This window comes from Urtica dioica, chromosome 8 (genome assembly GCF_054948205.1).
Source record: "Urtica dioica subsp. dioica isolate 48M chromosome 8, U.dioica_male_clone48M_v1_H2, whole genome shotgun sequence".
Taxonomy (NCBI): domain Eukaryota; kingdom Viridiplantae; phylum Streptophyta; class Magnoliopsida; order Rosales; family Urticaceae; genus Urtica; species Urtica dioica.
In genome coordinates this window covers 13,453,207-13,521,983 of record NC_142763.1, presented here as the reverse complement: position 1 = coordinate 13,521,983, position 68,777 = coordinate 13,453,207, and the positions used below count along the sequence as shown (strand labels likewise).

At 40.2% G+C, this 68,777-nt stretch overlaps 9 protein-coding genes, 1 non-coding gene and 2 pseudogenes across 13 annotated transcripts in view; 5 read left to right on the top strand and 7 right to left on the bottom strand.

Moving 5' to 3' along the window:
* LOC149388322 (pollen Ole e I family allergen protein) overlaps window positions 1-144 on the bottom strand; it is an 847-nt gene extending 703 nt beyond the window's left edge. Inside the window, exon 1 of the mRNA XM_089624027.1 lies at window positions 1-144. This exon is cut by the window's left edge and continues 137 nt beyond it. The gene's annotated coding sequence lies outside the window, so the exon portion shown is untranslated.
* Window positions 145-5,121: 4,977 nt separating this feature from the next.
* Window positions 5,122-6,888, bottom strand: LOC149388321 (11S globulin seed storage protein Jug r 4-like). The gene is made up of 3 exons (XM_089623774.1): window positions 6,327-6,888; window positions 5,754-6,254; window positions 5,122-5,661 (listed from the first exon to the last, which is right to left on the bottom strand). The coding sequence occupies exons 1-3, from the start codon at window positions 6,828-6,830 to the stop codon at window positions 5,269-5,271; spliced, it is 1,398 nt and encodes a 465-aa protein (XP_089479900.1). The 5' UTR covers window positions 6,831-6,888; the 3' UTR covers window positions 5,122-5,268.
* An 887-nt stretch (window positions 6,889-7,775) lies between these two features.
* Window positions 7,776-9,590, top strand: LOC149388320 (11S globulin seed storage protein Jug r 4-like). The gene is made up of 3 exons (XM_089623773.1): window positions 7,776-8,381; window positions 8,479-8,949; window positions 9,059-9,590. The coding sequence occupies exons 1-3, from the start codon at window positions 7,827-7,829 to the stop codon at window positions 9,464-9,466; spliced, it is 1,434 nt and encodes a 477-aa protein (XP_089479899.1). The 5' UTR covers window positions 7,776-7,826; the 3' UTR covers window positions 9,467-9,590.
* A 4,893-nt stretch (window positions 9,591-14,483) lies between these two features.
* On the top strand, window positions 14,484-17,012 carry LOC149388319 (uncharacterized). The gene has a single exon (XM_089622396.1). The coding sequence runs from the start codon at window positions 14,484-14,486 to the stop codon at window positions 17,010-17,012; it is 2,529 nt and encodes an 842-aa protein (XP_089478522.1).
* A 6,991-nt stretch (window positions 17,013-24,003) lies between these two features.
* On the top strand, window positions 24,004-25,795 carry LOC149388318 (11S globulin seed storage protein Jug r 4-like). The gene is made up of 3 exons (XM_089621532.1): window positions 24,004-24,586; window positions 24,684-25,154; window positions 25,264-25,795. The coding sequence occupies exons 1-3, from the start codon at window positions 24,032-24,034 to the stop codon at window positions 25,669-25,671; spliced, it is 1,434 nt and encodes a 477-aa protein (XP_089477658.1). The 5' UTR covers window positions 24,004-24,031; the 3' UTR covers window positions 25,672-25,795.
* A 12,425-nt stretch (window positions 25,796-38,220) lies between these two features.
* On the bottom strand, window positions 38,221-38,294 carry TRNAV-AAC (transfer RNA valine (anticodon AAC)). Its single transcript has one exon. It is a non-coding gene; the product is annotated as a tRNA-Val (tRNA).
* Window positions 38,295-38,346: 52 nt separating this feature from the next.
* On the top strand, window positions 38,347-40,609 carry LOC149388316 (protein SENSITIVE TO PROTON RHIZOTOXICITY 2-like). Of its 3 annotated transcripts, XR_016300703.1 has the most exons (3): window positions 38,347-39,314; window positions 39,617-39,681; window positions 39,811-40,609. XR_016300703.1 is itself a non-coding variant. In XM_089623259.1 (2 exons), the coding sequence occupies exon 1, from the start codon at window positions 38,424-38,426 to the stop codon at window positions 39,297-39,299; it is 876 nt and encodes a 291-aa protein (XP_089479385.1). In that variant the 5' UTR covers window positions 38,347-38,423; the 3' UTR covers window positions 39,300-39,314; window positions 39,765-40,609. The 3 variants fall into 3 exon arrangements, 2 of the variants coding, with proteins under 2 accessions (XP_089479385.1, XP_089479384.1); XM_089623259.1 differs by lacking the exon at window positions 39,617-39,681 and having other exon boundaries at window positions 39,765-40,609; XM_089623258.1 differs by lacking the exon at window positions 39,811-40,609 and having other exon boundaries at window positions 39,617-39,708.
* LOC149388315 (11S globulin seed storage protein 1 pseudogene) lies at window positions 40,190-41,856 on the bottom strand (annotated as a pseudogene). Its single transcript, XR_016300642.1, has 3 exons — window positions 41,274-41,856; window positions 40,706-41,176; window positions 40,190-40,600 (listed from the first exon to the last, which is right to left on the bottom strand). The product of XR_016300642.1 is annotated as an 11S globulin seed storage protein 1 pseudogene (transcript).
* Window positions 41,857-43,607: 1,751 nt separating this feature from the next.
* LOC149388314 (secreted RxLR effector protein 161 pseudogene) lies at window positions 43,608-44,700 on the bottom strand (annotated as a pseudogene).
* A 7,731-nt stretch (window positions 44,701-52,431) lies between these two features.
* LOC149388313 (11S globulin seed storage protein 1-like) lies at window positions 52,432-54,331 on the bottom strand. Its single transcript, XM_089624458.1, has 3 exons — window positions 53,730-54,331; window positions 53,167-53,637; window positions 52,432-53,061 (listed from the first exon to the last, which is right to left on the bottom strand). The coding sequence occupies exons 1-3, from the start codon at window positions 54,282-54,284 to the stop codon at window positions 52,654-52,656; spliced, it is 1,434 nt and encodes a 477-aa protein (XP_089480584.1). The 5' UTR covers window positions 54,285-54,331; the 3' UTR covers window positions 52,432-52,653.
* Window positions 54,332-55,177: 846 nt separating this feature from the next.
* LOC149388312 (11S globulin seed storage protein Jug r 4-like) lies at window positions 55,178-56,943 on the top strand. The gene is made up of 3 exons (XM_089623528.1): window positions 55,178-55,737; window positions 55,810-56,310; window positions 56,403-56,943. Exons 1-3 carry the CDS (start codon window positions 55,234-55,236, stop codon window positions 56,793-56,795), a joined length of 1,398 nt encoding a protein of 465 aa, XP_089479654.1. The 5' UTR covers window positions 55,178-55,233; the 3' UTR covers window positions 56,796-56,943.
* A 3,896-nt stretch (window positions 56,944-60,839) lies between these two features.
* Window positions 60,840-63,703, bottom strand: LOC149388311 (patellin-4-like). The gene is made up of 4 exons (XM_089623974.1): window positions 62,768-63,703; window positions 62,121-62,245; window positions 61,891-62,032; window positions 60,840-61,135 (listed from the first exon to the last, which is right to left on the bottom strand). The coding sequence occupies exons 1-4, from the start codon at window positions 63,536-63,538 to the stop codon at window positions 60,863-60,865; spliced, it is 1,311 nt and encodes a 436-aa protein (XP_089480100.1). The 5' UTR covers window positions 63,539-63,703; the 3' UTR covers window positions 60,840-60,862.
* Between the last annotated feature and the right edge of the window lie 5,074 nt (window positions 63,704-68,777).

The window sequence follows — 68,777 nt, the reverse complement described above, 5'->3', positions numbered from 1 at the left end:
GATCTTAATGGATTTGCTGGGGACTTTGTTTTATCCTTCATTGGTAATAGTATACGCTCGACTTAAGAGCCGTTACCTGTACTTTATTAGTATAGCTATATTATTATTTTAAGATCTCTCTCTCTCTCTCTCTCTCTCTCTCTCTCTCTCTCTCTCCTTACAAACACTTTGGCAGTGTATTTCCCGATGAGACTGTTATTCTATTCTCGAGTACTGAAATGACAAACCTACCCTTGCAAAATTTTAAATAACGAAAATATAATAATAAATCTCTGTTTAATCGAACGATCTATATTCTAAATTTTTTAAATATCAAATCTATCCATTCAATATAATATAAATAACATATATTTCCGCTAAAAATATTTTATATTAGAGATTTGTAACTAACTAGGCCACTTTAAACATGTGATTTTGGATCTAGCATATGTTTGACAATTTTTAGGGATATAACCAAATGGCTTATGTGGCAATAATTAAGGTCTGATTTGCCCTTATTTATTAATAAATTCGTCACTTTCTCTCTCCTATTTTTTTTCAAATAATTTTTTTTGCATCAAAACTTCAAAAATTCGTATGTTTCTCATACGAACTCGAAATTGAGTGATTTCAAATCCTACAAATTCGTGGCGTCGAGACCTTCAAAAATACACCCAATGTGTTTGATGAAAAATTATGTTTAATGCATCATATTTACATTTCCATTTTTTTTTATAATTTCAAAAAATTTCCGTTATTTCTATATTTAAGGTAGATTTTTCTACATCTATGGTATTAAACATTATTTTTTATCAAACACAATGGATCTATTTTTGAAGATCTCGGCGTCACGAATCCGTAGGATTTGGAATCACTCAATTTCGAGTTCATATGAGATAGATATGGTTTTTTGAAGTTTTTATGTAAAAAAAGTGTAGGAAAAAAATAGGAGAGAGAAAATGACGAATTTATTAATAAATAAGGGTAAATAAGACCTTAATTATTGCCACATAATCATGTTGGCTATTTTCCTAAAAGTTGTGAAACATAGGTTAAAAACAAATTTCATAGTTTCATTTTGGCTATTTCGCTACAATGCCCTTTATATTATGTATATCATCTTTTTTCGTTTATATTTTACAAAAAAAATTGAATTTTCCAAAACTACCCTTAATAAAATAAATATTTATTTTTTATTAAAAAAAATCAAAACTTCTCTTTATAATAAAAAATCAGTTTTTAATATAATTTTTTATATAAAAAATAGAAAAATATAAAATTATTTGATTACGAGTATTTTGAGGAGTTCAAATATTTATTTTGTGAAAAATAAATAAAAAAGACGATATCTGCAATATATCATATTTTTTAGGAGAGATATATGTCATTTATATATATAAACTTCATGAGTTTTTTGAGGTAGGCAGATCTCCATTTTATCATGAATGTGTCGTTAGTCATATTGCAAATAATAAGCGGAAATAATAAGACATATTGCATAAATAATTATTAAAATAAATAAGTACTACCAAGAAACCAGTAAAACTACTAAAAAGTATGTAGATATGAAGTACAATAAAATAAATAAGTTAAAATTACTAAATCGGATACAAAGACGTGAGCAAATGCTTCACAAGATACAAAGACGTACGAGAAGAACAAAACACCAACTTGTTCAGCTCCAGCGAACTTGAACGCATGCCAGAATACTACCACATACTCCGAGAGAATTGAGGGGCAATAAGGAAATAATATCCGCGTAGCTTTTCAGCTCTATGTTGGCTCTTTTTTTTTTTTTTTTTTTCCTTCTTCTTTCTACCAAATGAGAATAACAACCAACCTTATATAGGCCCATGTTTGGCCAAAAACTGTTGCACAATAAATTCGGTTTTAAGGCACATCAAGACCATCAAAGCATGTTAAAAATGTTTTACAGATGTTAAAAACGTTAACATTAGTGCATGGAATAATCAACCCATAAGTGCAATTTAACATGGTAAAATCGTCAAAATTAATGATATTTTTTCACACATTTTAAACATCAATTTCTCATTCATTTCAGCTTTGATTTTGACAAATAAATAATCGATTCTATATGTCTCGTAACGAGAAATAATAGTCATTCAAAATATTTCAGCTTCAATGAGTAAACCCCACTCGAATATTCACCATAAATTAGTCAATAATTTGATATTAATTTTTTTTTAATATTAATAAACACACAATTTTTTAATACACAATTTGAAAAATGGGGACCAGTTTGATTCTCATGCGATTATGCGAACCTCTGCTTAAATGCTTATCCATATACTCACGTCTTACTACTTTTGACGTGTGGACCAGAAAAAAGATTTCCTTGGGAAATCTCACACCACACCTTTTCTATTAACCTACTAGAACGAGAAGTATTTCACGTACTTCCTCATTTTGTAATTCTTACAGGACAACTATATATATTTTAATGCTTTTCGCAATACAGATGTAAAGCAACATTTCATTTGAAAAATAATAACATTTTCATAATAGGTTTAGTAATATAATTTACCCAAATTTTTTATTTCTGGCTAAGCATATACATTTATGCATGGCGAAATCCCCTGGGCCGAAGTGGAGATCAAAGAAAATGCTATGCTTACGAGATTTAATATAACATGTCACTTGAAGTGGAAATTAGAGAAAATGCGTATGCTTACGAGCATTTGTGATTTAATATAACACGTTGTTGAAATTCAGCTCGTCTTCTCTTTAACTCGCCTTTCTCGCCAATCAGTCCAAGCTGGCACGACCTTGAAATTACCACCACCATTGGAACTCTATTATCGAAAATTATATATATATATATATATATATATATATATATATATATATATATATATATTTATTCCCTGTCATTCAATAAACTCTTCTTTATCCTGGAACTAATATAGTACAATAACTTAATATAAGAAAGACCGATTATGATACAATAAGACAAAGTTAGATCTAACAACATGACCATTATGATACAATAATATGAGTCATTTAAACAAGGTGACAACTAAAAAGCATATAACTCACTTAATACAATAAAGACATATATCACATGACTTTGATGTCTTTGTTAAAGGTCTTTGTAGTCATATGATATAAGACATATCATATGACCTTTAGACTGCCATGCTAGATTGTGTGCCTTAGTCATGGTATAGAAGTAGTTAGAATTTATTAGTTAGTTAACCCAAGTTGTGTAATCATAGTTAGAAGTTAGTTTGCTTGAGTTAGAATTATTTGGACGTTTTAATAAAAACTCTGTTAAGTAACACAAGATTATTTAATGAAATCGTTTCAATTTTTCTCTTCGTTCTCGTCTTCCTCTTAGATTCAAATTCTATCGTTAAGGTGATCACCGATCGGAAGTGGGAGATTGTTTATTCTCCAGCATGTAATTTCGACAATGCGGGTTCTCGTATGATCAAAGGCTTGAAAAGACTTTGTGATGGTAAGTCAAATCAAACGTTCTAATCCTAACTAGGATTAGGATCACTTCAATCCAAATCCGGGATAAATCTATGAGCTCTTTTTTCAAATTTTGTTGGTTACTTGTTTTTTAAGCTTGTGTCTAATTACCCGTCAAAATTGGGTAGGTGAAACGTTCGAAATAACATTGTTAAAAAAACTTCGAAAATATTCGAAAAATAAAAATCAAAGCTTTGAAATCACTAGAAAAATGAAGGCAAAACCTTCGAAAATATAAAATATGAAGGCAAAAATTTTAAAAATAGATTATTCTGACACTAATGATTTCGTAGTTTTATATCTTGATATTTTTAATCGTTTAGAAGGTTTTGCCTTCATTTTTCTAGTGATTTAAAGATTTTTCCATAGTTTTCTAGTGATTTTGATATTTTTTAACAACTGTATTTTGAACGTTTTATCTATTAAGCACAGAGAACCACATGCCATCTCATGCAACTAAGGTGAGGTGTTAGAGCGTAAGGTTTAATAAACAATATATTAAATCGTACAAGAGCGCATAGTTGCAAAGAAAAAAATAAAGGAAATAAAAAGAACAAACAAACAAAAACGCCCTTCCAATCAACAAATATACTCGAGCACGTTGACAGATATATTAACGATGTGTACGTAGAGGTCTGAAACACACATATAGCCACATGCCGTCTCATGCGTACTGAGGTGTTAAAGAGTAAGGTCTCAAAGATGCATGCAAAGCGAAGAATGGCAATGCAATTTCATGCACTCATATACACGAGAGTAAAGTTTCGCAAAAGGTTTAATTGAATACAGTATTTAATAGTTAAAATGGCGTATTTTAACCGTACGTATTCAGTTAAAGCGCTAATATGATATAATCAAATCACTTTTAAGATTAGGGAAACTTGAGAAATCAAGCTTAATATTACCTCACATTTGAAAACCAAGTTACATGTTGAATACTTTAAGAAAATTAAGTGTTTGGGTAAGTAAAACGTTCGAAAGACCATTATAAAACTTCGAAAATATTAGAAAAATAAAAGTCAAAACTTTGAAATCACTAAAAAAAAATGAAGGCAAAACCTTCGAAGATATAAAAATGAAATGCAAAAATTTTGAAAATAGATTATTTGGACACTAGTAATTTCGTAGTTTTTTATCTTGATCTTTTTAATCATTTGAAAGTTTTGCCCTTCATTTTTCTAGCGATTTGAAGATTTTGCCACAATTTTCTAGTGATTTCGATATTTTTTTAACAACGGTATTTTAAACATTTACCTTGAAGCTTGGTTATTAAATGTGATGTAATATTAATTTTGGTTTCTCAAATTTCCTTAAGATTACATCAAATGACACATTGGTCGTTAATTTTTTCTAGTGATTTGAAGGTTTTGCCTTCCATTTTTCTAATGATTTCGATTTTTTTAACAATGATATTTTGTACATTTTACCTACTCAGAAATTTGATTTTCCTAAACTGTTTAGCATGAAGCTTGGTTTTTAAATGTGAGTTAACATTAAGTTTGGTTTCTCAAATTTCCTTAAGGTAATGAAATTATAATCAAATGACACATTAGTCCTTGATTTTTTTTTTCTTGATACCACCAACCTTTAAGAGAGCAATACCAAATTAGTTATTATTATTAGCTCACTTTCACTTTAGGAGAACACGGCCTTTTAAAATCAAAAGGCCATTTGTTTTTATTACTATTATTATTATGGTAGGATAGCCCATGTAGTGGCTAATTAAAGAGCTAGTAGGGTTGCAAAACAAGAAAAAACTATAGCTTTGCCTACATTAAACACAAAAATGTTTAATTAGGCAGCAATGGGAATCTTGGTTTGAGAAGTAGTGGGGAACAAGGTGGTCTCTTGTCTGTTGAACTTGAGCCTCCTGGCTTGCTCCTTGGAGATTTGGTATGAGATGGCGATGACGTCCTCGGGAAGGGCTTGGATGTACGACACCCTACCGGCCAACTGGTTGATCATGGCTCGGTCGTTGGTCTTGAACGAAATCCACTCGAACCCCTCGTCTGCAGCCTGCTTCACAATGGCGAAGTTCTGAGGCACAGTCAAGACCTGGCCTTGCCTGAGCTCGCCCTCGAACACCGACCTCCCGAAGTTGTCGACGACTTGGCACCTGGCGCGCCCTCTCACGACGTACATCACGCTGTGCGCGTTCATGTTCCAGTGCGGGGCGTACATTGCCTTCTGCAGCGACAGTCAAAAGAGATATATATGATGTGAATATATATACGTACATATATATAATGGCGAATCCAATCAAGTACTGAATGACTCACGCTGTAAAGGAAACCCCACTCGGCGCTGAGCTTAAGCCAGTTGAGGATGGGGAGGTTGAAGCTGTTGAGGGTGTTGAGGCGGCCGGCCTTGGGGCTGAAGACGTCGGCACGGGAGGGGTCGGCGATGTTCTGTCGCATCGACATGCTGCACAAGCTCTCTTCGATGCCGTTGGATGGGAGGGAGGTGGGGCGGCGGGCGTAGTCGCGCTCCGACTGCCTGCCTCGCTCCATGCGCTCCTCCTCCTCCCTCGACATCTGCGGCCTCACCATCTCCATCCCCTCCTTCACCAAGATGATCGACCCTCGCCTGTCGTTCTGGCTCTGCATCCTCCGAGCCGTCTCCTCGTCCACCTTGAACGCCTCTTGGATCATCCGAACGGTGAACCCCTTGAAGACGTTGTTCGAGGTGCTCTCTTCTCCCCTCATCATTCCCTCTTCCGACGATCTTCTTCTCTCGCTCTGGGGGAAGTCCATGTGGGGGTTCCCGGCGACGTAGAACCTCTACATATGTATATATGTATATTTTGACATCATATTCAACAATTAATGGATAGAATTAGAATAGTTAGGTACCCTCGGGGTTCGGTCGAGCTGGTTGCCGTGGTTGCCGACGTCCATGAAGTTGACGGTGACGAGGGGGGAGTCGCCGTCGTTGTAGGACCAGTAGGCCACTCCGGCGGGAAGAGCGACGAGGTCGCCTTCGCGCAGCTGGCGTAGCTTCTGGTGGCGGTCGGATCCCTGCTGCTCGAATGTCTCGGGGCAGCCGGGGAACATCATTCCCAAAACGCCCTTGCCTCGGAGGACGTACACGAGCTGGGGGGCGTTGGTGTAGGAGGGCAGGTGGAGGCCGCGCGGGCGGATGGTGAGGCGCATGATGGCTGCACCCGCGCACTTGAACTGCCGCTGTTCTGGGTTCCACGACTCGATCATTCCGCCCTCGCACTCCGCTTTGTGGTCCGCTTCTTTGGCCTCCAGCCTCTGCAGCTCGCACGTCTCGTCTGGCCGCCCCACGCATCCGCTCGCCAACACCGCCGCCCAAAACACAAACGCCCAACTCCACCTCATCGCCGCCGCCATATCACTCTTATGTTTTATATATTACTTAATTATAAATAGATGTGACGATCAGTATCCGCAGAATATCACTATATATACACACAAAACCCACTTGCGTTTGTTCTTCTGCTTACACACGTACCATCTGTTGTTTCTAATAAGCCATCTTTCACTCTGCATGCCTTCCTACTTCCACCTCATCTCCTTTCTCAACCCATCTCCCCTTTGCTTTGCATGCTTTTTTCTCATCAACACACACACACATACATATAGCATTTCTTCTCTTGTCCTTAGGTGATTAATTATATGATATATTACTAGGCTATTATTCCCTTTCATTTTTTTTTAATTTTTGTTACATTTTTTTCTACCTTTAAAAGTTATAAATCAGTATTTCCTGATTTTTTTTTGTTTTTTTTTGCATATATTAGCCCCTAATTTATTTATTTATTATTATTTTTTATTTTGTATATTAGCCCTCATTTAGATTTATAGTTTCGTCATTGCGTGTCACTATTGGCATATTGTATATCTAATTTATGTTTTGACACAAATGCTGAATCACTAGAGCACTACATGTAACGTATTGCTCTTCATATACATTCGAGAATTCAATCCCTACTCCACAATCCCAAATATAATAAACAATATTAAATGGGACTAGGCCACATACATAGTTTTGTATTGCCACGATAATGATGTACAAAAGAGAAGGAAAAGAAAGCTCCACAAAAGAACAAATATGCTCGAGCACGTTGACAGATATATTAACGATGTGTACGTAGAGATCTGAAACACACGTAGCCACATGCCATCTCATGCAAACTGAGGCGTTAGAGAGTAAGGTTTCATAGGGGCATGCAAAGCGAAGAATGGCAATGCAATTTCATACACTCATACACCCAAAACGACTAACGTGTCTTCTCATGGAGTCTGAGACACTCACTATAAATACCAACGCCTTCTTTTCGCCACTTCACATCATCATTAAGCAAAACACAAACACAACTGTTGAAAATGGGAAAAATGATCTCTTTGGTCTCTCTTTCTCTGTGCTTGGCCGTCCTTATTCAAGGAGGGCTTGCAATCAGCTCTCGCACTCGGGTGGAAGAGTCCTACCGAAGGCAGAGCATCTGTCAGCTGAACCGGCTTGAGGCCCTGAAGCCCGACACTGTCATTCAGGCCGAGGCCGGAAGGACAGAGACTTGGAACCCAAGCCACGAGCAGTTCCAATGCGCCGGCGTCGCCGTTCTCCGCCGCACAATCGAGCCAAAGGGCCTTCACTTGCCTTCCTACACCACCGCTCCTAAGCTCATCTACGTCGTCCGCGGGAGGGGCATCCTCGGAGTCGTGTTCCCAGGCTGCGCCGAGACCTTCGAGGAGTCACAGAAAGGACAGAGCCGCGGGCGCGCCGACCGCCACCAGAAGGTCCAGCAAGTCAAAGAGGGCGACATCATCGCTCTGCCAGCTGGCGTTGCGTGCTGGAGCTACAACAACGGCGACCAACCCCTCGTCTCTGTCTCCCTCCTCGACACCAGCAACGTCGAGAACCAACTTGATCAGATTCCCAGGGTGAGTCATGCTCTTTCTTTGTCACAAAGTATAACAGAACATTAATAATTTGATTTGATTGCGTTGCATTGATGTGTTGTTCATAAATGCTGCGCAGACGTTCTACCTTGCCGGAAACCCAGAAGAGGAGTTCAAGCAGATCTTCCAGCAGAGCCCGTTTTCGAGGGACCCGAGCCGCCGCGAGGCCGAGCAGTTCTCCGAGAACAAGAACAACATGTTCAAAGGGTTCAACTCGCGGTTCTTGGAAGAGGCGTTCAACGTGGACGCGGAGCTGGTGAGGAAGCTCCAAGGGCAGAACGACAACAGGAACAACATTGTGAGAGTGAAGGGCGAGCTTGAGTTGGTGTCCCCGATGACGAGCAGAGGGATGGAGGAAGAGAGGCAGAGGTATGACGAGAACGGGTTGGAAGAGACATTCTGCTCAATGAGCATCAGGAAGAACATAGGGAGGTCGTCCAAGGCCGACTTCTTCTCGCCTCAGGCCGGACGCATCAGCTCCGTCAACAGCCTCAACCTGCCCATCCTGCGCCACCTCAGGCTCAGCGCCGAGAAGGGAAACCTCTACAGCGTAAGAGAATAGGACTTACATGTGTATATATATAAGATTCTGAATCTCGATGACATGATGATCGATGGTACGGAGTGAGTGTTAACATATATATAATGATGCAATGCAGAACGGGATATACACTCCGCACTGGAACCAGAACTCGCACAGCATAATGTACGTGATCAGAGGGCGGGCCCGGATCCAGGTGGTGGACCACATGGGCCGCAGCTTCTTCGACGGAGAGGTGACGCAGGGGCAGCTGCTGACGGTGCCGCAGAACCACGCGATAGTGAAGCAGGCCGCCAGCGAGGGCTTCGAGTGGGTGTCCTTCAAGACCAACGACAACGCCAAAATCAGCCCTCTCGCAGGCCGCACCTCAGTCATCCGCGCCCTTCCCGAGGCCGTCCTCATGAACGCCTTCCGCATCTCAAGGGAGCAGGCCAAGCAACTCAAATACAACCGCGACGAGACCTTCCTCCTCGCCTCCTCCTCCAGGCCCTCCTCCTACGATGAGGACAGAAGGGCAGTTGCGTAAATGTGGACAAAGTTTGATTTAGAGTTAGTTCGTTCAAATAATAAGGACGCCTTTTGTTTGGTCCGTTCCTAGTGCTCTCTTGTATGTATCATCTTTAATATATGTATAAGAAAAGCTTCCGCTACCAACTCTCCTTTTTGCGACAATAAAATGAATTGGAGGCTGAGTTTTGAAATATTTATACTAGCTCTCAAAATATACAAGTCTAAATTATGTGTTAAGAGTAATAGCATGCGATAACGAATCACAAAAAGATTGAATAAATAAAACGGAAAATAATTGTTAATGCGATTTCTCGGATAACAATTGCGGGACACGTGTCGGAGTGCGAGCTTGCGACGTGTCTCGATCTTGTGTTGTCAGAGTCACGTTTCCTCGGTTCTTAAAAAGGATCGTGACGACTTGCTATCCTCCTGAGAGTCCTTCGGATTAGAGAATATCTTCTCGTTGCCTTTTTGGTTGTTTTTGTTGGATTCTTCGTCTTCTATTCGCTTTCTTTGTTGGGTAATCAGATCTTCAATGCTTCTCTTTTTCTTTTTCGTCGAGTCGGATCATCGGTCTTTTCTTATGAGTTGAGAGAATTCTAGGTTGAGAGAATTCTGAGTTGAGATAAGATTTTGAGTTGAGAGAATGACCTGAGTTGAGAGAGGATTTTTGAGTCGAGACAGGATTCTTGGTCTAGAATGAGTTTTGAGTTGAGCTATGTATAGAGTATTAATCTCGACGCTTCTCGCTTGCCGCTTGCCGCTTGCCGCTTGTCGCTCGTCGCTTGTTGCTTGTCGCATGTTGCTTGGCGCTTGTTGCTTATCGCTTGTCGCTTGTTGCTTGTCTCTTGTCGCTTGGCGCTTGTCGCTTGCGATTATCGCTTGCGCTTGATGCTTGCGCTTGGCTTAGTCATGCGTATTTTCAGCCCGTTTGACTGAGTTATTCTTTTTGCAATTGTAACAGTGTTTTTGCAATTGAGGCGTCGTTTTTACCGTAAGAAAAATGACGGTATAACAATAATTTTGGTGGGTAGTTCACAGACATAAGCTTAAAACACAAGTTGTAAAAAAAAAGAGCTTAAACTATATCCTAAATTCGGATTGAATCGATCCCAATCTTAGTTAGGATTAGATCGTGCTATTTGATCTTCTATCTCGAAGTCTTTTCAAGCCTTTGATCATACAAGAGCCAACATGTTGTTATTTTGGATTGAACACACACACACATGAACGGCCAAACACCTTTTGTGATCAAAGATTTGAGCAATAACAATAAAAGCAAACGCAATAATTTATCGTACATTGTAAAACATAACTACATGCACGTTGAGCTCTGGGGATGGAACTCGCTGGCCGGTATCAGGGTTACTACTCATAAATTCACGATTTCGATTACTGAGATACAAGCCTAACCAAGAGAAATGCAACCATAACATTTCAGTAGTCAAGGCAGAGAAACTCTTGACCAAGCCTCTCAAAACCTCATAGACCACAATTCTGGAACACAATTTCTCTCTCAAATGCTCTCATAAAAGAAACCCTAGAATGAAGAGGAAGACTACATAAATGACACACCAATGAGCCTTCGGTCTTCGATTCCTTTTTATATTTTCGTATCCAAGGTCCTTTAATCTTCATCGCTCATTATTAGATATCCAACGGTTCTACTCTTGTGGCATAAAACAACACTTAGACGAGCAACACAAGCAAGGCTACTATAGTCGCCATTTTTCACCGTCTAGAATCTGTTACCTGATAATGAGATGGGCCCTGATATTGGCTTCATATCTTTACATTCTCCACTTCGAAGCCTGAATGCATACTACCTCGACACCAGCTACATACGCTCACATCACCATCTTTGCTCACTCACCTTTTGACTATCCGATGAACAACAAGTCAAAGCACATAAATATACAAATCATAGGACGGAAATAAAAATCATAGCAAGATTGGATAAAGAAAATGAAAAACAATTTTGGCGGGTAATCAAAGACTGATAAGTGAGATTCATTCACACTTATCTATGACTCTTAGATAAGAATCGGAACTTGTTCTTAGTGTTTTTGATGTTATTTTGTAGTTTTATTATGTTTTCAGGATAAAGAGAGTGAGAGAAGGCTGTGGTGCGAAAACGGGCTGAATCGGAGCTAAATCGAGCAAGTTATGGTCATTTGAAGTCAAGTCAACAAAAGTCAACAAAAGTCAACGACGGTCAATGGAGTCAACGTTTCAAGGGTGGCGCGCCATGCCTGTTGTATGGCGCGCCGCGCCCTGGTGTTTAAATTTTACACCGAGAGCTCGAGCAGACGACGCGCAAGAGAAGCGCGGCGCGCCTTCAGAATTTCACGAGTGGCGCGCCGCGCCGTTATGTGGAGCGCCGCGCCAGTTGCCTTTTCAGCATTTTTTGGAGCTCGTCCTTTAGATCATTTTTGGCCCTTAGATCTCATCCAAGGGTCCATATTTGCTCTGAAAACCTTTCCTAAACCCTCATATACACTTATTCAAAGAGAAAAAGGGGACACTACCACAAATACTGTTTTCCGGTGCGGAAGACATTCGGGTGCGACTTTTCGCACCCAAAATTCGCACCAAATAAGGCTTTCAGGTGCGACTTTTCGCACCCAAAACTCAAACAAGCATATGAAAATTTTCGCTGATTTTTTTAACTTTGGGTGCGACTTTTCACACCCAAAAGTCTATCAAAACTATTAGGTGCGACATAGTCGCACCCATAGACTGAAAACATTTTAGCGGCCAACTTTTCCCCTCTTTTTGGTTAAAATATCATTGGGTGCGGAAATCCGCACCCAAAGGTGTCATTGGGTGCGACTTTCCGCACCCAAAAGTGTCATTGGGTGCGACAAAGTCGCACCCAAATTCAAAGTTTTATATAAATCAAATTTTTGCTCGGTTTTCATTCTATCCGAGCCAAAACATTTCATTTCGCCTCTCTCTCTCTCCGATTTCTCTCCTACAAATTCTCCGACCACCACCACACTCCGAGCTCCGTCGCCGCCACCACTCCGAGCTCCGTCGTCGTGATCTCTCTCCGGCTAGGTAATCATTCCCTCTCACTTTTAGATTCTCATCCTCACTTTGTCTCTCCCCATTCTCTCTAACGCACTCTCTCTCTCTCTCTCTCTCTCAGCCTCCGACCAGCCCCTCCGACCAACCCCTCAGCTGCAGCCCCTCCGACCAGCCCCTCCGCTGCAGCCCCTCCGACCAGTCCCGAGTCTCCCACCAGTCCCGAGCCTCCGACCATTTGCGGGTTTCGACCAGTCCCGAGCCTCCGACCAGTCCCTCTCTCTCTCTCTCTGTGCATATGTGTGTGCGCGACTTTCGGGTTTGTTCTTATCTACGGCGAGGAGCGGCGACAGAGATAAGAACAAACCTGAAAGCCGCCATTTTTTTTTTAATTTTTGGTGACTTTTTAGGTGCGACTTTAGGTGCGGAAAGTCGCACCTAAATGTCGCACCCGAAAGTCAAGAGTTTTGGGTGCGACTTTTCGCACCTAAGACTTTCAGGTGCGGACTTTCGGGTGCGGAAAAGTCGCACCCAAAGTCGCACCTAAAGATATCTTTGGGTGCGAAAATTGACTTTTGGGTGCTAAAAAAGTCGCACCCAATGGTCTTTTTTGTACTAGTGGGAGGTTTTACATTCATAACACTTTTACATTTTGTTCTTGAGAGTTTGGAGAGAGTTTTAGAGAGAGAAACTAGGTTTTGAAGGAGATTTCTTGGAGTGAAGAAGAAGAAGGAGAGTGACAACCTCCATCATCATCATCAACTCCATTTGTTCACCCTTAACTCTCTCTTTTTACTTATTTCTTGTTTATTGAACTTATTACTCCATTTATTGCTTTGAACATCATTTATTGCTTGCAATCTATTTCTATTGAGTTTTGGTGATTACTTTAGTCTCTTGAACATTGAATATTTGTGTTTTGAATTTATTGTTTTGGTTGAGTGGATTTTTGGAGTTGGTGGTAGTATATTAATGAGAGCTTACGTGTTTGTTTATTTTAGCACTCAATGTCTACTTATTTTATTGCTTTAATTCTTTTGTTAATTTCTATTTTGCTTTGTTTATTCATAATCATGAGTAGCTAAGTAGATTTAAGGGTGCGATGTAGTTAAGTAATTGAGTTGGTTGGTCAAACCTTTAGATTAGATTTTGTGCTTCATGGTTGGGTTGAGAGTGAAATATTATGGGTATGGGTTGTGTGTTAACGCTAATTAGAGTAGCTAACTAATTAGTGAACCTTAGACGAGTTTAGAAACCGAGAGGTAATAAACGAGTGAGCTCTACCCGTCCCATCATTAACCTTCCTAGAGCTATAGAAAGACTAGGGGGTAAATGTAGTTGATTGAAATCCCGGGCTAAATGCAGTTTCGTGTTTTAGTAGGACCCAAACCGAGAGGTGTAAGTTCGACACGTAGCTAGATTCCTAAAGACTCGAGAGAGATTAGTGAATGTGTTAAGAGGGATTGAGACTAAATTTTTACAACTCTAAACCTGAGCTTAGAATCGTACCAGGAGTCCAGGACCGACCGACTCGATGAAATAACGAAATCGCGCCCCTTCCTTTTAACTTGTGTTTAAATAGTGTTTTCACTTTTGTTTACATTTCATCTTGTTCTCAAAACAATCAAAAACCCCCATTTTTCATTTTCCATAACTCGAAAAAGAAAGCTAGTGAGTTTACTTCGGAAATAGTCTAGAGTCCTTGGGATCGATATCCGTGCTTTTGCACTCTATTACTTGACGACACGTTCGCTTGCGTCGTGTAGAATTTTTCTTCAGTTAAGAAAATTCCCATCAAGTTTTTGGCGCCGTTGCCGGGGACTACGGTTCTATTTTCGATTGAATTATCTAGTTTAATTTTCGAGTTTGTTTGTTATTATTGTGCTTATCGTGTGTCTCTTAAGTTTTAAAGGTGCATGCGACGACTTAACCCTCCGCTCATTCCTATCAATCACGAGATCGAACGGACTTGCCGATGAAACCGAGCGGAGGCAAGGCGAGCCGCCATGGAAGGAGACAATGAAGCACAACATCGTGCTCGTCGAAATGGAGAACAAGTGGAAGAACGAAGGACCATACTCGACTATGGTCAACCCACTTTTAACGAGCATCAATCGGCGATACGAATTCCGGAGATGGAAGGGAACCCGAATTTCGAGATTAAAACCTCGATCATTCACATGGTGCAAAACAATCAATTCGCCGGTTCCCCCTCCGAAGATCCGCAAGACCACATCAACAATTTCTTGCGGATTTGCAACACGTTCAACCTCCCTCATTTGTCCAAGGAAGCCGTGTGTCTCCGACTTTTCCCATTCTCCATCCGAGACCGCGCACATGGGTGGTTATCCTCGCTTGCTCCGGGTTCGATCACCACATGGGATGACTTGTGCTCAAATTTCATCTCACGATTCTTCACTTTTGAGAAGATGACCCGGAGGAGAAACGAAATTCATAACTTTGGACAATTCGACGGAGAGTCCCTCTACGAAGCGTGGGCTCGTTTCAAGGACATGATTCGGAAGTGTCCGGGCCACGGTATAGCGGAGTGGGTGCAACTACAAATCTTCTATAGCGGGCTTACGGCTTCGACTCAAGACCGAGTCAACACCGCATCGGGAGGCTCACTTCTCGACAACACCACCACCGACGCGTTTGCACTACTCGAGAAGATGGCCCAAGTGAACGATCAATGCCCGGTCGAGAGGAGAATTGCCGCGAGAGAGCCGATAACTCCGGAGATGGAGCTCCTCAAATCGTTGACAATTGAGGTAGCCAAACTCGCGAAGACCGTCCACGGAAAAGAAGCGGCGAAGGCGGTGGGGACATCTCACCACAAGTGTGGTTTGTGTGCGGGTCCTCACCCGACGGACGAATGTGGCGAGATAGATGAGTCTAAGTTTGTGGGAAACCACAACAATCGTCCCACTTACCAAAACTCGGGGAATTATTACACGGGAGCGAGGAACAATCATCCAAACTTCTCGTGGAGAAATCCTCAAGACCAAGTGGCAATGCAGCCGGCTCCACCTCAACACCAACAACCATACCTCCCACCACATCATCAACAACATCAACACCCACCGCCTCAACAACACCATGAGAGCTCTCAATACCGGAATAATCCTCCTCCTCAAGACAAGAGACCGAATCTTGAAGATTTAATTGCCCAAATGGCAATTGAAAACACCAAGTTCATGACGAACACCACGGCCGCACTCGAACGCCAAGAAGCGGCCATCAAAAGCAACTCGGCCCAAATAAGAACTCTTGAAGTTCAAATGGGTCACTTCGCTAAAGCCATGAGCGAGAGACCGCAAGGTTCCCTCCCAAGCAACACCGACGTCAATCCTCGACCACAATGTAACGCCATTACATTGAGAAGCGGTAATGGGATTAACAACTCGACCGAGAGTCAAGAGAAGAAGAGAGGAAAGGCACATGTGGACGAGTCATCACCGATGGATCAAATTTCACCGACAAGGCTCCTGATCGCTCCACCAAGTACCAAGTTGCCCGTTCAAGTCCCTTTTCCTCAACGCCTCAAGAAGAACGAGCTCGACAAGCAATTTGGTAAGTTTCTTGATATCTTCAAGAAACTCGAAATCAACATACCATTTGCCGAAGCGATAGAGCAAATACCAAAGTATGCGAAGTTCTTAAAGGAAATCATTACCCACAAGAGAAGGATAAGCGAAGAGTGCGACACTATCGCTCTCACCGAGGAGTGTAGTGCGATTATCCAACGGCGGCTACCCAAGAAGTTGAAAGATCCGGGGAGTTTCACCGCCCCTTGTGATATCGGAGGCTCGAATCTTGGGAGAGCGCTTTGTGACTTGGGAGCTAGCATCAACTTGATGCCGTACTCGGTCTTCGTCAAGCTTGGAATCGGGGATATCGCACCGACCCGCATCACGCTTCAAATGGCGGACCGGTCGATCAAGTATCCGCGGGGAGTGATCGAGGACGTACTCGTTAAGGTGGATAAATTCATCCTCCCGGCGGATTTTGTTGTGCTCGACATGGAGGAGGATCGAAACATTCCGATCATTTTGGGGAGACCTTTCTTAGCGACCGCCGGTGCGCTCATCGATGTGCAAAAAGGAGAATTGAAGTTGCGGGTCAATGGCGAAGAGGCTCATTTCAACGTCTTCAACTCGGTGAAATACCCGCGAGCTAGCGACGACGTGTTCCGCATCAACGCTCTTGACGAGCTAAGGACCGACGCGTACGAGAACGCTAAAATCTACAAAGAGAAGACTAAAGCATGGCACGACAAGCATCTCGTGCGAAAAGAGTTTGTAGTGGGCCAAAAAGTTCTTCTCTTCAACTCTCGGTTGAAACTTTTTCCCGGGAAATTGAAGTCTCGATGGTCCGGCCCGTTCGACGTCGTTCAAGTATTCCCATACGGCTCGGTGGAACTCAAGGCGACCAATGGATCGACTTTCAAAGTGAATGGACAACGAGTGAAGCCATACTACGGCGGAGTATTCGAGAGTGAGCGGGTAGTCACTCTCCTCGCCCCGGAACAATGAACAACAATCGGTACCCCGTCGAGCTCTAGACGTTAAATTAAGCGCTTGTGGGAGGCAACCCACGATTCTTTCGTTGTCTTTATTTTCTTTAATTTTTGTTTAAAAAAAAAAACTGTTCATGACAGGGCGCGCCGCGCGATCACCCTAGCGCGCCGCGCCCTTGAGACCTGCAGTTTTTAAAAAACTTACCGAGAGCAGGCGCGGCGCGCCTTCACATTTTTTTCACTTGGAGCGGCGCGCCTTATAAGTGGCGCGGCGCGCTACATCGTTTTAATAGGCTCGAAATTGGTCCAAAACACACGGTTTTCAAATCTTTCTCAAACTCTCTCCCTCTTTCACCGAACCCTACATATTTTTCTCGAAAATTTCTCATTCCAAACACAAAATTTCTTCAAAAACTTGCATACAACATCATCATTTGTGCATTTCCTCCGGATTTCATCTTTGATTTCGACTCTTTTTGGCATATTTTCACCCGAATTTCAACTTTTGAGGTAAGTGTGATTTCGAATTTTTATGAGTTTAGTGCACGTTTTGAGCTTGGATATTGGTAGAATAATGTGTTTAGGATGTTTGTTGATGTGTTTGGGTGATCAAAATTTTAGTTTAGTGTGGTTTTCATAGTAACAATTTCATGCACTCTAGGTGTTCGTAAAAATTCCCGAGAGAGAGTTTGTTGACTTTTTTTGGTGTTTAGGTCTCGTTCGTGTTAGTAAGTGTCCTCGACGGTTTCTTCAACCCGTTCCCGCCATGTTACCGATACCAAAGCTACTACGGCGCACCACCACCACCGCCGGACAATGATGGCGACACCGCCATGTGATCGCCTAGCTCCGCCCCCCTCCAATGCGCGTCATCAAGGACAATGTCGAGTTCAAGTTTGGGGGGGGGGGGGGGGGGTGTTTCCACAAATTTCGGGGGCGTGTCGGTACTCTATTTGCTCTATTTTCTCATTTTTCATGGATAATTTAAGTTTTATTGCTTTATTTTCGCTTTCGTAGCATATTTTGTTTTGGATAATTTAAGTTTATTTGTTGTGTTATGTGTCTCTTTAGTTTAATCTAGTTTTTTTTAGGTTTTCCATAATTTGTGTGACTTGATCTTAAGTAGCTTAATTTCATAATTTATTTTCCTTTTTTTTTTTAGTGTTTGGAAGTGTGAAATGCCTTGGTTTGCTTGTGGAATATGAATGTTGATGACCCGTAGAGTCTTGAGACTTAGGAGTAATAGCAATGTATCTTTCTTGCGCTACAAGACTTGTGCTTGACCAAAACTCTATGGTGACTTTGCTTAGCTTTTAGTGACCCGATGAATCTTCATCTCACGTTGCACGTTTCGAGTCCTTAGAGAGTGTTTAGGAGATTTGGAAATCTAACCTTAGCAAGAATGCATCTCGGAACACTAGAACCGTTTGATCCTTCCTCGAGGCTCAATGGTAATAGGAGTGAAGCGTTAGGATGAAAAAGGAATAGGAATAGCCAATCGAGCCAAAAGCCAACCCGTTCTACTTCCACTTAGAACCCTATTCACATAAAGCCGTTCGTAAATCAACTCTTGATACATAGTCACAAAGAAGCCTAGCCAATGAATTGAAATTCCCACAAAGAACCCCGTGATCTAGCGACTCTTGAGTGACTCTTTGAGCATGTGTGTTATATCTTGTAGAATGTGTGCTCTTCATGCTTGTCGAAATTTGTGCCGCGCCGGCTTTTGTTAGATCCATGTAATTATTATTTTCCTTTATTTCTTCAAGTTACCAAAAAAAAAAAAACAACAAAAAGAAAAGAAGGAAAAAAAAAACAAAAAAAAGGCACAATCTTGCCTAGTAAAGAGATGTACGTATTCAATTATCCTTTTACTTTGTATTTTATTTTATTTGTATTTGGCGTGGTGCAACATTTCTTGTTAGACAAGCAAGCACATAATCTAGACTAGAGTTTGAAAAGTCTAAGTTTGGGGGTATTTGTGAAGCTTAATGTTAACGAAGAAATGAATGTAAAAGAAAGTTGTGAATATTGCTCTTTTGATGAGTATGAGTCGCTAGGGTAGCGTGTTTAGTCACTTAAAAACTCCATATCCTACCCTTGACCCAAGCCTAACGTTACAAGCCTTGAAAGACCTTTGGACTAGCGCTTACTTTCCTAAACCGAGTGGAGAGTGTTTGGTGAAAGCCTTATGGTGTTCCTAATCCATCATTGAATATCCTTTTTGAGTTTGCATGCTAGGGAAAGGTGGAAAGAACTCCGAAGATACTTGACTTGGACTCGATGAAAACTTTTACACGGGAAGCCTCAAGCTAGGTAAAGCCACACGAGAATCGGTCGAACACTTGTATTAATTGAGCTTTACATGTGATTGTTCTTACTCTTGAGTCGATTTTGTCTAGGAGAGATGTTCATGCGAAACCAAGGCCATAGCACTTTCAACACTCCTTTTTTATTTAGTTTAGCGTAGCATAACTTCTTTTATTCTTCGGTATAGCTTTGTGACTTTGTTAAGTTTTGTGTGGTTGTGTTGTATATACTTTTGTTTTGTTACTTGAGGACAAGTAACGGTTCAAGTTTGGGGGTTTGATAAGTGAGATTCATTCACACTTATCTATGACTCTTAGATAAGAATCGGAACTTGTTCTTAGTGTTTTTGATGTTATTTTGTAGTTTTATTATGTTTTCAGGATAAAGAGAGTGAGAGAAGGCTGTGGTGCGAAAACAGGCTGAATCGGAGCTAAATCGAGCAAGTTATGGTCATTTGAAGTCAAGTCAACAAAAGTCAATGGAGTCAACGTTTCAAGGGTGGCGCGCCGCGCCTGTTGTATGGCGCGCCGCGCCCTGGTGTTTAAATTTTACACCGAGAGCTCGAGCAGACGACGCGCAAGAGAAGCGCGGCGCGCCTTCAGAATTTCACGAGTGGCGCGCCGCGCCGTTATGTGGAGCGCCGCGCCAGTTGCCTTTTCAGCATTTTTTGGAGCTCGTCCTTTAGATCATTTTTGGCCCTTGGATCTCATCCAAGGGTTCATATTTGCTCCGAAAACCTTTCCTAAACCCTTATATACACTTATTCAAAGAGAAAAAGGGGAGGTTTTACATTCATAACACTTTTACATTTTGTTCTTGAGAGTTTGGAGAGAGTTTTAGAGAGAGAAACTAGGTTTTGAAGGAGATTTCTTGGAGTGAAGAAGAAGAAGGAGAGTGACAACCTCCATCATCATCATCAACTCCATTTGTTCACCCTTAACTCTCTCTTTTTACTTATTTCTTGTTTATTGAACTTATTACTCCATTTATTGCTTTGAACATCATTTATTGCTTGCAATCTATTTCTATTGAGTTTTGGTGATTACTTTAGTCTCTTGAACATTGAATATTTGTGTTTTGAATTTATTGTTTTGGTTGAGTGGATTTTTGGAGTTGGTGGTAGTATATTAATGAGAGCTTAAGTGTTTGTTTATTTTAGCACTCAATGTCTACTTATTTTATTGCTTTAATTCTTTTGTTAATTTATATTTTGCTTTGTTTATTCATAATCATGAGTAGCTAAGTAGATTTAGGGGTGCGATGTAGTTAAGTAATTGAGTTGGTTGGTCAAACCTTTAGATTAGATTTTGTGCTTCATGGTTGGGTTGAGAGTGAAATATTATGGGTATGGGTTATGTGTTAACGCTAATTAGAGTAGCTAACTAATTAGTGAACCTTAGACGAGTTTAGAAACCGAGAGGTAATAAACGAGTGAGCTCTACCCGTCCCATCATTAACCTTCCTAGAGCTATAGAAAGACTAGGGGGTAAATGTAGTTGATTGAAATCCCGGGCTAAATGCGGTTTCGTGTTTTAGTAGGACCCAAACCGAGAGGTGTAAGTTCGACACGTAGCTAGATTCCTAAAGACTCGAGAGAGATTAGTGAATGTGTTAAGAGGGATTGAGGTTAAATTTTACAACTCTAAACCCGAGCTTAGAATCGTACCAGGACCGACCGACTCGATGAAATAACGAAATCGCGCCCCTTCCTTTTAACTTGTGTTTAAATAGTGTTTTCACTTTTGTTTACATTTCATCTTGTTCTCAAAACAATCAAAAACCCCCATTTTTCATTTTCCATAACTCGAAAAAAAAAGCTAGTGAGTTTGCTTCGGAAATAGTCTAGAGTCCTTGTGGGATCGATATCCGTGCTTTTGCACTCTATTACTTGACGACACGTTCGCTTGCGTCGTGTAGAATTTTTCTTCAGTTAAGAAAATTCCCATCAAAGACACAAGCTTAAAACACAAGTAACCAACAAAAATTGAAAAAAGAGCTCATAGATCTATCCCCGATTTGGATTGAAGTGATCCTAATCCTAGTTAGGATTGGAACGTTTGATTTAACTTATCATCACGAAGTCTTTTCAAGCCTTTGATCATACAAGTGGTCTGTAGATCATCATCAAACGGAAGCCATGGGAAACTCTAAAGCTATGAATGCCATCTTCTCAGCTGTCGATGAGAACATATTCAAGTTGATCTCCAATTGTAAAGTCGCCAAGAAGCTACGAGGCATTCATCTTATTGGTAATGAGGGTACTGATAAGGTCAGATCTCAACGTCTTCGAATGCATAGTACCAGGTTTGAGAATATGAATATTAAAGAGTATGAAACTATTGTTGAATTCAGTGCTAGAATTTATGTTATATCTAATGAGCCTTTTGCTTTTGGATAGCCTATCAAAGATTCTAGGTTTTTGAGCAAGTTGCTAAAATCCCTTCAGGAAAGATTTGATATGAAGGTAATTGTTGTGGAAGAGACTCATGATGTGAAGAACATGAGACTTGATGAGATTTCTCAGAACCTTTGAGATGAGCTAGAAAGTGAAGGAACCAGAAAAGAAGAGCAAAGGTGTTGGCCTCAAAGCTGAAGTACAGTCAGAGATTGAAGATCAATGTGACATGTCTGATCGAACTGCCTTGACTGCCAAGAATTTTGAAAGATTTATGAAGTAAATGAATAGGAGAAGAGCAAAGCAAGGACAATAGTCTACACCAAACTCTCAGAACAAAAGAGACGATAACCCTTAGACAAGAAATAGATTTGGTGTCGAAATGAATCCAACACAAAAAAATGTGAAGAGTTTGGGCACATTCAGGCCGAGTCTGCGAACACTTTGAAAAAGAACAACAAATCCTATGTTGTTAACTGTAGTGACAGTAATTCTGACTGTAGCAAGCCTGATGAAGAGAATACTAACTATATAGCTTTCAATGTTGTCACATATATGAAAGGAAATAAGAAAGCTCCTTCTTGTTCTAACAAGGAATTGGTTGCACATCTTCCTAAGAAGTGGAGCAGTGACGATGAAGCTGATATTACCGAGGAGGATATTATCAAGAACTACTAGCTACATGAGAAACGGCTTGTTGTGATAGACAACAACAAGAAACTGAGTCAGAATATTGCAAGTCTATAGCTTGAGAAGAGTGAGCTTGAAAAGAAGGTATCTGATCTTATTACTGAGAATAATGAGTTGATTGTTCCTGTAATTGATCTAAAGGAACAGGTGAAAACTAAAATGAAGGCTTATTCTGAGTTGAGTCAGTTGAAGAAAAATGTGAAAATGCTCAACTCCAACTCCAACTCCAACAATCTTGACTCTATTCTTGCTAACCAGAGAAGAAGTGGGAATAGTAGAGGTATTGGTTTTTTTTTTTGTGAATCTTCTCAGAGTTCCACCAAGTTTGTGAATGCTAGAGATAATGTGAGGAACTCAGTTTCCAAAAAGGTGGTCAAGCAACATAATAATCACTTCACACGCAGTTATGGCATCAGAATCACTTAACACGCACTTATGACAGACATAAAAAGAGATGGATTTGTCATTAATGTGGGAAAACTGGTCACATCAAGTCGTGTTGCTTCAAGTATCTGGAACATCTTAGACTGAAGAAAGTGAAGAAACTTGCTCCAATCAGACAAGAATGAAGAGTCAAACAGAAGGTGTCTCTTGTGGCTTACAGTTCTGGAATGAGTGTACACGAGGGTAGCTGGTACTCTGACAGTGGATGTTCAGGGCATATAACAGGTGATAAGAGCTGTCTTATAAATCTCAAAGATTGCAAGACTCAAACAGTGACTTTTGGAATGGAAAAAAATGGAGACGTTGGCAAAGGAACTCTCAATGATAAAGAGGCGTGCGCTAGAAGGGACGATGGGACACGGTTGATTCAACAATATGCATATGTTTTCTCTTTGCAAGGCCATTTTGTTCATGCACATGTGGATAATTTATTTATCAATGATGTCAGATTCAGAAAGAAAAGAGGTAAAGACTTTAAAATCTCCAACTTCATCACTGTATAGCCTTAATTTTGATCCCTAATTGTAGCTCAACGTTTATTTAGTATTGTAAGCAATTTAGAGATCTAAATTTTGTTTTCATAAAATAGACCCAAATATGTATGATTATATATGAAGTGAATGCAATATTTTTAACTATAAGAAGCTAAATATTAGTGTGAATCGTGGTTTAATATACACAGGCCGAGAATGGGAAATAATGTAGTTACTTATGCTTTTTTTTTTTTTTTGGTTGTAAAATTCGGCTATATGTTTGAACAAACACTTGATCACAAAGATCAGGTAATATCCCTGATCACTCTTCATATACATTCAAGAATTCAGCCACGACTCCAGAACCCAAATTTTATAAGCAATACAAGAGCACATAGGTCGTCATGAATAAGAAAATGAAAAAAAAAAAAAAAACTCCCCACAAAAGAACAAAAATACTCGAGACTGAGACAGATGAATACGACGAAATGTATTCTGAAACACGCATAGCCACATGCCATCTCATGCAAACTGAGGTGTTAGAGAGTAAGGTTTCATAGGGGCATGCAAAGCGAAGAATGGCAAAGCAATTTCATACACTCGTACACCCAAAACGACTAACGTGTCTTCTCATGGAGTCTGAGACACTCCCTATAAATAACAACGCCTTCTTTTCGCCACTTCACATCATCATTAAGCAAAACACAAACACAACTGTTGAAAATGGGAAAAATGATCTCTTTGGTATCGTTGTCTCTGTGCTTGGCCGTCCTTATTCAAGGAGGGCTTGCAATCAGCTCTCGCACTCGCGTGGAAGAGTCGTACCGAAGGCAGAGCATCTGTCAGCTGAACCGGCTTGAGGCCCTGAAGCCCGACACTGTCATTCAGGCCGAGGCCGGAAGGACAGAGACTTGGAACCCAAGCCACGAGCAGTTCCAATGCGCCGGCGTCGCCGTTCTCCGCCGCACAATCGAGCCAAAGGGCCTTCACTTGCCTTCCTACACCACCGCTCCTAAGCTCATCTACGTCGTCCGCGGGAGGGGCATCCTCGGAGTCGTGTTCCCAGGCTGCGCCGAGACCTTCGAGGAGTCACAGAAAGGACAGAGCCGCGGGCGCGCCGACCGCCACCAGAAGGTCCAGCAAGTCAAAGAGGGCGACATCATCGCTCTGCCAGCTGGCGTTGCGTGCTGGAGCTACAACAACGGCGACCAACCCCTCGTCTCTGTCTCCCTCCTCGACACCAGCAACGTCGAGAACCAACTTGATCAGATTCCCAGGGTGAGTCATGCTCTTTCTTTGTCACAAAGTATAACAGAACATTAATAATTTGATTTGATTGCGTTGCATTGATGTGTTGTTCATAAATGCTGCGCAGACGTTCTACCTTGCCGGAAACCCAGAAGAGGAGTTCAAGCAGATCTTCCAGCAGAGCCCGTTTTCGAGGGACCCGAGCCGCCGCGAGGCCGAGCAGTTCTCCGAGAACAAGAACAACATGTTCAAAGGGTTCAACTCGCGGTTCTTGGAAGAGGCGTTCAACGTGGACGCGGAGCTGGTGAGGAAGCTCCAAGGGCAGAACGACAACAGGAACAACATTGTGAGAGTGAAGGGCGAGCTTGAGTTGGTGTCCCCGATGACGAGCAGAGGGATGGAGGAAGAGAGGCAGAGGTATGACGAGAACGGGTTGGAAGAGACATTCTGCTCAATGAGCATCAGGAAGAACATAGGGAGGTCGTCCAAGGCCGACTTCTTCTCGCCTCAGGCCGGACGCATCAGCTCCGTCAACAGCCTCAACCTGCCCATCCTGCGCCACCTCAGGCTCAGCGCCGAGAAGGGAAACCTCTACAGCGTAAGAGAATAGGACTTACATGTGTATATATATAAGATTCTGAATCTCGATGACATGATGATCGATGGTACGGAGTGAGTGTTAACATATATATAATGATGCAATGCAGAACGGGATATACACTCCGCACTGGAACCAGAACTCGCACAGCATAATGTACGTGATCAGAGGGCGGGCCCGGATCCAGGTGGTGGACCACATGGGCCGCAGCTTCTTCGACGGAGAGGTGACGCAGGGGCAGCTGCTGACGGTGCCGCAGAACCACGCGATAGTGAAGCAGGCCGCCAGCGAGGGCTTCGAGTGGGTGTCCTTCAAGACCAACGACAACGCCAAAATCAGCCCTCTCGCAGGCCGCACCTCAGTCATCCGCGCCCTTCCCGAGGCCGTCCTCATGAACGCCTTCCGCATCTCAAGGGAGCAGGCCAAGCAACTCAAATACAACCGCGACGAGACCTTCCTCCTCGCCTCCTCCTCCAGGCCCTCCTCCTACGATGAGGACAGAAGGGCAGTTGCGTAAATGTGGACAAAGTTTGATTTAGAGTTAGTTCGTTCAAATAATAAGGACGCCTTTTGTTTGGTCCGTTCCTAGTGCTCTCTTGTATGTATCATCTTTAATATATGTATAAGAAAAGCTTCCGCTACCAACTCTCCTTTTTGCGACAATAAAATGAATTGGAGGCTGAGTTTTGAAATATTTATACTAGCTCTCAAAATATACAAGTCTAAATTATGTGTTAAGAGTAATAGCATGCGATAACGAATCACAAAAAGATTGAATAAATAAAACGGAAAATAATTGTTAATGCGATTTCTCGGATAACAATTGCGGGACACGTGTCGGAGTGCGAGCTTGCGACGTGTCTCGATCTTGTGTTGTCAGAGTCACGTTTCCTCGGTTCTTAAAAAGGATCGTGACGACTTGCTATCCTCCTGAGAGTCCTTCGGATTAGAGAATATCTTCTCGTTGCCTTTTTGGTTGTTTTTGTTGGATTCTTCGTCTTCTATTCGCTTTCTTTGTTGGGTAATCAGATCTTCAATGCTTCTCTTTTTCTTTTTCGTCGAGTCGTTTTGTTGGCTTCATATCTTTACATTCTCCACCTTGAAGCCTGAATGCATACTACCTCGACACCAGCTACATACGCTCACATCACCATCTTTGCTCACTCACCTTTTGACTATCGATGAACAACAAGTCAAAGCAGCTTGAAATTTGTGCTCGTAACCACCTTAGTTCCCATGTTTGTCAGATTTTCTTTTGTCAGCACTTTCTTTATGTCACCCTCTCCTTTAGCAGCTCTATCACGCACGAAGTGATATACGATGAAAACCTTTCGTGATAAACTGGATTTCTGCTGAGATGTATTGCACTCTAGTTGTCTTAATATATAGTAGCCTTTCCCTTGAGCAGCCTCGCTTCCTTCAACATTCCTTGCAGCATTTGCTAAAGCCACGTACTTAGCCTCTATTGTGGATAGCACCACCAGTGGTTGAAGCTGAGACTTCCAACTAATGTAGATTCCTCCTAGTGTGAAGTAGAAATCTATCGTTGACTTCCTTGAGTCTCGATTACCTGCAAAATCAGAGTCTACATACCCAGCAAGATCAAGTGAATCATATATGGATTTATATATTAAACCAATATCAGAATTGCAATACTGCAACTCAATACCCACTAAAGAGCTTTCCAATGTTCATGACCGGGATTGGAAATGAAACGAGTCAGCAAAGATATAGCAAAGGCCAAATCTGGCCGAGTGCTAATCATTGAGTACAAAATTTATCCAATCACATTTTAATATTCTATATTTTCCATTTTTGGAGATCTCAGACAGAGACTTTGGACACTTGTGTTTTCCCAATAGGAAATGACCAGCTAAAGGAACATGTATAAGTTTTTTTATTCTTGTGACCATATTTTTAAATCAGGTTCTTCAAATAAGAAATCTGTTGAATTTTAAGCTCTTTCTTGTTCCTGTAACGATCAACAACCATACCAAATGTTTTCTTCACATTTCCCAAGTCTTTCATATGTTGATTAACAATATGCCATCATCATAGAGAAGTCAATACACATGGCAATCCTCACATGTAGAAACAAGTATCATAGTTGCTTTGATGAAAACCAATACTTACAACCAAAACCATCAAATCTTTTATATCACTGACGAGTGGACTGTTTTTAGTGTTTTAAATGCCGACGAAAGTCGCCGGAATTCGACGGCAGTGTCGCTGCCGGATAAAAACAGCCGGCGAAACTGTAAATGTCGTTTTTCTAGAGTATTTCGTTTGAAAGCCTTCGAAATGACACGCCCTTTTTCAAATAAACGGCCGCTTTTTTCCATTCATTTTAATGAGAAAAATTCATCAAACTTCGAGGGGTTTCGTCGAAAGTCGTGAAAAAAGAAAGGCTGTGGCGATTTTTGGCGCTTGTAGTCCAGCGAGGGAGACGACCCAAACGTCGGCAATAATCGGCGGCTCCCCTTTCGTTTTGACACGATGGAGAACAAAATCCACACTATTTCGTCGACAATCGACGATATCCGGCGACGGCGACGTTCGTTTTTTATCTTAAAAATAAAATCTCAGATCAGAGAGTAAGAAAATGAGGGGAAGAGAAGAATGAGAGAGATTAGTGGCTGCCTGGAAAGTATGCGTACAAAACTTTTGAGGCAGAGATATTTGATTAGTTAAGGTTTCGTTTTGATTATAGTGGGCCATGTTTTGACATTGGACCTTACTCATGTACTAGAGGAAATATTTAAGCGTGGAACTGCAGTTGGAACAACAATCCAAACAAATTGTTTCATTCACATTTTTTTAAGAATTATTTAATTTTACTCAATACAGATATAATAGTTATATATTATAATTAATATAATGGATACATAATTTAATAGATGTAATTTATTAATATATCATATTTACGTATATTGATACAATATTATATAGCACATTGATACAATAATTACATACAATTTTCTATAAAAAAAAATTGTATATAGTATATAATGTGAAATGTTGAAAATATAAAATATTTTAAGAGAGAAAAAATCATCATAAACTTAAATATATTATGAAATAAATATATAAAAATTAATATATATATATATATATATTACATATTTAAATAATATATATATATACTACATATTTACAGTATATTTGAACTGAAAAAAAATTCTGGAAATATTTTGAGCACGAAAATTCTGGAAATTATGAATATATGGAAGACAAAATAATATCAATAAATGAAGAATATATTTACAGAGTTTAACCACGAAAATAGATACTAATTACCTAAAGTCAACGCTAAAAACTTCCAAAAACATAACAATAAATGGGCTATTAATTTTCAAAATCTGCAGGAAATTTCAAATTTCAAATTTGAAAACTTCCCTATTCGGTTTCTGCGAATTAAATAAGGGCAAAAGTGTAAACCTAATTTAATTAATAAGCTGCCACGTAAGCAATATGGCTATTTACATCATATTAACGAAAGGTTGGCCAATTTTAAATTACTACACATTCTGTGGCTTAAGCAGCCAATTTTTTGATATATATATATATATATATATATATATATATATATATAAGATTTGTAACTAAATAGGCCACCTAAAACGTCAGTTTTGGGATCTAGCTTATGTTTGGAGATTTTTAGGGAAATAGCCAAACGTATTAGGTGAAAAAATATATTTTACTTTTTTGTCCTTCAATAATTAAAGCAGTTTTTAATTAGCGTATTTTTTTTTTTTTTTTTTTGTGCATGTTAACTTCCTATTTTGTAGAATGTAGTTACCAGATTTTTGTATCCACGTTCTCTCTCTCTCTCTCTCTCTCTCTCCACAAAACCAGATCTGGGTTTTTTTTTAACCTTCAACATGCCAAGATGACGAGGAAGACGCCGAGGTCGCGGGCCACGGGGACCGTCCAGCCGAAGAAGTTGTCGCCGATGACGCAGATCGGCCGGAGGCGACGGCGGAGGTCGGCGAAGGCTCGTCGGAGCCAGATCGACGCCCAAAGGAGGCGATCGCTGAGAGCGTAGGGGAGGGAGTCGGTGTTCTCGGAGTCCGGAGGGAGGCCGTGGTCAGCGCTCCGAAAGGGGATCGCGACGAGCCTCACGGCGGTGGTTGGAGAGAGAGACGATCGGAGCTTGGAGACCCTAATTCGACCCAGGAACTCTTCCTCTGGTTCGATGTCCGATGAATTTTATAAAAAATAGTATAGATTTCTTCTTCGTAATTTTTGTTAATTAACGTTAATTTTCGTTAATAGTTGTTAATTATTGTTAATATGAAGACGTCTTCATCTTCTTCGACAAGATTTTGTTTTCTGCATTTTTCTGTACATGGCCATCTTCATCCTGTTCTTTAGCTTTTTTTTAAACTCGTATATTTTCAATATCATTTTTTTCGGAAATTAATATACGTATATTAGGGAGGAAGTTTCCAAAATTGACAAATTCTAATTATCATGTTTCTTTTTTTAATTTATGAAAATTAATTAATTAAATAAAATAGGCAGTTTTTTATAATTTCCTTATATTTCATTATTTCCGTTTGTATAAATAAAAGGGCAAATTAATCTAATAAATATTGTCACCTAAACCTATTGGTTATTTCCCTAAAAAATGTGAAACGTAGGTTAAAACCGAAGTCTATAATTTCATTTTGGCTATAAATCTACACTGCCCTATATATATATAGGATATTCTGCAACATTATTTTCGTTCGATTTTCCATCGGCATGTCGGTTTTCCATCGAAAACGGCATTTAAAAACGAAATTTGAGTTACCTTTTTCTATATTTTTTTCGTTCGATTTTCCGTCGACTTGTCGATTTTATGTAAATCAAGATACTCGAAACGGTATCGAAAACGGCATTTTAAATCTTGGTTTTAACCCATACAAAGACTTTTGGAGTAAATAGATCCAGTCCAAGTGTTTCTGATCAAGGAAACCCTCATGTTGTTGTGGCATAAAAATAGTATCTTCTAGGTCACCATGTAGAAAGCGGTTTCACGTCCATTTGCTCCACCTCAAAATCTGAGTGTTCAGTTATGGACAACATGATCTTGATTGTTTTATTTTTACAACAGGAGATAAGATTTCATTGAAATCAATTCCATATCGTTGGGTAAATCCCTGGTGACAAGTGTAGCCTTACTCTATGATCTTTCTATCCTTAGGTTTGTGAACTAGTTTCCAGGTTTGGTTCACGTCCATTTGCTCCACCTCAAAATCTGAGTGTTCAGTAATGGACAACATGATCTTGATTGTTTTATTTTTACAACAGGAGATAAGATTTCATTGAAATCAACTCCATATCGTTGGGTAAAGCCCTGGTGACAAGTGTAGCCTTACTCTATGATCTTTCTATCTTTAGGTTTGTGAACTAGTTTCCAGGTTTGGTTCACTCTAAGAGATTTCATCTCTGTTGGGGATTAAACATGTTGGTATCGATCACGAACAATCGTTTCGACACCAAATTGCTAGCTAGTGAAATACCCTTACTGGAAATATAAATCCCTATAACCGTGCGGAATATAAATAATTACGCTATCTTGCTAATTAATTATACGATTATATGATCTAAATTTGTTTAAATGGGTAGTAAACACTAAAGAGCAATTCAAGTAACTAATCTATAAGAGATGAATGAAATATCATAACACTTAAGAGTTTGAGTTTAGCTACAGAAACTTCCAATCGAGTTCTTCAAGATCCAATTTTGAGCTCCAATTACTCGATCTTCAAGCTTTGGTCTCCAGCCTTGAATCTTCGGGAACGACGACTGGACTCTCGTCGTTTGGATCTCAATGTATGACACCGTATCTTCCAACCCGTAATCTCTGAATGAATAAAAATAAAGTGTGGACTCATTCGTTATCTCATAACAACTACCGATTTAGGAGTCCGGGTCATATCGTGTTTTTGGGATTGGAATCAAGAATTCCAAAGGGAGGGGGAGAGAGAGAGAAAAAAATTGGCCACCACAAAGAGAGAGCGATCAAATTTTTCCTCTTGTTTTTCGTGTATCACACGTGTTTTTTTCTGTTCTCCATGACTCCTATTTATAGTGGTAGGATGAAGATATTTTAGGAAGCCATTATGGTTTCCTTATTCTCCTATATATATCTTTCATATTTTGTAGTTAAGCACGAACAATTGGATCTTGACTACAAATCTTATTTTTTTTCTCTCATCCATCAGATCAGAATCTAAGATATAATATTTCCTTATTTTTCTCATATATTTAAGGAATCTAGATATTTGAGAATAATAAGGACGATATTTTATTTCCTTATTTAATGGAGAGAATATCTCAATCATTATTATTCACCAAAATATTAGGAAATTATCCATGAGAGAGAATAAATGACAATATCTTATTTGCTTATTTAATTGAGAGAAAATATATCAACGTACAATTATTATTCTCTCTCTTATTTATTTAGTTATCTGATTTCTTTTTCATAAATCTAACAACTAATCAAAGAGAGAATACATAGGTGTACTAGGCCTAGGAATTTTTGAACTTTACAATGTCCATGAGGCCCAATTTAAAATTCAATTAATTAAATACTTGTTCCAACAATAAGTAATTTAGTAGTCAAGAATGGAGAAACTCTTGACCAAGCCTCTCAAAACCTCACAAACCACAATTTTGGAATACAATTTCTCTCTCAGATGCTCTTACAGAAGAAACCCTAGACTGAAGATGAAGACTACAGAAATGACACCCCAACGGACTTCAATATGCGATTCTTTTTCATCTCTTCGTATCCAATGTCCTATAATCCTCACCGCTCATTACCATATATCCAACGGTTTTACTCTTGTGGCATAAAACGACACTTAGATGAGCAACACAATTAAGGCTATTACAAGTCGTCGTTTTTCACCTTACATGACTAGAACCCGTAACCTGATAATGGGCTGGGCCTTGATGCATTTAGGCTTCATATCTTTATGGGGTATTGACATTTTTAGGAGTAAATTATGGTGTTTGGACATATTACTATCTTTTTTGAAAAATGCCACATCTAGAAGTGTTCAAAGGAAAGAGAAATAAAACTTACCTAATGTACCATTGTCTTTTTTGTCTATTTACTACTTTATTCCACTTAGTATTAAATATTTAAAAATTATCAACCAATCAAAACAAACCATAAAGTATCTTTCTCTCTCTCTCTCTTTGACCCCACCACTTTTTCTCTCTCCCAATCTCTTTTTCCCACGTCAATTTTCCTCTCCATCTTTCTATTTATCTATTCCTCCATCTTTTTATCTATTCTTTATTTTACTTATTTATTTTTTTCTTCTATACTTTATTTTTTTCTTTCTTTGTAGCAATTTTTTTTTTGCTATTTCTTTCTTTTCTACTGTTGTACATATGTTTTATCTAAAAAATACATTTATAAAATCTTGTTTTAAAGCTTGAAATCTGAAAAACGAAATTCAGTTTTTTAAAAAAATCATGGTAATGCTGTACATATGTTTTATATAAAAAATAAATTTATAAAATCTTGTTTTAAATCTTGAAATCTGAAAAATGAAATTCAATTTTTTTTAAAAAAACCATGTGTTGGAGTATAGAATATTAGAGTCCGCCTTACTTGTGTGGTCTTTCCGGGGTGTCATAAAGTGAAATAAACACAAATATCACTATCTTTGCTATATAAGTAACTTAAGAAAGCTGTTGGATTCTACAACGGATAATTAAGCGTTGTAGAAAGCTATTGGATTCTACAACGGATTTTTAAGCGTTGTAGAAGCTTCTACAACGCTTAAGAAGCATTGTAGAATCATTCTACAACTGTTTTTAAGCGTTGTAGAATCCTATTTTTGTAGTAGTGACCCCTCCAGCCGCCGGTGAATTAGCTCCAAACATGTAACTAAAATATGTATATTAGTTACATACACGTAACTAATATATGTTTACAAGTATGTCATTTTGTGTATTAGTTATGTATATGTTACCAAGCATGACGTAAGGCTGAATTAGTAACTACGTTATGTGAATTAGTAACTGATGTGTAACTAATTTACCTTACTTTGTGACTGTTAAGTAACTAATTTACCTTATTTATTGATTATTTAGTAAATAATTCACCTGATTCAGCGACAAGTATGTAACTAACTCATCTTGATTAAGTGACTTTCAACTAATTCATCCCTTGTGGAGCCCTCTTTTGCGCATATTGGTTCCACTCCGAGCACCAAAGAGGCGGTGTCTCTGCGCATAAAGTAAGTGACTTTCAAATATTTATTAATTACGAACACGTAACTAATATGTATTTATTAGTTACATATACATAACTAAAATCTGTTTTTTAGTTACAATTTTGTTGTTGTTGTTGTATAGGAGCGACTGTCATCGGTGCACGAGTTTGAGGTCATTGATAGGGATAGTCAGTCCTGAGCTGTAAATTTGACGATTAAGACATGCTCATGGGCTGTAAATTTGACGAATAAGACATGCACGTGAAGAGTAATAATCTAGACATATGTATTGAATTTGAATTTGAATCTCCTCTTGATGAAGAGCAATGAACTCTCTCCTGAAGTAAAGGAACATTAAGTCTGTGAATTAGTTACAAACATGTAATTGATATATAAACATTTGTTACATATTCGTAACTAAATCTAAAAATTAGTTACAAACATGTAACTAATTTATATTTATTAGTTACATATTTGTAACTAAAATCTGTGAATTTGTTACAAATATGACAGTCGTATGTGTATTAGTTACATCATAGGTATTCTTGTTGAAATGTGAGTTATTAATGCATTATGTATATTGTTTCATGAATGTATAATGGGCGTAGGATGAGTTCTCGCATATGATGCCTATGGGTCTTAGTTCTTTATTTCTTCTTGTATTTAGTTCCGGGGGAATACATGTAAAGAGAGCAAGTTGGAGTATAAGGTATAGAGCCTAAGCGCGGTACTAATTTCAGAGAATTACAAATTTGTCATTAATTTCAAATAATTAGTTACAAATTCGTCACTAATTCTTGAGAATAAGTTACAAGTTTGTCACTAATTTATTGATGAATATGATTGGAATATATATTTTTAATTAATGCATTTAAAACAGCGACAACTTTGTTTGTAACTAATTCACAAAATTTAGTGACAACTTTGTCACTAAATCAATGTAACCCTTAAATTACAAAATTTACAAATGTAACCCTTAAATTTGTAAAAGAAAATGCACTTGGATGTTGGATCTCAGTTAGAAGTTATCAATCATGCATAACACCACACATACAATATTCAAGAACCGAAATCGAATTGAAAGACAGATAAATCCCCAATGAAAGGTTTTTTTTTCTTGACACGACACAATACGAACAACAAGTTGGCAAATTTTGAACATCAATAAATATACCCAAGCTCACATGAATGAATTTAGCTAATACTTGAACTATAAATTGCACTGGTTCCAAGTTGGACAATTTGATCTAAAACAACCTTAATCGCCTCTTGGGTATTTGATCGCCATGCTTATGATCTTCACATGTGGTTTCACGTTTTCTGTTTAACATTGAAAACAATCTATATACAAATCTTGAGGCAAACTCATGAAGAAGCTATGTAAAGGAATAATTCTAGTAAATAAAGCAAGATTATTCAGCCAATTTTATCCTATTCAGAGTTGATGAAAATTCTATTTGTTCTTTAATTCCTTTGTGAGTTGATGAAAATACTCTTTGTTCTTTCAATTCTTTTGTCACTAACTCGCTGGAATTAGTTACAAACTTGTAACTAATTTTATATAATTAGTTACAAACTCGTCACTAATTACATAAAATCAGTGACTTAACTTGTAACTAAAACAAGAGAATTAGCGACAAATTTATAACTAAGCTCTATTTGTAACTAACTATATGGAATTTAGTTACAAGTTTGTCACTATAGCCGGAGAATAGTTACAAACTTGTAACTAATTCCAAAAAATGAGTTACAAAGATGTCTCTAATGCAAAAGAATCCATCACTAATTTATAACCAAAATTGTAACCCAATAGTCTCATCAACGCAACCAAAATTCTAAATTACTGCAGAAACCAAGCTCTGGCCTTTAAAATTGGAAGTTCGCTGGTTTCAAGGATTATCAAATACAATTGCTATAAACAAATGATAAATCTCAATGTTCCCGAATCAGCAAAATAATATGAAACATTGCTCTCTAGATCACTCTAGATCACCTATGCATTAGTATTTTATGACTCTAGCCACAAACATGTTAACTAGAAATACATAGCTTTCATATAAAAGATAATTATATTCACCAAACAAACGACATTAGGATTTCAGATCTCGCAATAGAACGAACAAAACTCAGATCTCGCAATAGCACGAACAAAATAGGCATCATGAAACAAAAAGGGAAATAAAACGAGATTCGCAAATCGGTAAAGGAAATGGAACACAGATCAGGGATCGAGAGGCTCACCAAGCTCCGTTGGAGCTTAAAGGGCGAGATCGGAGAGAGACTGAAGCTCTTGTGGAAGCCACAATTAAAGATGATTCGAACGAGGGTAGAGAGAGAAAAAAAAGAGTGACATGAATGAAGACAATTGATTTCATAAAATAAAATTCTTTGAGACAATTCTTCAAACACATGGCGCAGGAAAAATGAAATCAAACAGAACACCAACAAAATGACAAGCCTAATTTCTCGAAGACAGAGAGAGCTCAGGGTAATGAGAAAGGCATAGCGGAGCTCTTGAGTGTATGTACCGGAGAAGAAGAAGCGGAAAAATAAGAAAAGAAAAAGGAAAAAAATGAGACCAACAAAAATCCGTCTAAATTCTTGAGCGAGAAGAAACGAATCCTACCTCAACAAACTCCAGCGATACTACTTAGTGAATATGCCGTACGACCTCCTCCTTGCGACGACTGGTCTATCACCATCGGAATCTGCCCGTACCCGCGCCGACCGACCTGAAAGTGTTCTTCGCCACTCTGGACATTGCGCTTCTCATCTCATCATCATCGAAGGTGAAGGAGGAGACAATGGAGAATGAGAAAGAAGTGGAAGTAGGAGACGCTGGAGGAAGAGAGAAAAGGTCGGAGAGAAGGAGAGGATCGTACCTTTTTTTTCAAAGAATTATAAATTTGCCAACCTTTGTAAATACTTTGTAAATAGTCAACTTGCATACGTGGCAGCCTATTAACTACCATTTTTACATGTTTGACTGGATTAAATAAGTCTTTTACTAATCTGTTAATAAGTTAACTTGACTATTTACAAGAAATTAACGAAATGTGGACTATATCTCAATTCACTATAACTGTGTGGCTATTTAACTTAATAACCCTTTTTTCAATGGGTGTGACAAATGGTATTAAAAAAAGATTAAGATGGTATTAAAAAAAAAAGGAAAAGAGGGTATTAAGGTCTTTAACTAAGTCAAAAATAAAGTCAAGGTCCTAAATGTGCCATTTTTCAAAAAAGAAACTAATGTGGAAAGTGGCACTAATTTACTCCTAGTTATGACAAATTCTATATCTTTATACAGCGTTGTCAGAATTACAAGCCGGAGAAGAAAACAATCTCCCATTTCTAATCGGCGATCACTGTAACTATCAAAGCAATATCTCTCTCATTCGGTTACAGTTCCCTTATCTCAATCACTAAAGGCTAAAACCTGCTCATTATATTGAATACATTAAAGCCTTAAGCTATTCAAAGTCTAATCTTCTTGAAAAACCCTGCTAACTTCACCTTTTCTGATGTGTTGGATACACTCTTCACAATATGAAAACTTAAAGAGATACAATAGAGGCTTATTATGACCAAGCATCCTCAGATATTTTAAGGAAGAAGAAAAGAAAACAGAGAAATGAAAAAGGAAATTTTAGTAATGATTCATGAACGAACTCAAGATGATTACAGAACAGACTTGTCAAGTCATTAAATGAACTCCGTCAACTAGTGAAATAAATAATAGCTATTAAATCTAAACTAATAAAGATAAAAAAAAAATTACGGTCATTAAATTGAGATGTACAACAAATGACTCAAGTCCTAAGTTAATTAATGCATGCTGTTATTTCCAATACCCCCTCAAGATGAGCTATAAATGTCTGTGAGGGACATCTTGGCAATTGTCGCCTCTAAAAGTATTTTTTCTCCTAAATATATCCGATGAGCATGTGAAATTGGAAGTAGTTTGAAAACCCCATTCTAAAGATGATCATGCACAAAATGACAATCTATCTCGATGTGTATTGTACGTTCATGAAACGCTGGATTCGTTGTTATATGGATTGTCGCATGATAGTCACTAAAGGCCACCGTTGGAGCAGTTGCAAGAACTTTGGAAACTTCAATGAGTTATTGAAGCCATATGACTTCACTGGCAACTGCTGCTAAGGCTCGTTATTCTACTTCAACTGAGGAATATGAGACAATTGTTTGTTTCTTTGACTTCCAAGCAATGATGGAGTCACCTAAGACGATAAAGCGGCGAGTATATGAATATATGAACGAGAAGCCCAATCAGCATATGAAAAAGCACGAATTTAAGTAGTAGAAAAGGAAGGGAAAAACAAGCCTAAGCCAAGTTTGACTTTGATGTATCTGAGTAGATGACTAACATTTTGTAAATGAGGTTGTCAATGAGCCGATAAAGATGATGAATTATATAACTGATATTAGGATATGATATGGTCAAATAGAGCAATCACCCAATGAGTTCTATGTAACCGTATTAGAGCTAATGTGCTTCTCAAACATGCACGGATCCATCAATTCAATATTATATATATCCTAGTTCAAAACCAAAACTATGTCAGATTTTTCCCCTATAATAAAAATTTAATAGGGTTAATATCTCCTTCATGGTCCATATTTAATTAAATTATTGTAGATAATTTTAATTAGTTATTTAACAAGAAGAAAATTAGAGACTTGAAATGACATTGAAAACAGTATTTAAATCCTTGATTTAAAAAAAAATTAAAAAAAAAACAGTTTGAAATAAATTATATATGAGTTTAAAAGTTTAACGAAATAATCATTTGTCGTAAGCGTGTAAAAAGTAAACATGGCTTCGCCCGGGTTCGAACCGGAGACCTTCAGTGTGTTAGACTGACGTGATAACCAACTACACCACGAAACCGCATGTGTTAGTAATGCCAAATTACAAAGGAGAAACTTTAGACCATGATCCTAATTCCTAACTCAAACGCGATTTATCGTTCAAGCTTCAAGGCCACACAGCAAATCACACTCCCTCGTCGTAATAGAGATGTCATCAAATACAGGCGATTCCTCTCCGATGGCGAACCTTGTCGCCGTCCAATCTCGACTGCACTCTCTCTCCCGATTGCTCTCCAACTCGATCGGACTCCGTCCTCCGATGAACCACCAAAGCATCGACGAGTTCGCTTCCAAAGAAATCTCCGACGCCGTGAGCCAAATCATCCACAGTGGAACAGCGATCCTCAAATCCGCCATCGCTCCGTCGCTAAACGCCTCGAACCGCGCGAAAACCGAACTGCGAACCAAGGAGATCATGGAGCTCGACGCCGACGAACTGCTCGCCCAGCGAGTCCACGCCTGCGAGATCTGCGGTAAAGGATTCAAGCGCGACGCGAACCTCCGAATGCACATGAGAGCCCACGGCGACCGGTTCAAGACGAACGAGGCTCTCGCGGGACCGGTAGGCTCGGAGATGAGACCCGTGTGGTTCTCGTGCCCGAGCCCGGGCTGCAATCGGAACAAGGCTCACAGTAAGTTTCAGCCGCTGAGATCGGCGGTCTTGGCGAGGAACCATTTCAAGAGGAGCCATTGTCCCAGGACGTACTCTTGCGATCGCTGCGAGAACAGGAGTTTCGCGCTTCTGGTGGACTTGCGGAGCCATTTGAAGACTTGCCTCGCTGCCCCGAGGTTGAACCGGTGCTCCTGCGGGTCCAGGTTCTCCTCGAAGGAGAAACTGTTTAGCCACGTGGCGAGTGTTGAAGGCCACGCTCCGGAGGAGGCTGAACAGAGTAACGAGGGTGATATGATCCATGAGGAGGGAGAGGAAGAAGAAGAAGAAGATATCCAGATATTGGAGGAATTGCTAAATGGATTCGCGTCTGTTGATGAGCCGTTTTCTTTGCAAGATGTGCTGGGAAGCTGAGGTCCTGAATGCAAGGTATACATGTATGTTTATGTAATTTGTTCTGCAATTTTTTTTATCTGTAAATATGATTGTTTACAACATTTTAGATTCTTTCTTTAGGGATTACCATATTTGCTTCATTTGGCATTGCTGTGATATAGAGTGCTACATGTTTTCTTTCATAGAGGAATTTCGTACTCAACTTAGAATTTCACCCGGAAAATAGGAACCCGGGAAAATGAAATAAGTCGAGACTGAAATGGAAATCAGTAGAAAAACCTCCAAAGCCAATGTTAAAGGACCACGAATACTCATAATTATTAACTCTTTCTCAGCGTAAAAATCTTCCTTGTGCTTCGTCGTCAGTCTCATTGTGGCTACACATTTCAAATCTTTGGAGGTATGAATGATACATTCTTAACTTCCCCGCTCCCCTTTGATCAAATGATCCACATACCTCATTTTCATGATCATAACCTGCAGTAAACTGTGAGGGATATTTTTTTGGTAACCGTGGTGTCCGGTTTAGGCCGGAAAATTATCCACAAGGCCCTGACATTATCGACTGGGAGATTACCTCAGTGGCCCCAATTGTTGGATCTCGGGGGTCCAAAGAAGCGCCTTTTTGGGTCACTTAGAGCAGGATTTTAAATCATGGAACACAAAATGTAGTGATCATATACCAAGGTAAATGGTAATCAAGTGAAGAAGATTAAGGGTAAAAAGAACTAGCTCTTTCATCATTTATTGATCATCCTAGCAGAACTTCTCACACAAACTAAAAAAACTAACTTAAACAGCCAACACAGGACCTTTATTATTATTCTCTCTACGAAACAAAAGTACTCTAATTAACCAACCCCCAAAGGCGTTATATCTTTCATTACTCGTTGCCAAGGTCGTCATATCTACACAACTTCCCTTATAATCTCCTCATCGTAGGAGGACTGCCTGGAGGAGGAGGCGAGGAGGAAGGTCTCGTCGCGGTTGTATTTGAGCTGCTTGGCCTGCTCCCTTGAGATGCGGAAGGCGTTCATGAGGACGGCCTCGGGAAGGGCGCGGATGACTGAGGTGCGGCCTGCGAGAGGGCTGATTTTGGCGTTGTCGTTGGTCTTGAAGGACACCCACTCGAAGCCCTCGCTGGCGGCCTGCTTCACTATCGCGTGGTTCTGCGGCACCGTCAGCAGCTGCCCCTGCGCCACCTCTCCGTCGAAGAAGCTGCGGCCCATGTGGTCCACCACCTGGATCCGGGCCCGCCCTCTGATCACGTACATTATGCTGTGCGAGTTCTGGTTCCAGTGCGGAGTGTATATCCCGTTCTGCATTGCATCATTGTATGTTAACGCTCACTCCGTACCATCGATCATCATGTCATCGAGATTCAGAATCTTATATATATACACATGTAAGTCTTGTTCTCTTACGCTGTAGAGGTTTCCCTTCTCAGCGCTGAGCCTGAGGTGGCGCAGGATGGGCAGGTTGAGGCTGTTGACGGAGCTGATGCGTCCGGCCTGAGGCGAGAAGAAGTCGGCCTTGGACGACCTCCCTATGTTCTTCCTGATGCTCATTGAGCAGAATGTCTCTTCCAACCCGTTCTCGTCATACCTCTGCCTCTCTTCCTCCATCCCTCTGCTCGTCATCGGGGACACCAACTCAAGCTCGCCCTTCACTCTCACGATGTTGTTCCTGTTGTCGTTCTGCCCTTGGAGCTTCCTCACCAGCTCCGCGTCCACGTTGAACGCCTCTTCCAAGAACCGCGAGTCGAACCCTTTGAACATGTTGTTCTTGTTCTCGGAGAACTGCTCGGCCTCGCGGCGGCTCGGGTCCCTCGAAAACGGGCTCTGCTGGAAGATCTGCTTGAACTCCTCTTCTGGGTTTCCGGCAAGGTAGAACGTCTGCGCAGCATTTATGAACAACACATCAACGCAACGCAATCAAATCAAATTATTGATGTTCTGTTATACTTTGTGACAAAGAAAGAGCATGACTCACCCTGGGAATCTGATCAAGTTGGTTCTCGACGTTGCTGGTGTCGAGGAGGGAGACGGAGACGAGGGGTTGGTCGCCGTTGTTGTAGCTCCAGTACGCAACGCCAGCTGGCAGAGCGATGATGTCGCCCTCTTTGACTTGCTGGACCTTCTGGTGGCGGTCGGCACGCCCGTGGCTCTGTCCTTTCTGTGACTCCTCGAAGGTCTCGGCGCAGCCTGGGAACACGGCTCCGAGGATGCCCCTCCCGCGGACGATGTAGATGAGCTTAGGAGCGGTGGTGTAGGAAGGCAAGTGAAGGCCCTTTGGCTCGATTGTGCGGCGGAGAACGGCGACGCCGGCGCATTGGAACTGCTCGTGGCTTGGGTTCCAAGTCTCTGTCTTTCCGGCCTCGGCCTGAATGACAGTGTCGGGCTTCAGGGCCTCAAGCCGGTTCAGCTGACAGATGCTCTGCCTTCGGTACGACTCTTCCACCCGAGTGCGAGAGCTGATTGCAAGCCCTCCTTGAATAAGGACGGCCAAGCACAGAGAAAGAGAGACCAAAGAGATCATTTTTCCCATTTTCAACAGTTGTGTTTGTGTTTTGCTTAATGATGATGTGAAGTGGCGAAAAGAAGGCGTTGGTATTTATAGTGAGTGTCTCAGACTCCATGAGAAGACACGTTAGTCGTTTTGGGTGTATGAGTGTATGAAATTGCATTGCCATTCTTCGCTTTGCATGCCCCTATGAAACCTTACTCTCTAACACCTCAGTTTGCATGAGATGGCATGTGGCTATGCGTGTTTCAGAATACATTTCGTCGTATTCATCTGTCTCAGTCTCGAGTATATTTGTTCTTTTGTGGGGAGTTTTTTTTTTTCATGACGACCTATGTGCTCTTGTATTGCTTATAAAATTTGGGTTCTGGAGTCGTGGCTGAATTCTTGAATGTATATGAAGAGTGATCAGGGATATTACCTGATCTTTGTGATCAAGTGTTTGTTCAAACATAAATTAAATACACAGTAGAAAAAGGTAATATAAAAATTTTGACGCCGTCAATCCTAATTCATTAGCAATTTACACTGTTATATATATATATATATATATATATATATATATATATATATATATTCCTAGCATTTAATTCTTATTGAATTTCACCGCTTAAAACTTATGAAATTGCCACCGCTTAAAATTATCAATTTGTCATTGCTTAAAAAGCACAAATAACTACATTATTTCCTATTCTCGGCCTGTGTATATTAAGCCACGATTCACACCAATATTTAGCTACTTATAGTTAAAAATACTGCATTCACTTCATAGATAATCATACATATTTTGGTCTATTTTATGAAAACAAAATCTAAATCTCTAAATTGCTTACAATACTAAATAAACGTTGTGCTACAGTTAGGGGTCAAAATTAAGGCTATACAATCTGATGAAGTTGGAGATTTTAAAGTCTTTACCTCTTTGCTTGCTGAATCTGAGATCATTTATAAATAAATTATCCACATGTGCATGAACAAAATGGCCTTGCAAAGAGAAAACATATGCATATTGTTGAAACAACCGTGTCCCATTGTCCCTTCTAGCGCACGCCTCTTTATCATTGAGAGTTCATTTGCCAACAACTCCATTTTTCACCATTCCTTTGAGATTTATAAGATAGTTCTTATCACTTGTTATATGTCCTGAACATCCACTATCAAAGTATCGGCTACCCTCATGTACACTCTTTCCAGAACTGTAAGCCACAAGACACCTTCTGTTTGACTCTTCATTCTTGTCTGATTGGAGCCAGTTTCTTCACTTTCTTCAGTCTAAGATGTGCCAGATACTTGAAGCAACACGGCTTGATGTGACCATGTTTCCCACATTAATGACAAATCCATCTCTTTTTCTGTTTGTCGTAAGTGCATGTTAAGTGATTCTGATGCCATAAGTGCGTGTGAAGTGATTCTGATGTTGCTTGACCACCTTTTTGGAAACTGACTTCCTCGCATTATCTCCAGCATTCACAAACTTGGTGGGACTCTGAGAAGATTCACCAAAAAAACCAATACCTCTACTATTCCAACTTCTCTGGTAAGCAAGAATAGAGTCAAGATTGTTGGGGGTTAGAGTTGAGCATTTTCACATTTTTTTTCAACTGAATCAACTTAGAATAAGCCTTCTTTTTAGTTTTCACCTGTTCCTTTAGATCAATTATAGGAACAATAAACTCATTCTTCTCAGTAATAAGATCAGATACCTTATTCTTAAGGTCACTCTTCTCAAGCTAGACTGGCAATATTCTGATTCAGTTTCTTGTTGTTGTCTATCACAGCAAGCCGTTTCTCATGTAGCAAGTATTAGTTCTTGATAATATCCTCCTCAATAATATCAGCTTCATCGTTGCTGCTCCACTTCTTAGGAAGATGTTCAACCAACTCCTTGTTAGAATCAGAAGGAGCTTTCTCATTTCCTTTCTGTAGTTTTAGAAAATAGAATGGCTTAAATTCATTATTAGCCAAAATAGGCTATATATAGATACACAATACGTTCATAACAACTAGCTACAAAATATTAACCAACTAGCTAAATAATAGGAACTAACTACTGATCTAACTAATAGCTAAATATAAGGAAACAACTCTGACTAGTATTACACGTGATATTATCTAATAACCTGCAGCCCCCCCTCAAGTTGGTGCATAAATATTGAACATGCCCAGCTTGTTTACAAGAAAATCAAAAGTAGGCTTGAACAAGCCCTTAGTCAAGATATCTGCAGTTTGATCTTCAAATTTGACAAAGGGGATACAAATGACTCCTGCCTCGAGTTTCTCCTTTATGAAATGTCGATCAACTTCTATGTGCTTAGTCCTGTCATGTTGTACAGGATTATGTGCGATGTGCGATGCTTATCGCAGCCTTGTTGTCACAAAACAGCTTCATAGGTAGGTTGATTTCCACTCTTAGCTCTTTGAGGACACATTGAATCCACAGAATTTCGCATAACCCATTTGCCATTGCTATGTACTCCGCCTCTGCACTGCTCCGAGACACCACGCTTTGCTTTTTAGTACGCCACGTTACCAAGTTTCCCCACACATAAGTGCAGTATCCAGAACTTCTGTTCGTAGTAGAGCCAGCCCAATCTGCGTCTGTAAAGGCTGCTACGCTCCTATCATCCCCCTTGCTAAATAAGAGATCTCGACCCGGACTATTCTTTAGATACCTCAAAATTCGATAGGTAGCCTCTAGATGCTCTTCATAAGGTTGACGCATGAACTGGCTTACCATACTCACAGCGAATGCAATGTCAGGTCGTGTGTGAGATAAATAAATAAGTCTTCCAACAAGTCGCTGATATTGTTGGATATCTACCGGAGTTCCTTGCTCAATATCTCCAAGTTTCTTGTTCGGATCGATCGGGGTATCAATTGGGCGACATCCACTCATTCCTGAATCATTCAGCAGATCCAAGATATACTTCCGTTGAGAGATCACAAATGTTTTAGGTACTGAAAGTTGGCATGTCCTAGTCTAAAATGCCATAAATAAATCTCATCATCACTAAAATTAGAAGTGGAGGTATTCTGGCAGGCCTCTTTATTCGAGTACGTCCCCTTATTCAGAAGGTAAAGACCATCACACTCCCTAGCTTTGCCAATCATCGTCCCCGAAGCCAGATCCCGAAATTCGCAGTAAGAGGGGAAAAATTTGGCCGAGCAATTAAGGGTGGATGTTATCTTACTGATAGAAACAAGATTACAAGATAATTTTGGCACATGAAGAACATTGGACAAGGTTATTAGTGGTGAGAGTTTTATATCGCCTATGCCCACAATTGCAGAGAAAGAACCATCTGCAGTGCGGACTCGACGATTTCCATCACATGGTTTATAGGAGAGGAAAAAACTAGAACGACTAGTCATATTGTCGGACACCCCTGAATCAATAATCCATGTGGGCTTAGGTTGGGAACATGTAAATGATTGAGAGGAATTTTGGTTACCGTTTTGGACAAATGAACACGAGGGCTGATTTTGCGATGACTGTAATAGATTCGGAATTTGCTCTATTTGTTACTTCGTGAAGGGAGATTGTCCAGAATTGACTTGTGCCTTTTTAGACGCTTCAGCCACAGTTTGGAGTGCTTTTTCAGGACGGGATGGCTTCCCACCAGGTGGTCTTCCATGTATTTTCCAGCAGGTCTCGGGTATGCCAGAATTTTTTGCAAAAGTCACACCACGGCTTCTTTGTCTTGTCACTGCCCGTCTCAGCCCCCTTGATAAAAAGTGCAGATGTGTCGGAGCTCGAACCTAAGGATGATTCGTTGCTGGACATGATTTTTCGGTGACTTTCCTCCAATCGATTCTCCGAGAATACTTCACGAATGGATGGGAGATGGCGATGGCCGAGGACTCTGCCCTTCACATCGTCTAGGTTGTGCTGGATTCCTGCAAGTAACATAAATACACGAACGTTTTCTTCATGTTTCTTTTGTCGGAGTAGATCAGCTTGGCTCTCCTATACGTCATCATGGCATTGATCTAGTTCTTGCCACCACGCCACTATCTCGTTGTAGTAGCTTGTGACATCTCGATCCCCTTGCTTTGATTGCCATAGTCGGGTCTTCAACTCAAAAATCTGTGAAGAGTTGTCAAGATTAGAGTAAGTCTCACGAACAGAGTCCTAAACCTCCTTGGCCGTCTTCATAAATGTATGAGGCTAGGCAATTCAGGTATCCATGGAATTGAGTAGCCATGTTGTGACGAGGGAGTTCTCTGAACGCCATTGCTTGTAGCCCGCCTCTTCTACCTTTGGCTTCATGGTTTCTCTTGTCAAATATCCTAATTTCCCCCTGCCGTCAATGGCTAATATCACGGATTGGGACTGTTTCTGTCATTCAACCGATGCACGGTAATTTGCATCGACGAATGAACAGATTCATTGATCGGATTTTGGTGAACAGGTTTTGGAGAAGGGTTGAGGTTAGAGGTAGTTGTAGAGCTTGAGTCGGCCATATTAAAAAAAACTAGGGTTTAGAGTATTTTAGCTCTGATACCATGTAGTTTTAGAGAATAGAATGACTTCAATTCATTATTAGCCAAAATAGGCTAAATATAGATACACAGTACATTTTTTTTTTGAAACGGTAACTTTATTATATATATTTGAATGGGCGGAAGCCACTTTACACAAAAGAAGGGTCGTTTATAGCTAACTCCCCGGATCCAACGCCAATCGAGCACGCGAACCCGGGCTGAGCCAAACCATAAAACGAAACCACTACCAAAAGCTAGCCTTATAGGCCTTTACATAGAGGAAAGGTAAAACTAGCTAATCTAGAGTGTGTCTTAAAGAGACAACAACCAAAAGAGACCCTATAGGTCTTTGTACACAAAAACTCAAGGGGACAAAAGCTCCCGCCCCTGGTAACCGTGATGAATCACTAAACAAAAGGAAGGAACTTCTTTCTTTTCGGCTATCATATGGCGCTTGCCCAATCTCTTTGTAAATCTGCCAGAGAGTAGCCTTTGAAATCTTTTTCCGAGCAGTGAAGCCACATAGCAATGAGCCTGTTAGATGTATCCTGAAGACCTTCTGCGTTCCAACCTTCGTCTTCAAAGATGCATTTGTTTCGTAGAAGCCAAATCGCCCAAAAACCCGCAAGCACTCCTGCTTTAACTGCTGCCACCCATCGAGCCGTTTTCCTAGTCGCTGTGTGAACCTGAAAAAAGTCAGCCAACAAAATAACAGAAGAAGCGTAGATACCGACTTTACCGAAGAACCAACTCCACCAACTCGCCGCTGCGGGACAGTCAACAAATAAATGTTGAACGTCCTTGGCATCGCGTTTGCACACCATACATCGGCTGGGAGACAAAACCCGCAGTGGGTTTTGCCTTTGGATGCGATCAGCCGTGTTGACTCGATTGATAGCAATCCTCCACCCAAAAATCTTCACTTTTTTCGGAGCTGCCGACCTCCAAATGGCGCTGAAAAACGTCGCTGAGGGGGCAGAAGCCACCGGAGAGATGACTGCGGCCATGCTCTTCACCGAGAATTCCTCCGAATCGTCCAACCACGCCCTTCGATCCTCCAAACCTGCCCACAAGGGCACTTCTTCGAGCATGTCCAATAATGTAGCCAATTCCAATGCCTCACGGTCTGATAAGTTCCTTGGGAAATTGAAGTTCCAATCTACGACATCAAACAAAAGCGAGGAAGGGGAAGCCAAACTCGCGATAGGGAATCCTTTCGATGGACAGAGTCGGTATAGTCCGGGAAACCTCTCTTTCATACTCGTTCCTTCTAACCATGATTCCTCCCAAAACCGGATTCTTGATCCGTTGCCCACTATCCACTTGCAATGCTTGAGGAAATCCTCTTGGACCGCCATGATTGATTTCCACGGGCTGCGAAGTGTGCGTCCTGTAGCGTGCCCAGGGTCCCACCCGTTGTCGTGGTAGCCGTAAATGGCGACTATCACCTTGTGCCAAAGAGCCCTAGGCTCAAGTGGAAAGCGCCATAGCCATTTTGCGAGTAGCGCCACGTTTTTCTCGCTCAAGCCTCCTAGACCCAAACCGCCCTTTTCCTTAGGCCTACAACATACTTCCCAAGCGACTCCGGGGCTGCCTTTCCGACCTTCAAAGCCTTCCCAGAAAAAGTTTCTCATAATATTCTCTAAGTCATCTGCCACCCCTATAGGCCTTTTGAACACCGACATAAAATATGTTGGAAGAGCAGATAGCACCGACTGGATCAAGGTCATCTTGCCTCCTTTCGAGAGGAACCCCCTTTTCCACCCGGCTAACCTTTTAGTGAACTTCGAAATGACGGGGTCCCAAAAAGTTTTGCTTCTCGGGTTACTGCCTAAAGGCATACCAAGGTAGGATATTGGCCACGATTCCTTTTGACAACCGAGAATGGCAGCCAAGCGCGAAACATCGGCCGTGTCATTGTTGATCCCGATAAGGCCGCTTTTCTCAATATTTATTTTAAGCCCGGACTCGTCGCAGAATCTGGAAATGATGTCGATCATGTTCGTCCAATTCCGGTCATCAAACTCCCCGAAGATGAGCGTGTCGTCTGCGAATTGAAGATGGGAGATTGAAAGGGTGCCCAAAGAAAGAGCGTGGAAATGTCCTTCCGCTACTCCGCGCGTGATGCGTCTTGACAAAGCATCCGCAACCAAGATGAAGAGGAAATGCGACAAAGGATCGCCTTGTCGAACCCCTCTCGATCCTGAGAAGCGTCTCCGGTCTTTACCATTAACAATTACCGAGAAAGATACCGAGGAAAGGCTGCCTTTGACCCACTTCCTCCGTCTACCATCGAAGCCTTTGCGTTCCAAAACAAAGTCCAAAAAGTTCCAATCCACCATATCGTACGCTTTTTCAAAGTCAATTTTGAGGACCGATCCAACTTTCTTGGTCCGACTTGTCTCCTCGACCAATTCGTTGGCTATAAGTATGAGATCCGTGATCTGCCGACCTTTGACAAAGGCTCCTTGGAATTCTGAAATGGTTTTTCCAAGAAGGTTTTTAATCCTCTCTGCCAAGACTTTAGCCAAAATTTTGTAGAGGCCCGTCACCAGACTTATTGGCCTAAAGTCCTTAGCTCTGCATGCGTTTAGCTTTTTTGGAATTAAACAGATGAAAGTTTCATTGACACTTTTATTGATTACTCCTGTTTCCCAAAATTCTTCGAAGAATTGAAGAATGTCATGTTTGATCGTCTCCCAAAAATCTTGGAAAAATGCCAGAGAAAAGCCGTCCGGCCCGGGCGACTTGTTTCTTCCGCAAGCGAAAACCGCCGCCCGAATTTCATCTTCCGAGAAAGGTGATGAGAGACTTTCAACGCTCCCCTCGTCTATGGCTTCCCATTCTATGTTGTCCCACTCACATCTTGTTGTAGGGCCTGCCTTGTAGAGAGTTTCAAAAAAGTGATTTATTTCCTCCACGATTTCAGCCTCGACTATCGTGATGGACCCATCGGACCTTTCCAATTTCCACAGTGCGTTTTTAGCTTTCCTAGCGCTTAGTAGATTGTGGAACATACTCGTGTTTCCGTCGCCGAATTTGGCCCAACTGATTTTCGATTTGAACCTGGCTGCTCTTTCTTCGTTTGCTAAAATGCCATCTAGTTGACCCTTGAGGAAAGCTCTCTCATGTCGTAACTCTTCCGTCCATTCGTCACCCCCTTCGACTCTGTCCAAACGTGTAATCTCATTCTCGATATTGAGTTTTTGACCGTATCTCCTTTCTCTCTCCCCTGCCGACCAAGCCTTAATTTTGTTTTTAAGTTTGTAAAGTTTTCCCATGATTCGGTGTCCAGACCACTCTGCCGACACCGCTTCTGACCATGTAGAATTGACCAAAGCTTTGAATTCAAGATTATCCAACCAGTCATTATCAAGCCTAAAAGGACTCGGACCCCAGGTTGCCATATCTGTGGTTATGATCAACGGGAAGTGATCTGAAACCCCTCTTAGATGAACCTCTTGTTGGTAATAGGGAAAGATTCTCCGCCAGCCTGGTGAGAGCAGAAACCGATCCAAACGTGAACAAGTCGGATTCTCTCGGAAATTAGACCAAGTGTACTCGCCGTTTGAAAGGGGGGGATCAATCAAGGATAGCTCTGCGATTATTTCGTTGAAACATCTCATACTCCGTCTTGCCCGAATGGTTTTGTTCTTTTCCGATGTGAATCTAACAACGTTGAAATCTCCTCCCACGCACCAGTTCTCGCCACAAATTTCCCCGAGACCAGCCAACTCATCCCAAAAGTCATTCCTTTCTCTCGACCGACATGGCCCGTATACCCCTGAAAACCACCATGAGGAATCACCATGCACAACCTTTATCGTCACCGAAAAATTCCCCAAAAGCGACTCCTCCACCGACACCCTCCTAGAGTCCCATGCAATCACTATGCCCCCCGAAGCACCGTTGGACGGGAGGGAAACCCATTCCTTAAACCTAGAACACCATATACTCCCTATGAACCTCATGTCTATGTTTATTCTCTTTGATTCTTGCAAGACCAGAATATCCGGATTAACTTTGCACACAAGGGATTTAATTCCCCTGCGTTTGTCGGGGTGACCTGTACCCCTAACGTTCCAAGATAGTATCTTCATAAAGACGGAGCTTCCCTCCTTTTGAGCTTTGAATTCCCGAAGCTCATATTAAAATCCAAGTTTTTTAATTCTCTTCTGGCCCCCTTGGAGCGTTTTGGGTTTCCTTTTCGTTTACCCGAGACTCTGGTTGCCTTCTCTACGCTCTTCCTAGAGCGCACATTCCCTGAAGTTAGAGGAGCGGACAGAGGGGAAGAGATAGGCGCCTTAGGTTTTTTCCTGTCTTCCGATGTGAAAGAGCAGCCATCGAAGCTACTCGCCTCCCCGGATCCAAGTAGAGCAGCCACTCCTTCCAAACCATCTGCCGAATCTACTCCATGATCGTCTGTGGAGCAGAAGATTTCCTCGGAAGACCCCTCTTCCGGGGAGGAATCCCCGATCATGTTTACCATTGCCCCGTCCTGATCGGACCCGACTTTATCATCCTCGTCCATGCCTCCGGGAGGAGGTTTGAAGGCCGACTCTACCTCTTGGTCGCCTAACCACCACCTTCGAGAGAAGCTTTTGCCGTAAACTCCCTTCTTACGTTCACCCATTTCAGAGTCGCTCACGTAGCTCGCCTTGCTCGCGCCCTTGTAGACAAAATCATTCCATCTTTCGATAATACCCACTCGGAAGTTTTTGCGCAATTTTGGTCGACGAGACATGGAGAAACGATCGCAGCTCTTGGTCGTGTTATGTGGCACTACATCCGCCGATTTTTCCAATACGACCTCGAGGTCCGATTGTGCTTCAGTGAAAACAGCCTTTTTGGTAGTTGAGGACAATTTTCGGGGCCCGACCCCAGAAACGCAGTCGTTGCGGTGTATTTCAGCGATTTGATCGGCCAATCTAGCGTGCAAGGCAGCCTTCTCTTGGGCCACATCGCGGTCGAGTTGGAGAACCGACGGATCTGGCTTTGCTGCCTCCGATTTCGTGATTATCCTCGTGTACCTGCTCAATCAGCGTGACTACTCCGACTGTGGATACACCGGCCCTATTTACGCGGATAGGAGTTTCGGGAACATCGGAGACGAGGGAAAGGGCATCATCCGTGCACTGGCGGTTAGATGACTCAGGGAAGTCCATCTCGATATATCCTTGGTTTCTAGCCATATTCCGGTCCTCCCTCCTGCAGTTCCGGCAAGGATTTGTTCCTGAAAATCCTTCGCATACCTCTTTACATTTATTGGCTAATTCCAACTGCCGGTTAGATGCCGGCGGAGAGACCCCTATCGCCTCGGTTGCATTAACTTTAGGGGTCCAGAAAAAGGGACCTTTAGGCGATTCCTCCAGGTTAAAGATCCCTATTTGAATCTGAGAGGCACCGTAAGGCAGCTCCAACCACGGCGAAAGAAGGCCTCCTGTCAGCCCCCGGATCTTGATCTTCGCGTACCTTAGGTCGGTCAGTTCCAAAGTCTCTTTGGCAATCTGAATTATCCCTCCGAATTTTGCGCTTATCGTCTTCAGGGCGTGGATATTCCACAAGTCGAAAGGCAAGCCTTCGATGCCTATCCATCCATTTCCTATACTTACACGGTTGTCCTCCCACTGATCCGCCGCCTCCCATTCCTTCGAAATTGCGACGTTCTTCTTGTTTTTTAAGAGAACTCCTTCTTTTAGAATTTTCTCTCTTTCTTCCTTGTCCCTACACCATATAATACCCTTGTTTCCCGAAAAAGGTGAAATTGAGATCTAACCTTATCAGCACCCTCATGAGCAATAAGAAGAATGTCTCATGCTTCTTTATCGACAGCTGAGAAGATGTCATTCATAGCTTTAGAGTTTCCCATGGCTTCCTTATGATGATCTTCAGACCACTTGTACGATCAAAGGCTTGAAAAGACTTCGTGATGATAAGTTAAATCAAACGTTCTGATCCTAACTAGGATTAGGATCACTTTAATCCGAATTGGGGACAGATATACAAGCTCTTTTTTTCGATTTTTGTTGGTTGCTTGTGTTTTAAGCTTGTGTCTTTGATTACCTGCCAAAATTGTTTTTAATCTTGCTGTGATTTTTATTTCCGTCCTGTGATTTGTATATTTCTGGTATCAAGCGTCGCCTTGATGCGTACTTAATAATTATATATATTTTGAGAGCTAGTATAAATATTTCAAAACTCAGCCTCCAATTCATTTTATTGTCGCAAAAAGGAGAGTTGGTAGCGGAAGCTTTTCTTATACATATACTAAAGATGATACATAAAAGACAGCATTAGGAACGGACCAAACAAAAGGTGTCCTATTATTTGAACGAACTAACTCTAAATCAAACTTTGTCCACATTTACGCAACTTCCCTTCTGTCCTCATCGTAGGAGGAGTGCCTGGAGGAGGAGGCGAGGAGGAAGGTCTCGTCGCGGTTGTATTTGAGCTGCTTGGCCTGCTCCCTTGAGATGCGGAAGGCGTTCATGAGGACGGCCTCGGGAAGGGCACGGATGACTGAGGTGCGGCCTGCGAGAGGGCTGATTTTGGCGTTGTCGTTGGTCTTGAAGGACACCCACTCGAAGCCCTCGCTGGCGGCCTGCTTCACTATCGCGTGGTTCTGCGGCACCGTCAGCAGCTGCCCCTGCGCCACCTCTCCGTCGAAGAAGCTGCGGCCCATGTGGTCCACCACCTGGATCCGGGCCCGCCCTCTGATCACGTACATTATGCTGTGCGAGTTCTGGTTCCAGTGCGGAGTGTATATCCCGTTCTGCATTGCATCATTGTATGTTAACACTCACTCCGTACCATCGATCATCATGTCATCGATTCAGAATCTTATATATATATACACATGTCAGTCCTATTCTCTTACGCTGTAGAGGTTTCCCTTCTCGGCGCTGAGCCTGAGGTGGCGCAGGATGGGCAGGTTGAGGCTGTTGACGGAGCTGATGCGTCCGGCCTGAGGCGAGAAGAAGTCGGCCTTGGACGACCTCCCTATGTTCTTCCTGATGCTCATTGAGCAGAATGTCTCTTCCAACCCGTTCTCGTCATACCTCTGCCTCTCTTCCTCCATCCCTCTGCTCGTCATCGGGGACACCAACTCAAGCTCGCCCTTCACTCTCACGATGTTGTTCCTGTTGTCGTTCTGCCCTTGGAGTTTCCTCACCAGCTCCGCGTCCACGTTGAACGCCTCTTCCAAGAACCGCGAGTCGAACCCTTTGAACATGTTGTTCTTGTTCTCGGAGAACTGCTCGGCCTCGCGGCGGCTCGGGTCCCTCGAAAACGGGCTCTGCTGGAAGATCTGCTTGAACTCCTCTTCTGGGTTTCCGGCAAGGTAGAACGTCTGCGCAGCATTTATGAACAACACATCAACGCAACGCAATCAAATTATTGATGCTTTGTTATACTTTGTGACAAAGAAAGAGCATGACTCACCCTGGGAATCTGATCAAGTTGGTTCTCGACGTTGCTGGTGTCGAGGAGGGAGACGGAGACGAGGGGTTGGTCGCCGTTGTTGTAGCTCCAGCACGCAACGCCAGCTGGCAGAGCGATGATGTCGCCCTCTTTGACTTGCTGGACCTTCTGGTGGCGGTCGGCGCGCCCGCGGCTCTGTCCTTTCTGTGACTCCTCGAAGGTCTCGGCGCAGCCTGGGAACACGACTCCGAGGATGCCCCTCCCGCGGACGACGTAGATGAGCTTAGGAGCGGTGGTGTAGGAAGGCAAGTGAAGGCCCTTTGGCTCGATTGTGCGGCGGAGAACGGCGACGCCGGCGCATTGGAACTGCTCGTGGCTTGGGTTCCAAGTCTCTGTCCTTCCGGCCTCGGCCTGAATGACAGTGTCGGGCTTCAGGGCCTCAAGCCGGTTCAGCTGACAGATGCTCTGCCTTCGGTAGGACTCTTCCACCCGAGTGCGAGAGCTGATTGCAAGCCCTCCTTGAATAAGGACGGCCAAGCACAGAGAAAGAGAGACCAAAGAGATCATTTTTCCCATTTTCAACAGTTGTGTTTGTGTTTTGCTTAATGATGATGTGAAGTGGCGAAAAGAAGGCGTTGGTATTTATAGTGAGTGTCTCAGACTCCATGAGAAGACACGTTAGTCGTTTTGGGTGTATGAGTGTATGAAATTGCATTGCCATTCTTCGCTTTGCATGCCCCTATGAAACCTTACTCTCTAACGCCTCAGTTTGCATGAGATGGCATGTGGCTACGTGTGTTTCAGATCTCTACGTACACATCGTTAATATATCTGTCAACGTGCTCGAGCATATTTGTTCTTTTGTGGAGCTTTCTTTTCCTTCTCTTTTGTACATCATTATCGTGGCAATACAAAACTATGAATGTGGCCTAGTCCCATTTAATATTGTTTATTATATTTGGGATTGTGGAGTAGGGATTGAATTCTCGAATGCATATGAAGAGCAATACGTTACATGTGCTCTAGTGATTCAGCATTTGTATCAAACATAAATTAGATATACAATATGCCAATAGTGACACGCAATGACGAAACTATAAATCTAAATGAGGGGCTAATATAAAAAATAAAAAAATAAAATCAGGAAATACTGATTTATAACTTTTTAAGGTAGAAAAAAATGTAACAAAAATTAAAAAAAAATGAAAGGGAATAATAGCCTAGTAATATATCATATAATTAATCACCTAAGGACAAGAGAAGAAATGCTATATGTATGTGTGTGTGCGTGTGTGTGTTGATGAGAAAAAAACATGAGCAAAGGGGAGATGGGTTGAGAAAGGAGATGAGGTGGAAGTAGGAAGGCATGCAGAGTGAAAGATGGCTTATTAGAAACAACAGATGGTACGTGTGTAAGCAGAAGAACAAACGCAAGTGGGTTTTGTGTGTATATATAGTGATATTCTGCGGATACTGATCGTCACATCTATTTATAATTAAGTAATATATAAAACATAAGAGTGATATGGCGGCGGCGATGAGGTGGAGTTGGGCGTTTGTGTTTTGGGCGGCGGTGTTGGCGAGCGGATGCGTGGGGCGGCCAGACGAGACGTGCGAGCTGCAGAGGCTGGAGGCCAAAGAAGCGGACCACAAAGCGGAGTGCGAGGGCGGAATGATCGAGTCGTGGAACCCAGAACAGCGGCAGTTCAAGTGCGCGGGTGCAGCCATCATGCGCCTCACCATCCGCCCGCGCGGCCTCCACCTGCCCTCCTACACCAACGCCCCCCAGCTCGTGTACGTCCTCCGAGGCAAGGGCGTTTTGGGAATGATGTTCCCCGGCTGCCCCGAGACATTCGAGCAGCAGGGATCCGACCGCCACCAGAAGCTACGCCAGCTGCGCGAAGGCGACCTCGTCGCTCTTCCCGCCGGAGTGGCCTACTGGTCCTACAACGACGGCGACTCCCCCCTCGTCACCGTCAACTTCATGGACGTCGGCAACCACGGCAACCAGCTCGACCGAACCCCGAGGGTACCTAACTATTCTAATTCTATCCATTAATTGTTGAATATGATGTCAAAATATACATATATACATATGTAGAGGTTCTACGTCGCCGGGAACCCCCACATGGACTTCCCCCAGAGCGAGAGAAGAAGATCGTCGGAAGAGGGAATGATGAGGGGAGAAGAGAGCACCTCGAACAACGTCTTCAAGGGGTTCACCGTTCGGATGATCCAAGAGGCGTTCAAGGTGGACGAGGAGACGGCTCGGAGGATGCAGAGCCAGAACGACAGGCGAGGGTCGATCATCTTGGTGAAGGAGGGGATGGAGATGGTGAGGCCGCAGATGTCGAGGGAGGAGGAGGAGCGCATGGAGCGAGGCAGGCAGTCGGAGCGCGACTACGCCCGCCGCCCCACCTCCCTCCCATCCAACGGCATCGAAGAGAGCTTGTGCAGCATGTCGATGCGACAGAACATCGCCGACCCCTCCCGTGCCGACGTCTTCAGCCCCAAGGCCGGCCGCCTCAACACCCTCAACAGCTTCAACCTCCCCATCCTCAACTGGCTTAAGCTCAGCGCCGAGTGGGGTTTCCTTTACAGCGTGAGTCATTCAGTACTTGATTGGATTCGCCATTATATATATGTACGTATATATATTCACATCATATATATCTCTTTTGACTGTCGCTGCAGAAGGCAATGTACGCCCCGCACTGGAACATGAACGCGCACAGCGTGATGTACGTCGTGAGAGGGCGCGCCAGGTGCCAAGTCGTCGACAACTTCGGGAGGTCGGTGTTCGAGGGCGAGCTCAGGCAAGGCCAGGTCTTGACTGTGCCTCAGAACTTCGCCATTGTGAAGCAGGCTGCAGACGAGGGGTTCGAGTGGATTTCGTTCAAGACCAACGACCGAGCCATGATCAACCAGTTGGCCGGTAGGGTGTCGTACATCCAAGCCCTTCCCGAGGACGTCATCGCCATCTCATACCAAATCTCCAAGGAGCAAGCCAGGAGGCTCAAGTTCAACAGACAAGAGACCACCTTGTTCCCCACTACTTCTCAAACCAAGATTCCCATTGCTGCCTAATTAAACATTTTTGTGTTTAATGTAGGCAAAGCTATAGTTTTTTCTTGTTTTGCAACCCTACTAGCTCTTTAATTAGCCACTACATGGGCTATCCTACCATAATAATAATAGTAATAAAAACAAATGGCCTTTTGATTTTAAAAGGCCGTGTTCTCCTAAAGTGAAAGTGAGCTAATAATAATAACTAATTTGGTATTGCGCTCTTAAAGGTTGGTGGTATATATCAAGAAGGAAAAAAAAAAAAATTAACGACCATTGTGTCATTTGATTATAATTTGATGTAATCTTTAAGGAAATTTGAGAAACCAAAATTAATGTTACATCACATTTAAAAACCAAGTTTCATGCTGAAATTATGTTTTAGGAAAACCAAATTTTTTTAGTAGGTGAACGTTTAAAATACCGTTGTTAAAAAAATATCGAAATCACTAGAAAAAATTATGGCAAAATCTTCAAATCGCTAGAAAAACGAAGGCAAAACCTTCGAAACGATTAAAAAGATCAAGATATAAAACTACGAAATCACATCAAAATAATCTATTTTCAAAATTTTTGCCTTCGTTTTTATAGGTTCAAAGGTTTTGCCTTCATTTTCCTAGTGATTTCAAATTTTGATTTTGATTTTTCTAATTTTTTAGAAGTTTTATAATAGTATTTCGAACGTTTTAATTTTCAAGTAGTCAACATGTAACTTGGTTTTCAAATGTGAGGTAATATTAAGCTTGATTTCTCAAGTTTCCTAATCTTAGAAGTGATTTGATTATATCGTATTAGCACTTTAACTGAATACGTACGGTTAAAATACGCCATTTTAACTATTAAATACTGTATTCAAATTAAACCTTTGGCGAAACCTTACTCTCGGGTATATGAGTGTATGAAATTGCATTGCCGTTCTTCGCTTTACATGAATCTTTGAAACCTTACTCTTTAACACCTCTATGCATGAGATGGCATGTGGCTATATGTGTTTCAGACCTCTACGTTCGTTAATATATCTGTCAACGTGCTCGAGTATTCATTGGAAGGGCGTTTTTGTTTGTTTGCGTTCTTTTTATTTCCTTTATTTTTTTTCTTTGCGATTTTGTGCTCTTGTACGATTTAATATTGTTTATTAAACCTTACGCTCTAACACCTCACCTCAGTTGCATGAGATGGCATGTGGTTCTCTGTGCTTCAGACTTTACATGCACAGATACACACACTTGGTCATATTCATCTGTCTCCGTTTATTTGTGCTCTCTTTTCGTTCTACTTCTTTATTTCAATTATTTTTATCGTGGCATACATATGTGCTCTAGCTCCATTTAATATTTTTTTTAGTTGAATGTCTTCAGTACAGTACGATACAAACATAATTAAATTAAAGAAATCATTCTAAAATTATGATCATAAACCAAAAGAGATTATTAAAAAAATAACTCAGGAGATCAAAGTAAATTAATTAACTATTTAATTTACTTCGAAAAATAACTCACGAAGTCGAAGTAAATTACATAATCAAGTTTATTAATTTACTTTGGTTTGATAAGCTATTTTTCTAATAAAACTAGTTTTTTAGCATCGCGCTACGCGCGAATGATTTTAGAATATTATAATGATAATAACAAGTAAAATTTGTAGAGGTTAATTTGTGTTATCAATATTTGTAAACAATGGACACCAAAGAAACCGGCAATTAAGAAAAAATCCTTAAAAATAATAAACGAATAATAAAATGAAAAAATTTATTTTGTACATTGATTAGACTTTCATGGGTAAACAAGACTTGCGTTCGTTTTCCAATGAAATATGAAGACACATATAAGGTGAAGGAAAATAAATATCAAAGAGAAACTAATAAAGAAAATATAAAACTAACATACACTCAAAAGAATGTATGTTATTGATATAAGCTACGTTTGTTTGGGATTAAAAAGCCTTGTTTTTGTTTTTAGAAAAAACAAAACTGTTTATCCGGTGATTGACAAAACTGTTTTTACAAAAAATTTCAAAAACGTTTTTAGATTTTGTACATGAGATAGAAAAGCTAGGATTCTTAACTTTTAGAAAAAGTGTTTTTAAGTTTGCTATATAAATTACTGTAATATCATCGTAAAAAATATTATTTATATATATGTATATAAATAAGCATATCAATAATTATTATTTAATTATTAATAACATAACTATTTTAGTTTTTTTACTATAATATATTTATTTTACCAAATGCTAAATCAGTTTTTGTTACCAGAAACAACTGCTTAATAAACAGTTTACCAAACACTTTGTCATTTTTTGAAAAAAACAGTTTTTTATAAAATCAATTTTTTTAAAAACAAAGCTATGTCAAACGGGGCCATATTATAATATAGCATTAGTAATTATGATTATAAAATAACATAAAAAAAATTACACAAAATATATTGATGAGAGAGAGAGAGAGGAAAAAAAATATTTATAAAAAAATACAAAATAGATTGGAAAAAAAAAAACGAACCAATGAAATATGTAGACACATATAAGGTGAAGGGAAATAAATATCAAAGAGAAAAAGAAAGATAATCTAATAAAGAAAATATAAAAGTAATATACACTCAAAATAATGTATGTTATTGATATAGTATAATATAGCATCAGTAATTATGATTATAAAATAAAAAAAATTATACAAAATATATCGATGAGAGAGGGAGAAAAAAAAACAATATAAATAATTTTTTTTTTTACAAAATAGATTGGAAAAAAAAAATCACCCCCAAAAAGGCAAAGGCAAAAAGAAAAAAGAAAAGAAAAAAAAAAACCTAAAAGGCAGGGCAAAAAAAGAAAATAAAAGAAAAAAAAAAACCTAAAAGGCAGGGCAAAAAAAGAAAAAAAAAATAAAAAAGAAAAAAAAAACCTAAAAGGCAGGGCAAAAAAAGAAAGGAAAAAAAAAACACAATCGGAAAAAGGCAAAGAAAAAAAAAAAAACGAAAAGGCACAGGAAAAAAAAAAAAAAAAAGCCGCCACGTAGCGGCGTGTGGATGAAAGTTGAAAATGCTCTCCTCTTTATTATCTATGTTATAGATATAATTTTACCTAAATCCTTAAAAGAAGGAAAAAAATATTGACTACTTGCAATAAACACTTGTTATTTATACGTTAAAACAATAACCTAATATGATTTTATACAAGTACGTGGTCTTTAATTAGTTGGAAACAATAAAAAGATCGATGTGTTGCAGTTTCAGGTTGGAGAATAATGGTGGATTGGAGAATAAGATTGCATGAGCCGACAATTTATCCTAAAACTAAAGGCACAATTGAGATTTTGTCCAAAAATTGACGAAGATTATGCAATAGGACAACTATCTAAATGTCGTTTCAGATGTCGTTTTAATGTCTAAAAACGGAAAAACCAATGAAAAATGGAAACATAATGGAAGTGTGGAAAACAAAAAAAAAAAAAAATGCGGTAAAATCATTTTAAAAACAAGAACACCTTGCCGACCGAAAAAGTTGCACAATATAAGTTAAAAATAAATTATATGATTAGCTTAAGACATATAATTAGACGATTTGTTTGTTTTTTTTTTTTTGCAAAAATTAAATCACGTTAAATTATAATTTACTAATGCAGCGTTAGACATATGGTTACTTAGACCTTTTATATTAAAATTGTAACTTAATTATCTAATAATTATGAAAATAACTCAAACTAAGGTGTATGCACCATACATATTATGATGGAGCAAGGCATGATGTAAGATACATTTTTTATATTTAAATAATTGAAGTATACTCTTAGTTGAAGAAATTCATTGGACTATTTCAAACAATTTCTTTGTCAACTTAAGAATAATATTTCATAATAGAAATTAGAAAAAAAAAACATTTTCAACTTATAAATAAGCAATTAATTGTACACTAAAAGCAGTTAAATATATATATATATATATATATATATATATATATATATATATATATATATATATATAAAGATTTCTATAAAAGAAATGTCAAACACTAAAACACTCAAACTCATCCTAGGAAAATATCTATCGTTGGTTAGTGATGGTTTAATAATAATAATAAAAAATGTGAAATGGCTATTTATTCTTAAGAAATACATACATTGGAACAGTAGTGGGTTTAGCTTTAGATCTATAAAGAACCCTCTTAGTTTTGAAACTCCAATTGTCGATCGTTATCAAAATCTTTCCAGGCTCATTGATGTAAAACGAATTTCTTACACTCTCACCCATTTTCTTCTTATTTTGTAACAGAATCTTGTACGAGGCTTCATCATTTGGGATAAACTCTTCCTTGTAGGAAACTTCCCATCCGACAACAGTCAAATCCCAGATTAATGTTAAGCCAACCTAAAAACATGTCAAATTAAAAGCTAAATCATGTGTTCAATGGCAGTATTACATGGGTCATTTTACAAAAAAAACTACTAGTACGTTATTCTTTAGTACTTGAGTTTTGAATTCTAATTATTATACAACAAAAACGAAAACAAAAAATATGTGTCCCTTGAATTTAATTTTCTATTACCAACTCATAATGAGATAACACTCTTTAATTAACTCTCTTGTTGTGTTTATAGATAAATACTTATATTGAGAGAGATTAATGTTTTCTCGAAACCATACATATATAATTTTTTTTACCGCAACAAAAATATCTAATTTACTCTTCTTCTTTTTTATTCGGGTATTAAGCTCGTCTGATTTAGTTTGATAATATTAATAAATTATTTACTAGACATGTTGATTCGATTATTATAACAAACAATTAGGTAACCAGTCATATTTACACTTTTACATTGATATATAGCTAACGTTTCGTAAATACTAATTAAATGGTCATGAATATGACGTGATATTCCTGATTTACCCTTTCATTGATATAAAATGGTAGGGTATTTACGTTAATTTACGCATGTAAATACATGAACTTGATCATTTACCTAGTATTTACGAAACATTGACTATATAACAATGTGAAGTAATATGGCTATATATCTAATGGATCCTTATTATAATATAAGTTTTTTTTTTTTTTTTTTTTTTAGCGAAGAGATGTAAATTCTTTACTTGAATATTAGTATTAGTGAGTTACGTTGCCATACCAGAGAAACAGGGAATTCAACGCACACGCTTGAATTTGCTTTAACTTTAAGCTCAGATGCTTTGTCTAGAGTTGTGAAGTCGTTGTCGATCTCTCTTTTGAGGCCGCCATACTGAACTGGTAGATTCTCCGGGGCTATAAATCTTTTTTTGGGGTTTGAAGTTGAAATTCGATTAAAATCAAAGATAATGAAACAAAATAGACATATATTCGGTGTGTTAAGAGTCTCACTTAAGAAGGGTCTTGGTCACTTTTTTTGGCCTTGCAAGCACAAATATCTTCTTAGTTTTTGGGCTTAGGAATCTTGATCTTAACATGTGAATTGTGTAGTACCATAGTGGAACGTTAATCACAATCTGTTCAATAAACCAAAGAAGAAAAAAAAAATTAGAGCCTATCTGTTGATGGCAAATACTGATCAGAAGCATGGATATGAATTCTAATGGTCAATTAGGGGATAGAGAAGAACGGTCTGATTTTTTTTTTTTTTTTTTTTAATGATAATGGTAAACTTTTCAAAAAAAAAAAAAGGGAAACAGTGGCAATAATACTCAATGTTTGGTCAAAATACTATTTATATATTCAAAGTTTTTTTTCTTTGATAAAAATACCACATGTTACGTTATAGTGGGTCTGTTACTATTCAGACCGTTAAGTTCAAACAGAAATTTTAACGGCAAAGTATTTACGTATAACTAAGTTTGAAACTTTAAGTATTTTTACAAAAAAAAAAAAAATAGTATATAACTAGTGTTTTGTCTAAATATTAAACATTGAATACTTTTGCCACCATTTCATTTATAGCGGGCAACTTTCTTAACATGTCAATAATGTCTGGGAATAAGGCATATGAGTAAGTGTTTTGGAAATAAACTTACGTTCTTGTGAAGAAGGTCGGGGTAATTGTCCTGAAGCAGAATCAAAGCTTTCTTGCAAAGGGAATGAAGGTCCTTCATGATCGGTCCCGGAGAGTTCTTCAAGTCCGTGATCTGCACCATCGAGTGAACCCCTCCGTCCCTGAAATCGAGCCTCTCGATCCCCTTCTCGATGCACTGAACCTTCCACCTCAGAAACTCCTCGCGCTTCTCTCTCGACCCCAAATCCAAATCCCTATCGCCGCCGCCGTACCAGCTGTAGCATAGAGGCCTTCCTTCCCTGTCCTCGCCGCCGCCGGAATCCGCCGCGATCTCGAACTCCTCCTCCAGAATCGCGTCGGCTCCGAATCGCCGCCGCCACGTCAGCGCCTTCCGGAGCATCTGAAACGCGGCGTGGACGTTGAAATCTTTCGCTCTAAGGAACTTGAGGAGCACGATATCGGTTCCCTCGTGGCTTTTGCTCGGCAGCAGAGGAATCCCCCAGAGAGAGATCTCTCTGAGGATCTCCCTCTGGTTCGCGGATTCGGACTTGGAGAGGTACGGATTCGGCTTTCCGAGGAGGAAATTGCCGAGGATCGCGTCTTCGACCACACATCGGAATTCCAGAAGGGCTTTCTTCTTCTTCCGGTTCATTTCTTCGTACGGCGCGGTGAGCTTTTCGTCGTCGGAGTCGACGATGGCTTCGTAGTCGTTGTCGGTGTCTTCTTCTTCTTCTTCTTCTTCTTCTTCGCTGTCGGTGGTTTCGTCGAGGCTCTCCTGGTTTCTCTCCGACATTGTTGGTTCAATGTGGGAGAGGAGGGAAGGGATGAGAGGAGGCAAATTTGGGCAGGAGCGAGTTTTTCCCTATTTCAATGCCTTGAGAAAATGGGTTTGACTCGGCTTCGCTCATTTCTTTTCATTACGACCGTTAATATTTAGTTTGTTATGATTGGAAGAATGGGAGGCGAGAGACCCAAGGAGTATTATTATATTAGGTATGATGACAGTGCTAAATAAATACATAACGTTTTTTTTTTTATTTATTTATTTATTTATTTTTTTTACGATATTGTCACAAAACTTTTGAGAAGTGTCGAAAAAAGTATAAAAATTCAGAAGATTCTTCTTCACAAGCACTAAAATCTAATAATTTTTTTTTTGATTTTTTAATAATTGTGTTGTAAGAAAATATTGAGACCAGAATATAATTTAAAGGGTACGGTTATAAATTGAAAGAGTGAAGGACCCTTATCCTACACTATGCAATTGGTATGATGCCATTTCAGGCTTTGTACAGTCAATTACCTCCTACCATTCCAGCAAATGTCTCTGGTACGACGATGGTCCAAGCCGTGGACGTTTTACTCATTCATATATAAAGACACTTTTCTCGCACCTATAGACAAATTTAGTCCGGGCTCTGAATCGCATGCGGAAGATCACGAACGAATTCAAGGTTGCGGACCTCGTTTTGGTGAAGATAAAGCCTTACCGCCCATCATCCGTGACAAAACGGCCTAACTTGAAGATTTGCAAGAGACAATTTCGGCCTTTAACCAAGCATCACTATGGGATGATGGCGATGCGATAGTGTATACTCTCGAGTTGACACCCGGGAGTCGAAACCATCCTACCATACACGTCTCCTTGCTCAAGGCGGTGAAAGCAGACAAATTGGAAGCTAGCTGAAGCAATGAGCTGGTTCTCACTCCGACGGCCATTATAGCAAGGCGTGCAGTGAATATTAACGACACTATATGCGAACAAATACTTGTTCAACGGACTCACAAGTCACAACCCATTGGAAGATGACACTTGGAAGGATTGGTTGGAGTTTTGCACCATGTACTACACAACCAACCATGAGTACAAGGCTAATTTTGAAGACGGGTGGAGTGGCACGAAGACTGGGTGCGTCTTGGACAAAGAGAAGAAGAGCAGCCTTGAATCCAAAGGAAAGGCAAAGGCCTCCTAGCTAATATATTATTTTTAAACAGAAAATTCTCATTAACACAAAGAGCTGGCTTTGGCTGCAACTGAAGTGAAAGCAGATGAGCCAAACATCTAGTTATGGACGTACGATGTTAGTTTTGCAATTCCGGTAGTTGTTTTTATACCTGTTTAAGCAAGAATTGAACAGTTTGCATCATAGGAAATTTGTACTATCTCAAAATTATACATGCATTTTCAAATTCCTCTGCCAATTTCGACGCCACCTTGAACTTGCCAAGTCACTGTATTCTCTTTTTTCTCTTTCTTTTGTCGTGTTCTATGATGGATTCAGTTTGCATCATAGGAGATTTGTTCTAATATAAGATCAATTAGGGATTCCCCAGCTTCCTCTCTCCCCTACTCTGATACCTTTCCCAAGCATTAGATGGAGGGCTTATGAGTTATTATATTCAGGAGAAAGTTAAGTTCCTCTCTACTAGAATTCATAAAATACCAAGAAAGAAAAATAGGTAGTTGTTTCTTTGGTTATTAGCAAAAAAAGTTGTGAACACTTTTGGTATGGGATGGTTTCTTCAATGGCGACTAGGAAGTTGTTCTACCACCGAGTCAAAGAGTTTGGAGTTTGTTTTGTATTATGGATTATATATAAAAATAATAATAATAATAATAATAATAATAATAATAATAATAAATAAAACGCCGTGCTTAATTTTTTCTATAAAGGAAAGGGAAATTTAGGTTCACTGAAAGGAAATTTTGTCCTTCAAAAATATTTGCAACCCCCACTTTAATTCTCTTAAAAGTAAACGTTGGTACGTATATATACTTAATTATATATCCGGACACACATATATTTTATATATAAAACTGTATACTATACACTAACTATAAATTTGTAATATTCATACTGCCACTATTTTTAGGGAGATTTGATAGCACAGATCTCTTTCTTTATATATATTTGGGTCAACATATATAAAAAGATTTTGTCTTGATTCACATATCATATATTTATTTCCTTTTTCAAAACATTTCCTACAGAACTTTTCAATAGGCCTACTTTTCAACATATATACATATACATTCAGACTTTTTTTTTTTTATTACTATATTTTGGTAACAATATCTTAATATTCAAAAGGTTTATACCACACTGTAATAAATAGCACATACGAGCACGTAAAGATATAACCAAAAAAGAAAAAAACACATCACCAAAATTAAGTCTTTTAATGAATGAGTTTTTGGGATTTCATAATCTCCCCTACTTAGTATAATTTTCGTCCCGAAAATTATTATAAAAGTCGTGATAACAGCATAAAACGACTTACTCTGCAACATTAAAATTTGAAGAATAAATTAGGATATTTAGATCTCTTATTGTATTCGCGTTACAATGTGCCTTTTTCTATCTTATGATTCCGCCATAGTCTCTAACTAGTTGAATCACCGTTTTCCTTATATTCTTTTTTTCTTCGCTGTCGAGAATTTGGACTGATTTTTTTCTTATACGTCAAAAATTTGTATCCTTTGATAGGCGCTCTTAAATTAGCTCATGATTTGGATCGGGTAGGTAGTTTTTAAGCATCGAGACCCGAAATGCATTGTGTACCGGTGCTAACTCGATATTCAAAGCTAGACGGTAAGCTACCTTTTCGTTCCTACATGTGATCTCGAAAGAACCAATGTATCTTGTGCTCTATCTTCCCATATTGCCGAACCTCAATTGCTCTCTTAAGAGCTCTACCTTCAAGAATTCAAAATCTCCGACTTGGAATTCTAATGGCCGCCTTCTCTTATCGGCATAATTTTTCTATCGGCTTTTGACAGTTCCCATTCGATCACGATTTTTTTATAGCCCTTGTTGTGTCACGGATAAAATTTGTCTTCTCGACATTATTTTCTCCAGCTTCAAACCAGTGAATTGGAGATCGACACTTTCTCCCAAAGAGAGTTTTATATGTGCAACGACGATTGAGGATTAGTAGCTGTTGTTATATGAGAATTCAATAAATGGCAGCCTCTTACTCCAACTCCCACAAAATTCATGACACGTGCCCTTAGAATATCCTCTAAGGTCTGAATAGTCCTTTCGGATTGACCATCTGTTTGGGGGTGAAAAACGGTGCTAAACTTCAGTTGCGATCCCATTGACTTTTGCACGCATTTCCAGAAGTTAGAAGTGAAACGACCGTCGCAATCTGAGATGATGGACAAAGGAACGCCATGCAGTCTCACCACGTTATTAACGTATAACTCAGCTAACTTCTCCACGGAATACGTGATCATCATCGGGATGAACCTAGCAGACATGGTCAAACGGTCCACAACTACCTAGATAGCACCATAACCCTCAACTGTCTTAGGTAACCCAACCCTAAAATCCATTGCGATTTGTTCCCACTTCAATTCAGGAACTTCGATTGGCTGTAATTCTCCAGCTGGTCGTTGATGTTCGGCCTTCCCTTTCTGGCAGGTAAGACATTTATTGACGAACTTTGCAACGTCACCTTTCATTCCGTTCCACCAGAAGTGTTCTCAAAGGCCTTGGATACATCTTCGTGGAACCTAGGTGGATTGAATACGGTGTCTCATGTGCTTCGGTAAGAATTTGCCTTCGTAACTCATCTTCGTTGGGTACACAAATCCTTTCATCGAAAAAGAGTACATCATTGTCCAAAAGGAAAATTTTTTACTCGTGACCTTCAAGTGCATTGTCTTTAAGCCTCGACATCTCAGGATCATGCATGTCCTTGCATTTCTTTGATTCTTTCAAAAAGATATGACTGCAAGATAATATTGGCTAATCCCCAGATGACAATTTTCAGCTTCCAAGTTGTTGATTTCCTCAACGAGTTGAGGAGATAATGCATACATCATCGATAGTCTGGCCTCATATTTCCTACTTAACGTCGGGATGGTAATGGATACCACAATCGTAATCCTTAACCAACTCTAGCCACCTTCTTTGTCTCATGTTCAACTCTTTCTGAGTGAAAATGTACTTTAAGCTCTTATGATCGGTAAATATCTCACACCGAACATCATACAAGTAGTGTCTCCAAATCTTGAGGGCAAGAACCACTGCGGCTAACTCCAAATCATGAGTAGGATAATTCCTCTCGTGGTTTTTGAGTTGTCGTGACGCATAAGCCACTACTTTTCCGTTTTGCATTAACACAGCACCAAGACCTGTCTTTGATGCATCGCTGTAGATAGACAAAGGTTCTTCACTTTCAGGGACTATAAGGATTGGAGCGGTGGTGAGTCTTATATTACATGTCATATTCGCATGTCACCTAAATAACAAAGTGAAAAGATAAGTAAGAGAGTCGTACCGCTTCGAGCTACGGAGGTCTACAAGGAGAATTTCCCGAGCCGACTTACGGGCCCAAATGGGGAAATTTCTCATATGTTATAAGTTTATAAGATGGAGCAAAGTATGGGACCTTGCAACCCCATATCTTTGTTTCCAAAGTGTACACTGAAATTGGTACGACTACTCTAGGGGAGCCCCGAATAAAATATGATAAGATTTATGTTAAGAAAGACCATTCCACCTTTAGAATGAAAATACTAATAACCGGTTCATGCATTGCATAACTCATCTTTTTTTGTGAGTTTTATATTGTTCTCCCTGAGCGATAGCTCATTTCCACGAAAAATTTACGTATGTGATGTAGGTAAACAACTTACTGCTAAGTGATGAGTATGGATCAGCGGCATCGATAGCAAGAGGGTCGGGTTATGATTGCAACTACGTAAGAAAGACTTCCGCTAAGCATAAGATAAATTAGATTTAATATAATTTCTAAAATAAAGTTTTAATATAGATTAAGTAGTGGTAAGGGTCCTCACATTTAAAGGGTATTATATGATTAAAAAAAATCCTCACATTTTTTTATACATAATTTTGTTAAGTAATAAAATAAGTAAGTAAAGTAAGACGGTCCGAAAAATCGGGTCGTCACATACTTGCAAATCAGAAATTTATAGATATATTCCCGAGTCAATTCTCTGTAAGGTCAAATAAAGGAGGTAATGAAGCTTATATAGATTTTGGCCGGGTGGACTAATAATA

Bases quoted from the DNA above. Each gene is read 5' to 3' on its own strand.
- LOC149388321 (XM_089623774.1), bottom strand. From the start codon at position 6,830: ATGGCGGCGGCGATGAGGTGGAGTTGGGCGTTTGTGTTTTGGGCGGCG. The intron at 6,255-6,326 runs GTACCTAACTAT...ATACATATGTAG, and splicing joins AGCTCGACCGAACCCCGAGG to AGGTTCTACGTCGCCGGGAA. The intron at 5,662-5,753 runs GTGAGTCATTCA...CTGTCGCTGCAG, and splicing joins AGTGGGGTTTCCTTTACAGC to AAGGCAATGTACGCCCCGCA.
- LOC149388320 (XM_089623773.1), top strand. From the start codon at position 7,827: ATGGGAAAAATGATCTCTTTGGTCTCTCTTTCTCTGTGCTTGGCCGTC. The intron at 8,382-8,478 runs GTGAGTCATGCT...AATGCTGCGCAG, and splicing joins AACTTGATCAGATTCCCAGG to ACGTTCTACCTTGCCGGAAA. The intron at 8,950-9,058 runs GTAAGAGAATAG...GATGCAATGCAG, and splicing joins AGAAGGGAAACCTCTACAGC to AACGGGATATACACTCCGCA.
- LOC149388319 (XM_089622396.1), top strand. From the start codon at position 14,484: ATGGAAGGAGACAATGAAGCACAACATCGTGCTCGTCGAAATGGAGAA.
- LOC149388318 (XM_089621532.1), top strand. From the start codon at position 24,032: ATGGGAAAAATGATCTCTTTGGTATCGTTGTCTCTGTGCTTGGCCGTC. The intron at 24,587-24,683 runs GTGAGTCATGCT...AATGCTGCGCAG, and splicing joins AACTTGATCAGATTCCCAGG to ACGTTCTACCTTGCCGGAAA. The intron at 25,155-25,263 runs GTAAGAGAATAG...GATGCAATGCAG, and splicing joins AGAAGGGAAACCTCTACAGC to AACGGGATATACACTCCGCA.
- LOC149388316 (XM_089623259.1), top strand. From the start codon at position 38,424: ATGTCATCAAATACAGGCGATTCCTCTCCGATGGCGAACCTTGTCGCC.
- LOC149388313 (XM_089624458.1), bottom strand. From the start codon at position 54,284: ATGGGAAAAATGATCTCTTTGGTCTCTCTTTCTCTGTGCTTGGCCGTC. The intron at 53,638-53,729 runs GTGAGTCATGCT...AATGCTGCGCAG, and splicing joins AACTTGATCAGATTCCCAGG to ACGTTCTACCTTGCCGGAAA. The intron at 53,062-53,166 runs GTAAGAGAATAG...GATGCAATGCAG, and splicing joins AGAAGGGAAACCTCTACAGC to AACGGGATATACACTCCGCA.
- LOC149388312 (XM_089623528.1), top strand. From the start codon at position 55,234: ATGGCGGCGGCGATGAGGTGGAGTTGGGCGTTTGTGTTTTGGGCGGCG. The intron at 55,738-55,809 runs GTACCTAACTAT...ATACATATGTAG, and splicing joins AGCTCGACCGAACCCCGAGG to AGGTTCTACGTCGCCGGGAA. The intron at 56,311-56,402 runs GTGAGTCATTCA...CTGTCGCTGCAG, and splicing joins AGTGGGGTTTCCTTTACAGC to AAGGCAATGTACGCCCCGCA.
- LOC149388311 (XM_089623974.1), bottom strand. From the start codon at position 63,538: ATGTCGGAGAGAAACCAGGAGAGCCTCGACGAAACCACCGACAGCGAA. The intron at 62,033-62,120 runs GTGAGACTCTTA...CCCCAAAAAAAG, and splicing joins GTGACCAAGACCCTTCTTAA to ATTTATAGCCCCGGAGAATC. The intron at 61,136-61,890 runs GTATGGCAACGT...ACATGTTTTTAG, and splicing joins TTGAATTCCCTGTTTCTCTG to GTTGGCTTAACATTAATCTG.